This window comes from Hippopotamus amphibius, chromosome 1 (genome assembly GCF_030028045.1).
Source record: "Hippopotamus amphibius kiboko isolate mHipAmp2 chromosome 1, mHipAmp2.hap2, whole genome shotgun sequence".
Classification (NCBI taxonomy): domain Eukaryota; kingdom Metazoa; phylum Chordata; class Mammalia; order Artiodactyla; family Hippopotamidae; genus Hippopotamus; species Hippopotamus amphibius.
Genome location: NC_080186.1, coordinates 50,772,809 through 50,844,897, shown reverse-complemented (window position 1 = coordinate 50,844,897; position 72,089 = coordinate 50,772,809). Strand labels below are relative to the sequence as shown.

General features: G+C 40.7%; 1 protein-coding gene across 1 annotated transcript; it reads left to right on the top strand.

Moving 5' to 3' along the window:
- The first annotated feature begins 21,879 nt into the window (after positions 1-21,879).
- On the top strand, positions 21,880-58,114 carry LOC130838916 (cytochrome P450 2J2-like). The gene is made up of 9 exons (XM_057712643.1): positions 21,880-22,162; positions 27,910-28,072; positions 31,041-31,190; positions 31,580-31,740; positions 37,471-37,647; positions 39,443-39,584; positions 42,050-42,237; positions 52,306-52,444; positions 57,606-58,114. The coding sequence occupies exons 1-9, from the start codon at positions 21,953-21,955 to the stop codon at positions 57,782-57,784; spliced, it is 1,509 nt and encodes a 502-aa protein (XP_057568626.1). The 5' UTR covers positions 21,880-21,952; the 3' UTR covers positions 57,785-58,114.
- Positions 58,115-72,089: the final 13,975 nt, after the last annotated feature.

Sequence of the window (72,089 nt, the reverse complement as noted above, 5' to 3'; positions counted from 1 at the left end):
TAGCATTTAGATATGAGTTAACTGTTCCCTACTCAGGGAGACCTTCCTAGACCACCAGAAACCACTTGTCGCTGTCTTTCACATCACTCCCATTTTGCTTTTCTGGATAATAATCTGATTATTTTTTTAATTGGTTTACTATCAGCTGCTTCCAACCAGACCATAAGTTCCACAGGAGCCGGGGCCTTGTCTGTCTTCTTCCCCACTGTATCTCCAGTGCCTAAAATAGAGCCTAACCCACAGTGAGTGCTCAATAAGTGGTTATGGAAAAACAATGAATAAAATTCCTCATCTGCTGCAGTGTACACACTTCTTATCTCAGTAGTTTCATTAATCAAGAAGGGTCAAAAGGGCTTTAGTTATCTGGTCAATGTCTGTGGCTTGTAACAAGTTTCATCAGAAACCATTCCATCGGGCTTAACCTTATCAAAAATCCAGAAAGAGAAAAATTAAAGCCAGACCAGTGAAACAGTATCTAGTAAAGGTTTATTGTGCACATAAGAACAGTTCACAGACTGGGAGTTTTCAAACCCAAAACTTTAGGAAGCTCAGAGGTGTGACTCTGCAGGATGATGCATAAAGTGAAAATTAGGAAGCTGTTCAACCTTTCCAATTATTGGCTATTATAATGGAAGTTTCCAGATGGCAGGGATTGATAAAAGTGATTATCCTATAGCATGTTAGGAAGATGACGTAAGTTTCTTTTATGATTATCAGAGGCAGTTACAAGAAATGATGTAAGTTAAGCTTCACTTATATTCATAAAAGAAGCTACATTTAGTGTTTATGTGGCTTCAGTGGTATTGTCTGCTCAGGGAATTTTCAGATTTGGTCTTCACTTTGTATTTTACTTTGACAAACCTTCAGTGTTATAACCTTTTCTGGACAAACATTAGGGTAAAATTGGCTTTAAACATTGATGCCAATCCTCTAACCACATCCACCTGCTTCCTCATTTTTCTATTTTACCCATCCCTCTTCCCCACCCCTTGTTGACTCTGGTCACTTGTAAACACTTGTCACATGTTATATGATGTAATATGTGTGTATAGTAATATGTGTGTATATATATGTGCATATAGCTGTGTGTGTATACTTACTTTTTACACGTACTACATATATAGTAATGTTTATATATGTATATGTATATATTTGTGTATGTATGTATGTATATTTGACCATTTAGCATCCATTATCACTTATATGTTAACAGTACCCTGATTCTCTTTTGGGAAATCTTCCCCTCTGTGTGACGTCATGATGAGATTGTAAGTCAAGGCAGCTCAATTTCCTAGCAGAGGAGCAAGCATGTGACCTAAGCCAAGCCAGCAGGAATCTCTCTCTTCAAACTTTGGAGCACTGAAAGATTGGAAGGAAAGGAGATAGAGTTCCTTCTTTCCAGCAGCAGCACCAGATGAGATAGTGCAATGGTTCCTGCAGCCTAGATGCCTGGAGATGTCTTTAATCCAGTTCCAGATCTAGTCCTATTTCTATGTCTCCTCTCTTAGTCTCCAGTTAGCCCTTGAAATCATGTCTCTTTCTAATATGTAGAGCTGATTTTTTTTTTGCTTACATGATTTTATCTTTATTCTCAAGAATCATATATTTCATTCTATTTATATGTGCAATACACAGCATTTTCTTATCACTTTCAATTTGTATCTCTAATAGCCACTGAAATTATACCTTTATCTTACCGGCAATCCTATCACTCTCACTACTTTTTTCTGTACTTATTTGATATGTAAAAAGCAAAAGAAGAGTAAAATAAACAAAAGTAGGTAAGAACTTAAAAGTATATACGATCAATAACCATTTTGTGTGTGTGTGTGTAATGTGTGAGCATGTGTCTGTGTGATGGCATGAGTTGATACAGTTGTTCTGGAACCTACCATTATTTGAATTTGTGAAAGTTATTAAGTCAGAATTTTTCAAACAGAGTAATTTTAGTGTGTAGAGAATGTCAATTAAGTGATACAGGGAGTAAATGCTAAAGAAAGAGAGAGAAACTTCTTAAAGAATACAATACTAAAAACTTCACAAACCATTTTGACACTGGAATTGCCCTACAATTTTGAGGAAGGTAAATACAAATTGTTGGTCTCCATTTTAATGCTAAAAAAGTGAAGTTCATAAAGGCTAAATGATTTCCTGAAAGTCCTTTAGCTATTAAAAAAAAAAAAAAAAACAGAATAGAATGTAAGCATTTTGAGGGCGCTTTTTTAGTTCATGGCTGACCACCTGACACTAACTAGCTTTAAAATGGACTGGAATATTTTGGTGATGACACAGATATACTTCTGCAGCATCATGGAAATAAAATCCCCACTAAAAAATAATAACAGTATAATGAGCAACATTACAGCATAACTGGGACTGGTGAACGAAATGGCCAATCCATGCTGGACTTCCAGCTGTGAGAAGCTAAGAGACAGCGGGGGCTGTCTCGGGGCCTGAGCTACAGTTACATGTACACTGCCTGCAGTGCATAAGGAGGAAGCATCACAAATAGATACAGACTAATCACAGATCTGGGAACTCACGGCACAGCATCTAGACTGGAAGCTCCATGAGAACAGGGACAGATGCATTTTTGCCTATCATTGTATCTCCTTTACCAGCATGATGCCTGCTGCATTGGAGGTATACAAAATCTGTTGAATGAACCTCCACTATAGCAGCCAGCTACAGTGAAATTTAGATACTTCTCTACATCACTTACGTGCCTCATTGCAAGAAAACCACAAATCCCCACTGCTTCCTCTGTGATTTCCCAAATAGATTCAGTTAGACACAGTACTCACTGGCTTTTAAAGAGTGAGGGGGTGGGGTGCTTAGAATCAGAGTCCAAGGATGATTCATTGAGCAGTGTTAGAGACCCATCACTTGTATTTGCAAGCCCTTGCCCAGAGGATGAATAATGCAGAGGAGGAACAGAATAATAGAGGGTAGTTACTGGCAAGGTAATCCTCTCACCTTTCACCCTCCTGAGAACAGGCTACACCCCACCCCCAACTTTGTGTTTATTAGGGTGTCAGATTAAGAAATTAAAAGGAGCATGCCCTTAATCCCCAAAAGGTACATGAAGGTAACATTTGTTAAGTAAAGCAAAAAGAGTTTTCTGGAAGGAAAAGGAGCACAAAAAGCAGAGAGTCAAGGGGAAGGAATCTTGCTGTGAGACTGGCAGAGAGATGAAATCTCTGGGAGCAGAAACAGATGCATATCAGATGGTGGCACCTTCAGACACAAGGCATTGCTGTCAGTCTTCATGATTAAAGTGCAACAAGTGGGAGAGATGGGGCAAGACAAGGACACTTTGCTACCACTGATTCCTGGGACTAAGCAAGGTAGAGCGCACGTAGTCTTGCAATTTTGACCCAAGGCAACATACTGGAATTCCAACACTATTCTGCAAGATAGATGTGTTTTCAGGTGGTTCCCAATAAGCTTGACACACAATTTATCACTAAGACTAACTGTTCTTCTACACTATTCATTATACCCTTTTTTCTTTTAGTAAGAGAACCCTCCACCCCCTGCCCCAGGTTTTAAATAGACACATGGCTGCCAGCTCAAGGCTTCATTTAGCAGCTTCTCTTGCAAATTATTTGTTGCCATGTTGCTAGTTTCTGGCTAATGAAGAGGAAAATTAGAAGTTTGCACTCGGCTAGAAATTACTTTATGCTAGCTCTGTTTCTATAAAATCCACTTGCTGTGCCGCGATAAGAACAAGATGACCTAGTAATCAACTGTAACCTTAAGATATTCTGATAAGTATGGAATGTCCTGCTCCTGCTCCTGCAAGTTTCTGTTTGGAAACCACCCCCCTTTCTGTGTAACCCATAGCAACTCCTGTGCTCTGTAACTGCCTGTAACCTATAGTAATTGTGTAACCAATCAGTTTGTGCCAAACTCAACTAGAGCCTTGTTTAAACCAACCGATCAGTCTGTGCCAATTATAGCTATATGCCTTAACCTATATAAGGAAAAGATTCCCCTGAAATGGGGCCCAGAATTTTGGAGTGTTAGCTCACCTGGGTCCACTGGCTCAATAAACCTGAGTTCTCCAACCCTCTGAGTGTGGTGCTTGGTTTCTCGACAGACTGATTCGATTTCCGCAACACTAATGGTGTTCCTGGTAAACTTAAGGTTCTTGCCTCATTGCAGAAAGAATTCGGAAATGAGACAGGGAGGTTAGGAAAGTAACATGAGGATTTACCTAAGCAAGAATACACTCATAGAGGGAGAGCGGGAAGACAGGTGAGTAGCTGCTGTGCTGGGTTCCTTTGGCAAGCCGGTTAGGAGAGGCATACAAATGAAGGGGTGGAATATTCCCTGGCGAAGGAGGAGTTTGGGGGTCATATTCCCTGATTTTCATCCCAGCTCCATCTTCCCAAGGAGAGGAGGGGTTTTTGTTCTTATTTAGCTTAGATCAGAAGTGTCATAGAGAGAGCAACCAGCCAAGCCTGCCTAGAGCCAGCGAGCAGACTCCCGAGAAGCACGCATCTCACCCTCTGGGAAACTTTACGTATTTGTTCCAACAAGCGGGATGACATTTCTGTTTTCTTTTCCTTTCTCATACTTTTTACCTACAAAACTATAGATTCATATTCTTATTCTTTTGATAATTCTAACTGCTAGATGTGTGGTCGGCTTCCTATTTGCGGGTCTTCAGGATTGCCTTGATGGGTTTCCCCCTTACAGGGAATGGTTTGAAAACAACTGGCTACAAGTCACTCTGAAGTGCCAGGTCCAGACCAGGTTTCAGGCTTATTCCTAAGGGACTGAGATCTTAATCATACACGACGCAGATCCAGGACTTGGAACTCAAATACTTCTAATTCGGTACCTATTCCCTCACATTTAGGCAGGACTATGCCCTGTCTCAATGGGAAGTAGCCAGAGTGGCCATCACCCCATTCCCTGAAAGATCTGGGGAAAGATAAAACCAAAGTGAAGATGAAAACTAAGTCCCCTTAAAACTGAGTTCCTCTGCCGAGTTTATGGTTAACATCTCTATCCAAAATGATTATGTCCTTTCTTGCCCAACATCTATTCTCCTCAAGATTGAGGAGTATCAAAGGAAAGAGGGGAGTCAAACTGAGTGGGGCCCTGTGGGGCTCCTGGGCACCAAGGCCTTCTTTGTCCACACTCTCTTATAGACAAGACTCCAACCTCCATGACCTTCCCTGAGTTCCAAAGGGCAGATTCCAACAGTTGCCAATCAAGGGAGGAGCAGCCAAGAAACCACCAGACACCAGGAAACAGAGACGCTCATCGAGATTAGGAAACCACCTGAGATGAGGTTAAGGGAGTGCAGACTCTGCACACACCTTAATTTGTCAGCAACCCCACCTTTGAAACTGTTGCCAAAAAACTCTTCACAAAACTCTCCTGGGTTGGGACACATTTTTCAAGGGCAGGAGCCTGCTGTGTCCACCTTTGCCTGGCAAAGCAGTAAAGCTATCCTTTCCTACTTCAAACCCACCCTCCCCCCCAACAAAAAATAGTGCCATGGCATTGGCCTATGATGGGAACTTCTCATCTGCAAGGCTAATTTTATTGTAATGAGAGCAAAATGAACAACAGGTTACATTCCTCTGCAAGGGATTCCTGCCTTTCCCCACCTTTCTTTGTCTGCCTCCAGGACACTCATCACCCAAAATGTATGGTTTCCTATCAGTCTGAATGCTCCTGCTTTTCTTTGTCTGCCCATGGACCCCTGCTGTTTACAAGTTACGTGATTTCCTGCCACCTGGCCCCTGCCCCCATTTCTCTGCTCCCATCTAGCTCCCTGTCTGCTGTAACAATGGGATATGAGTAGAAGTGGTGAGAACAATTTCCACATCCTGACTTGAAAAAAAAATAGCCACTTGCTCTCTTAATCTCCTTCCAATGAGTGAAACCGAGTAGGACCCTGTGGGGCTGCTGGGCACGGAGGTGCTTTTGTCACCCATTGCTTGTAGGCAAGACTCCAGCCTCCATGACTTTCCCAGAGTTCCAAAGGGTGGATTCAAAAAGTTGCTAATCAAGGGAGGAGAAGCCAAGAAACCACCTGAGGCAGATTAAAAGGACCTGAGAAACTCATCAAGATTAGGAGACCAACCACCTGAGAGGAGATTAAAGGCGTGCAGGCCCTACATACACCCTAATCTTGTCAGAGACCCCAACTTCAGACCATTGCTATAAAACCCCTCATCAAATCCTCCTAGTTTGGGACACATAGCTTTTGAGGACAGGAGCCCACTATGTCCCCCTTTGCCTGGCAAAGCAATAAAGATATCTTTTTCTACTTCACCCAAAACTGTCTCCAGGGTTTAATTCAGCACTGGTGTAGAGAGGCCAAGCTTTTAGTAACATAACCTCCTCCTTCTATAGGTGTAATACACTTCAATAAATACTTTAAAAGCTTTTTATACCATAATCCCAGAGAAGAGTATGGCTGTAGTTCTGTTGAACCTGGTATGAATTTTGAGACAAAACCTGCACTGTAATGGATGGTGAGCAACAAGACAGAAGGAACCTGGAATCCTCTATGGGCAGCAGAGCCACCTACCAATTCTGGACCAGCTGAATATCTCTGGAATATTCTGTCAGACAAAGGAAAACTTCAATCTTGTTAGAGTCACATATACCTGAAGTCATTGCCAAAGTAGCTTATCCTATGCCAGAACTATCACATGCTTCCTATCACTTTTTAAAAATCAATAAGTTATCTAAGTTACTCTGAGTAGAAATCAACTTGTGTTTTTCTGTTTTTTGTTTTTTTACTTTATCATGAGCTTAATAATTGAATATGTATTCCCAAAGTTAATATTTGATCTGCTTGACACCTCACTGGTCAGCTGACTATCAGTTTGAGAACTGGTTCTACATATCCCATCACCAGTGAAGATTTGATCCCATGTCTTAGGACAGCTGGCCTTTGGCCTGGCCCTCAATGTTTGGGCAGAATTTCAGTATATATTCAGGTAGAGAGATCGGGGAAAAAAAAACAAAAAAAGCAAAGCAAAACAAAAACAACAAAAAATAGTAAGTAGTAGGCTAGAACATGGTTAAAAACAAAACAAACAAAAAAACAGAAAGTCATAGAGGAGGTAGGACTTAAATTGGGCCTTGAAAAATGTCTATGATAATTACAAGGGCCAGAGAGGGCACTCCTGGCAAGTGGTGTACAGAAAGCATGTCCAAAAGTGAGAATAAACATGGTCTATGCAGAGGAAAGTATCTGTCAGGACTGCCTGGAGCCAAAATGCATCTTTAAAAATAATGGGAGGCTGGAGTCTTGCCTACAAGAAATGTGTGATAAAAAAAAGCGCCTCCGTGCCCGGGAGCCCCAGAGGGTCCCACTCGGTTTCACTCATTGGAAGGTAGGAACTAAGGCCCCCACCCTGGTGGAGGATGGTAACTTCAGGCTGAGCACAAGATTCCTGGAATGCTGCCCTTGTTACCGCACCAACCAACCAATCAGAAGAAAGTTTACACACAGTGGACGATAATAAAGACACTAACCCCCCTCCCCAAATGCTTCTCCCTTTAGAAACTTTCATGGTCGAGCAGAATCTTTGGAATTGGTTTTTGGACACCAGTCCACCTTCTCCCTGGATTCCTGGCCTCCTGAATAAAGCAAGCTTTTCTCTCCAAACAGCACACATCTCTTGAGTATTGCTTTCAAGATGTAAGCAGCTTCCACATATGTGTGTTAGCATATGGTATTTGTTTTTCTCTTTCTGACTTACTTCACTCTGTATGACAGACTCTAGGTCCATCAACCTCACTACAAATAACTCAATTTCATGCCTTTTTATGGCTAATATTCAATTGTATATATGTGCCACATCTTCTTTATCCATTCATCTGTTGATGGACATTCTTGTTACTTCCATGTGCTGGCTATTGTAAATAGTGCTGCAATGAACATTGTGATACATGTATCCTTTTGAATTATGGTTTTCTCAGGGTATATGCCCAGTAGTGAGATTGCTGGGTCATATGATAGGGTGGAAGGGAGGCTCAAGAGGGAGCAGATATGGGGATATATGTATAAATACAGCTGATTCACTTTGTTGTACAGTGGTAACTGGCACAACAGGAAAGCAATTATACTCCAATAAAGATCTGAAAGAAAAAAAAAAGATACAGTGAGCAAAAAACAAAATTAAAAAAAAGAGAGATAAGCAGCTAAACCTGAGAACCTGAGTTTGGTAACAGAGTCTCAAGATTGGAGTCAAGTTTCTTTTGCAAAGATGTTTAATATTCTCAGACTTCAGCTCACATCTTCCAAGTGAGAAGTGAAAGAGCCAAGTTGGACAATCAGAATCTGAAGAAATTATGTAAGAGCTGACAAGGGGACAGACACTGGAGATGATAAGGATGGTAAAATGATCCAATGTGTGAACAAAACTAGATCTAAAAACAGTTAAATCTTTCCTGAAATTCTGGTTCCTGAGTGAGGACAGGAAGAATGCAGCTTGATACAAAAGCATATATTAGACAATCTAGGGTTTTATAAGTCAGGGTACAGCTTTAACCCTGGATGAGGGATAATGCCTGGAAAGAGGTACAAGACAGATTACGGGTAATATTCTATTTTCTGTTCTGTGTGCTAGTTATACAGAATACATTAACTTTATGCAAATTCATTGAACTGTGCACTTGCAATGTGTGCACTTTTCTATGTGTATGATACACTTCAATAATATTTTTAAAACCGTTTTACACCATAATCCCAGGACAGAAGGGTCTATTTGTCACACATTTGCATAGATAAGAGGTGCATTTTAACTGTGCCTTTGCTATAAGATCAAGTTTTTTTCTGGAATTAAAAAAAAAATTGAATGCTAATCCATTAGAAATTTATGGGTAAATTAAGGGCATCATGTAATATTGGATGGCTTGATCTTTAATGAAATGAAAGCTACTCATTAATTGCAAGAAAGAGAGAGAGAGGAAGGAAGGAAGGAAGGAAGGAAGGAAGGAAGGAAGGAAGGAAGGAAGGAAGGAAATAAGAGCAATTTATTAAATGGTATGTATTATGGGTCTATCTCTATATACCTGACTGTGTTTTCTCTGGAGGGCCCATGGAATCACAGACTCTCAGGGTTGGAGAATCTTAATGCCCTTCTAAATCCTGCATTCCTCCTCACATATAAATTTCCTCTGCAGCAATCCTATTCTAATTTCTCTTTGAATGCCTCCAGTGACAAACAACTCATTAGTACCCTGTACCGTATCTGCTACAACCCATTTTCTTGTAAGTCATATTTGAAAATAATTAGCCAAGGTCTTTGAATAAAAAGACTAGGGTTCTTATTTTGACTTTTTCTGCCTTCATTAGCTTTGGCATAACACTTCACTCTGAACTTGTTGGACCATCTACAAAATGGGAGTGATAATTTCACTTCATAGAGAGGGTTGTGAAAATTAAATCATATCAAGGCAAAAGTTCAGAAATATCTGATATTTACCAGGTTTTCAATAAAAGTGGGGAATTGTATCCATCTTGATGAGTTTTTTCTGGGTACATAACAGCTGATGTTCTTAACTACTGTTATCTGAATAGCTACACTGTGAAACAAATATTGCATGTATTTTCTCTAATTCTCAGAAGTGCACCTTCAGCTAAGTATGAAGTTTTCAATTTTAATAAAGTCCAACTTATTATTTTTTCATGGAACGTGCTTTTTGTGTTGTATCTAAAAATGTCTTTGCCAAACCCAAAGTCACCTATATATTTTCCTATGTTATCTTTTAGCAGTTTTATAGTTTTGAATTTTAAATTTAGGTCTGTGATCCCTTTTGAGCTAACTTTTGTGAGAGGTGTAAGATCTGTATCTAGACTCATTTTTCACACAGGGATGTCCAGTTGTTCCAGCATGGCTTGTTGAAAAGACTACCCTTTCTCCACTGAATTGCCTTTATCAAAGATCAGGTGACTATATTTGTGTGACTCTATTTCTGGAGTCTCTAGTTTTTGCTATTGATCTATTTGTCTATTCCTTCACCAATATCACACAGTCTTGATTATTTAACTTTATAGTAAGCCTTGAAGTCAAGCAGTGTCAGTCTTCCAACTTTGTTCTTCTCCTTCTATATTGTTTGCTCTTCTGGGATTTTGCCTTTCTATATAATTTTCAGAATCAGTTTGTCAATTTTGTTTTAAAGACTTACAGAAAAATTTAGTGGAAAGTGAAAAGAATTCCCATGTACTCCTTAACCACTCCCACCCCCAACATTTTTTTCCTATCATTAATATCTTGTATTTGCTACAATTGATTAACCAATAATGATACATTATTACTAACTAAAGTACTTATTTTACTTTAGATTCTTTCTGTTGTACATTCTAAGGGTCTTTTGCCTTTTCTTTAGAATCAGTTTGATGGGATTTTGGTTGATAGTTCATTGAATGAATAACCCTCCATTTCTTTGTATCTTCTTTGATTTCTTTCTCAGAGTTTTGTAGTATTCCTCATATACATATTTTACATATTTTGTTACATATATACTTAAGTATTCTTCCTCTCTTTCTTTTTTTTTTTTTTTTTGGTGTTAATGTATACCACACTGAGTTTTTAATTTCTTATCCCTATTGTTCCTTGTTGGCACCTAATAAAGACACTAACTTTTGTATATTAATCTTTTTTAATTGATACTTTTGTAATACAATCCAAGGTGGTATCCTGCAGCCTTGCTAAAGTTGCTAACTAGTTCCAGAAGACATTTTGTGGAGTCTTTGGGGTTCCTTACATTGACAAACATGAAATCTGTAATCTCAATTTTATTTCTTACTTAGCAATCTATAAATCATTTTTTTCCTTTTCTTGCCTTGTTGCATTATCTAGGATTTCCAGCATAATATTGAATACAGTGGTGAAAGAGGACATCCATGCTTTGTTTCTAATCTTATAGAAAAAACATCTAGTTTCTCACTATTAACTGTGATGTTAGCTATAATTTTATGTAAATATTCTTTATCAAGTTGCGGAAGTTCCTTTCTATTCCTCATTTGCTGAGAGTTTTATCATGAATGTATGTAGGAATTTGTCAAATGCTTTTTCTGTATCCATTGTTATAATCATATGGTTTTTATTGTCTAGCTTCTTGATGTGATGGGGTTACATTAATTGATTTTCTAATATAGAATCAACTTTGCACATTTACAATAAATCCCACTTGGTCATGGTTTCTGATTCTTTTTATACCACAATATATTTCATTTGCTAATAATTTGTTGAAGAATTTTACATCTATGTTCATGAAAGATATTGGTTTTCCTTTCTTCTAATGTCTTTATCTGGTTTTGTTATTAATATAATACTGCCTCATGGAAAGAATTAGGAAGTAATCTCCCTGCTTCTATTTTCTAGAAGACATTGTAGAGAATTGCTATAATTTATTCCTTAAAGTGTGGTAGAATTCATTAGTGGGAGCTTCTCAATCTGGTGCTTTCTGTTTTGAAAGTTTACTAATTATTGATTCCATTTCTTTAAACATACAAGCCTATGGAGATATCTTTCTTAAGATTGCTTTGGCTATTCCGAGTCCTTTGTGTTTCCATATAAATTTTAGGATTATATTTTCTATTTCTGTAAAAAGTGCCATTGGGATTTTGATAGGAATTTTGATGAGTAATATGGACATTTTAAAGATAGTAACTCTTCCAGTGGGATATCATTCCATTTATTTGTGTCTTATTTAACTTGTGTGTGTGTGTGTGTATGTCTTATTTAACTTCTTTCAACAATATTTTTTAATTTTCAAGGTATAAGTCTTTTGACTCCTTGGTTAAGTTTATTCTAAAGTATTTTATTCTTTTTAATGTTGAACTAAGATTATCTCTGCAGATGACATTATCTTATATGTAGAAAACACTAAAGATTCCACACATTTAAAAGAACTGTTAGAACTAATAAACTCAATAAAGTTGTAGGATATAAAATCAACATACAAAAATAACTTGTGTTTCTATTCACCAACAATAAACAATCTGAAAGAGGTCTCAGTTTTTTATCTACGCAGATAGATATTGTCTTTAATTTGTGTATTCCTTGGGGGGGAGGGAATCCCATCCCTTCCCTGTCAGAGGCTCTGTTTCCCATGTGTAAAATGCTGATACTACTACCTAAATCCTCACCGCTTGTCAACTAAATGTTCCCAACCCCACAAGGACTGAGTCCCTTACATTCGCCTCCTCATCCTGCAATCCACGCTCACTGAAATAACCATTTTTAAATGTCATTCCTCTGCTTAGACTTTCTTGAGATTTGTTGCTGCTTCCCAGCTTTCAGACTCCTTAGGGAGCCACCTAGAACCCTTCTTGTAGCCTCTTTCCTCTTCTTTATGATCATCTCCCATCAGGGCTCCCTAACTGTGTCCACTCTGAATTCCTTAAAATTCCCTCTAATATCCAACACTTTCTCAAGCACCTTCAGCTGCTTTCCTGCCTCTCAGCACAGGTGCCTTGCTGATGGACAACACTGTGATGGATGGTTGTGAACAATAAATAAAACAGTGAATGGTTGGCATTAATATAGCTTATTGTAGGTTCCCTGCAAATGATAGTTCCCCTTTCTCTGGAAATGCCTGGAGCACTTTAAACACAAGCCTGTAAGATAAACTCAAGTTCAGATGGAGAAAGTTTTTATCACTTTCTGGGAGAAAAACACAATTGGTACCACTAAGTGACAGGATTAGTCTACAGAATTTTAAAGCTAGGCTCCTAAACCTGTTCCCTTGTTTAATATATGTGTTTTTTTAAATTTCCAACTATTGAGAGATTTTCCTGTTTTCTTCCTGTTAGTGATTTCCAGTTGGAGTCCATTATGGTCAGGAGGTAGGAGATAGATGGGCTCCAGGCTAGGCATTTACAACCGGCCTGTTCACACCTCTGGGGTGAGAAGAAGATGAGCTCCAGGCCAGACATCCATTACTGGCTCCCTGTTTACATTTCCTAAGGCAAGAGACAACCGGGCTCCAGACAAGAGACAACCAGGCTCCAGATTACATATTTATGACCAGACTCCTATCTATATTTTGAGATCTGCACCTCGATATAAGAAACAGCAACAGAAATAGAGTAAATAGCTGGACATTTGGACACTTTTATGGCAGGGACAGAGAGGGGCTAAACCCTGTTAAGAGATCAAGAGGTCATACACTCCCCATCCTTGGGACAAGGGAGACACTGAGCATGCGCAAAAGGCTTCATGGGGTCAAAAAGTCAGGGGATGCCAAACCATAATGTCTTGCTATCTCCCTTTGCAATAGGATCCATCTTAATTGAGGGGTGCGTGTGCACCCAGGGGAGGGTCCAGAGGCAAATTAACCCTGGGGTCAAAACAATATGATTGGCCAAGAAGACAAAGACCTGGAAGACTACCCCTTAAAGAATTTAAACTCCCCAGAGGCACAACTCTGGGGACTCTCTCCCTGACCTCACCCGTGCGTCTTTCCACATGAACTTTGTTTTTCCAATAAACTTTTTTACTTTTCTCTTTACCTTCTGCCTCCTTGCCTGAATTCATTCTTGACAAAGCAGACAAGAACTAGGGTCCCAGGCACTAGCCACTGGCCCCTGTGGTCCAGTGGTTAGGACTCCCAATCTGGGAACTAAGAATTGAGATCTTGTTTCCAGCTACTGCTCACTGCTGCTTGCTGCAAGCTGCCACTTACAGCTGTCTGTGTCTGAAATCAGTCAGAGGACATACTTTCCATGAGTTAAGTTTCCTAAAAATATATTAAGGTTGGTTTTTTTACCTAAGATACAGAAACAAGCATACTTGAAAAAAAGAATGTGTATTCTGCTGTTGTTGGGTCGAATGTTCTATATTATATGTCAATTAGATATAATTAGATGACTGTGTTCTCTAATTCTTCTCTCCCCTTGTTGACTTCTTGTCTACTGATTCTATCAATTACTAGGTGAGAGTTGTTGAAATCTTCAAGTATAGTTACTTGTTTTTCTATGTCTCTAGTCAGTTCTAGTAGTTTTCATTTATGTATTTGGCAGCTCTTTTATATGGTGTATACACATTAAAATTTTTATGTCATCTTGGTGAATTGACTCTAATTATTATGTAATGTCCCTTTTTATCTCTGGTAATTTTCTTTGCCTGAATTTTACTTTATCTGACATAATATAGCCCCACCAGCTCTCTTTTATTAATATTTGCAAAATATATGCTTCTCCAATCTTTTACCTTTAATCTACTTATATGATTTTATTTGAAATGAGTTTCTTGTAAATAGCATATAGGTGGGTATTTTTTTTTCTTCATTCTGCCAATGTTGGACATTTAATTGGTGAATTTAGATCATTTATGTTTAATGTAATTATTGATTTGTTAAAACTTAAGTCTGCCAAATTATTATTTGTTTCCTATTTTTCACTTTATTTTTTACTCCTCTGTTTCTCCTTTCCTGTCTTCCTGTGGGTCACTTGAACATTTATTGAGAATTCCATTTTAATTTATCTATAGTGTTTTTGAGTATATCTCTTTGTATTGTTTTCAAGCATTTGCTGTAAAGATTACATGCTATGCACACATAACTTATTGCAGTAAGTATCAACACTTTAACACTTCAGGTGGAATACAGACACCTTAAAACTCTTTAGGTCCCTTTAACTTCCCCCACTTTATAATAAATAAATTGTCTTAAATATTATCTATACATACATTGAGAACCACCTCAGAAATATTATAATTTTTCTTTTAACTGTCAAACACAATTTGTTAAATTCAAGAAGATTAGTCTACTGTATTTACCCATTTATTTACCCTTTCTTTTGTTCTCTCTTTCCTAACTGAAGAACTTTCTTTAGCCATTCTTTTAGAACTGCCCTGCTGGCAATAAAAAAATTCTCTTAGCTTTCTTTCATCTAAGAATGTTTCTATTTCACCTTCATTTCTGAAGTATATTATCACTGGATATAGAATTCTAGGTTGACAGTTTCTTTTAGTAAACCCTTGAAAATGTTGTGCTACTTCTTTCTGGCCTCCCTAGTTCCTGATGAGAAATCTGCTTTAATTTGAATTGTTGTTCCCTGTAAGTAACGAATTGTTTTCCTCTGCATGCTTTCAAGAAGTTTTCTTTGTTTTTAGATTTCAGGAATTTGATTATATGTCTTGGTGTTGAATTCTTTGGATTTATTGGATTCACTAACAACTTCTTGCATCTGTAGGTTTTCCTAGTACCAAATTTGAGAATTTTTCAGCCATTAGTTCTTCAAATATTTTTTCAAGTACATTTTTTTTCCTTTCCTTCTGGTACTCTTTAGCACTGATAGCACATGTGGTAGATCTTTTGTTATTCTAACATCAGTCCATGAAACTCAGTTTTTTATCTTTTCCAATCTGTTTTCTCTGTGTTGTTCAGATTGGATGCTTTCTATTGATGTCTTTAATTTCACTGATTATCCTGTCATTACCACTCTGCCACTGAGTTGCTCTATTGAGTTTTTTGTTTATGTTATTGTATTTTTCATTTCCAAAATTTCTCTGGTACTTATGTGCACTTTCTAGTTCTTTGTTAAGATTTTCTATTTAAAAATTTTTTCAAGAGTATAAGTGTTTATCAAAACACATTTTCAATAGCTGGTTTAAAATCTTTATCCTATTAATTCCAATATCTCTATCATCTCAGTATTGATTTCAACTCATTCAATTTGAGATTTCTCTGGTTCTTGGTAACATGAGTGATTTTGGACTATATTCTGGATATTTGGTATTTTTTATATGACTCTGGACTGTATGTGTACCTTCTATTTTGGCATATAGTCAAACTGCTTATGTTCAGAATACTCACTTTTGTGGATTATGGTTCAAATGTCAATTCAGGTTATAAAGCCTTTGCCATGCTGTACTGATCTACCCCACTTATGTGTTGTATAAACCCATATGATCCAACCCACATTCTCATCAGTGCAGGCAGGATAGAATGAGGATGGGGACAAAAGACTGGGGCCCCTCTGAGTAGGGTAACCTCTTCCTCACTGTAGGGGGCAGGGGAGAAGGGAAGTCAGTGACCTAACCATATCATTTCCATGGGGTACAGGTACCTCCTTATTTCTGTAGAGTGGTAGGAACCAGAATTTTGCTCACTGACTCCTCCAAAGAGTCTCTTTATTGCATTTCAGGGGTGATAGTCACAATTCAGCTCACAGATTCAGCAGGGGTGGGGTACTGCCTTGTTGTTGCAGAGGTAGGATAAAGGCAAGTTTCCATGCATCTTCTCCATTGCTGTAGCCCTCCATTAGGATGCAGGAGGGTCACATCTCTTATGCTATTTGTCTCCAGAACAGGAAGGTAGACAGGTTGAAATGTTCTCTCCTGGCGGGCCACCCTTTATTGGTCCTTTGGCTACAGTGAACAGGGGTTTTTTGTTTGTTTGTTTGTTTGTTTGTTTGTTTTTGGCAAAATGTCAATTGTGCATTTTTAGAAAGCTTCATATAGGTTTTTTTTAAAGAACTTTTATTGAGATACAGTTAACAGACAATAAACAGCATATATTTAGAGTGTACAATTTGGTATCCCAATCTCCCAACTCATTCCCCCCCAACCATCCCCACTTTTCCCACTTGGTGTCCATATATTTGTTCTCTACATCTGTGTCTCTATTTCTGCCTTGCATTTCCTCTTTCATAGTTGTTAGCATTTGCCTTATGTATTGAGGTGTTCCTCTATTGGGTGCATATATATTTATAATTGTTATCTCCTCTTCTTGGATGGATCCTTTGATCTTTATGTAATGTCATTTCCTTTTTCTTGTAACATTTTTTATTTTAAAGTCTAATTTTATCTGATATGACTGTTGCTACTCCAGCTTTCTTTTGATTTCCATTTGCATGGAATATCTTTTTCCATCCCTTCACTTTCCATCTGTATGTGTCCCTAGGTCTGAAGGGGATCTCTTGTAGACAGCATATATATGGGTCTTGTTTTTGTATCCATTCAGCCAGTCTGTGTCTTTTGGTTGGTGCATTTAGTCCATTTACATTCAAGGTAATTATTGATATGTATGTTCCTATTACCATTTTCTTAATTGTTTTGTTTTTGTTTTTGTAGGTCCTTTTCTTCTCTTATGTTTGCTGCTTAGAGAAGTTCCTTTAGCATTTGTTGTAGGGCTGGTTTGGTGGTGCTGAATTCTCTTAGCTGTTGCTTGTCTGTAAAACTTTTGAGTTCTTCATCAAATCTGAAAGAGATCCTTGCTGGATAGAGTATTCTTGGTTGTAGGTTCTTCCCTTTCATCACTTTAAATATATCGTGCCACTCCCTCTGGCTTGCAGAGTTTCTAGTGAGAAATCAGCTTTTACCCTATGGGAGTTCCCTTGTATGTTATTTGTCATTTTTCCCTTGTTGCTTTTAATAACTTTTCGTCTGTAATTTTTGTCAGTTTGACTACCATATGTCTTGGTGTGTTTCTCCTTGGATTTATCCTGCCTGGGACTCTCTGCGCTTCCTGGACTTGAGTAGCTATTTCCTTTCCCATGTTAGGGAAGTTTTCAACTATAATCTCTTCCAATATTTTCTCGGGTCCTTTCTCTCTCTCTTCTCCTTCTGGGACCCCTATAATGCAAATGTTGTTGCATTTAACATTGTCCCAGAGGTCTCTTAGGCTGTCTTCAGTTCTTTTCATTCTTTTTTCTTTATTCTTTTCCACATCAGTGATTATCACTATTCTGTCTTCCATGTCACTTATTCACACTTCTGCCTCAGTTAATCTGCCATTGGTTCCTTCTAGTGTATTTTTCATTTCAGTTATTGTGTTGCATATCTCTGTTTGTTTGCTCTTTAATTCTTCTAGGTCTTTGGTAAACTTTTCGATCTTCACATCCAGTCTTTTTTCAAAGTCCTGGATCATCTTCACCATCATTATTCTGAATTCTTTTTCTGGAAGGGTGCCTATCTCTTCTTCATTTAGTTGTTTTTCTGGGGCTTTATCCTGTCCCTTCATCTGGTACAAAGTCCTCTGCTTTTTCCTTTTCTCTATCTTTCTGTGGCTGTGGTTTTCAGTTCCACAAGATGAAATACTGCTGATACTGCTTGATACTGCTGTCTGCCCTCTTGTGAAGGAAGCTATCTAGGAGGCTCGTGCGTGCTTCCTGATGGGAGGGGCTGAGAACAGGGTTTTACAAGTTTTACTTGTTGTATGTGCCAATTAGTATCATGATGAGGAGGAGGAGTAAAATGGGATGCTTTTATTCACTCTTGTCTGAAATCAGAAACTTGATCTGTGCCCTTGTTTTGCCATTAAGATAGATATTACTAGAGAGGTTAAATGATTTGCCTCATGTCATAAAACCAGCCAGGGATAAAATTGAGGCTAGGGTCTTATCTCTGGCCCAAAGCTTTTTCATCCGAAATGTTAAATTTTATTTTATATAGGCTTGCAATTAAATATTTCTGGCCGTAAAAAATGGAGTTAAATGGTGTGATTTAGTTGTAATTAAATTTACATTCAGCAATTTGGAAACATTACATTAAATACCTATCATTAACTGTCATTAACTACCTATCATTACCTATCTATCTTTACTTACCTATCATTTCCTATCATTAACTATGTGCTATAACATTAACAATCTGCTAGATCTTGTATGAGGATATATATTCATTTTCACTTAATCTTCACAAAAGACACACAAGTTAGGAATCTTCTGATGTTGTTTCCATTTCACCACTGAGCAAATGGGCTGAAAATGGCAAAGTGATTTGCCCAAGTTATTCAACATAGATAATGGCCAAACAAGGACTTGGACACAGGACTGTTTGACTCATATACCTATTCTCTACTTATGCTACCTGACTTTTCATGCTATAGTTAGAGGATAATTGGCTTATTCAGGGGTTCATTTATCCAACAGACATTTATACAGTGCTCATCATACGACAGACACAGTACAAGACAGTGTCTGATGAAATGTGTGGTATAAACTTTTGGTAACCAAATGTGATGACACATAGGATCACTGTGAATGGGAAGCCATGGTGATAACCCCTAGAGAATATTGAAATAAATTTGGCTGAACCAGAAAGGAATGTTAGGCAAGGGGTTATATGGAGTAAAGTGGACAGGAGATTTTTAAACAGGGGAAAGTGACATGAACTAAAACAAAGTGAGAGGGCAGTGCAGAAACTGGCCCATGTGTATGGCATGATGGGTTCTTGTTTTTCCCCCTTTTTTCTAAACTTTCTCTACCACAGATATATGGCTTGTTGTAGGAGTGTTTATTTAAATAAGACAAAATCTTCTTGGACTAAAGTGGGAGAATGGCAGATAAGGTGGATAAACGTATTATGAGAATATACATTGAGCTGCTTGTAATAAAAAGGCCCCAAAATACACTGGTGTAAAAAAAGATTGAAATTTATTTCTCTTTCACAAGTGAGTTCAGATGTAGGCAGGAAGACCAGGATAGGAAGACTGCTTTGCACCACAAGGTCATCCAGAAACCCCAGTTCCTTCTATCTTGTTGCTCTTGTCCTGCAACATCTTCATATATGAGTTCCAGTCCATGGAAAGGAGAAAGCAGCAGGTAGTAAGAAGCAACTTTCCTTTAAGGACATGACCCAGAAGATGCACACATCACTACTAAGATAGATATGACTAGAGAGGTTAAATGATTAAGTTGTAGCTAAATTTATATTCCAGCAGTTTGGAAACATTAAGTACCTATCATTAACTGTCATTAACTATCTGTCATTACCTATCTATCTTTACTTACCTATCACCTCCTATCATTAACTATCTGCTCTAACATTAACTATCTATCTGCTAGGTCTTGTATGTGGATATAGATTTCTTTTCATTTAATCTTCACAAAAGACACACAAGTTAGAAATCTTCCGGTCTGTCAAAAAAACCCAAACGAAACTTCTGGCTAACCCAATACCAACCCAGTTAGATCTCAGACGCAAAATACTGAGGAAAAAAAATTGACTGTAGAAGAATCCTTTTAAAAATAGCATTTATATAAATATTAGAAACAGTGCATGGATGCATAGCAACAATTTTGAAACAGGAAGATGTCGACTGGAAGGATAAAAACTAAGGTGTCGACTGGAAGGATAAAAACTAAGTTCTATCTCCCTATAGATGTTGGAAGATAGAAAAGAGACTTGAATGCTCTTTTCTTTTTTTCTTTTTCCCTTTTCTTTTTAAAGAAAGATTTTAAGCAGGCTGTCTATATATGTATTGAAAACCTGAGAGTGTGCTATACTATTACAGAACTACCAAGGTGAGTCAAAAAATATCCGCACTTCGGTTATATTAAAATTTCTGTTGGCCACACTGTCTTATCAGCGCTTTCCATTCAAGGCTGCAGTCTTCCCAGTCAATGCTGTGCAGGTGTGAACGTGTTATATCAGTTCACTTGTAACTGCAGTGCGAGTAGAAATGGATGCCCCACTTGTGATTTGCACGAAAGAGCAGCATGCAGTGGTTCATTTTTTTGTGGTCTGAGGGTGTGCACGTCCCCACACTTTTGCCCACACTGTCAACACTCTGCAAAAATTTCATTTTGAAATGTTAAAACATCTTCCCTATAGTCCTGATCTTGCTCCATAAAACTTTCACCTGTTTGGTCCCTTGAAAGCAGCCCTACAAGGATGAAGAGTCACTTCTGATGAAGAAGTGAAGACAGCGGTGCATTTGTGGCTCGCAGCTCAGCCCAAAACATTTTTTTTTTTTTTTTTTTTTTTTCTTTTTTGGCACACGGGCTTAGTTGCTCCGCGGCATGTGGGATCTTCCTGGAGCTGGGATCGAACCCATGACCTCTGCATTGGCAGGCGGATTCTTAACCACTGCGCCACCTAGGAAGCCCCAAAACATTTTTTAATGAGGAAATACGAAAGCTTGTTGACAGATGGACAATATGAATGGAAAAGCAAAGAGATTATGTTGAAAAATTGACGTCTTTTCTAAAAGTTAATTAAAATCATTTCTACGGCCACAGTGTGGATAATTTTTGACTCACTCTCCCATGCTTCAAGTTTTGAGTATCTATGGTGAGATACAAGTAGGCACACAGGCTAGCATGGAAGGTTGGAACCTGGGATCCTACACCATCTTCAGGCTTCAGAGGAGGATTCCCACTGAGCAAACCAAAAAGGGCAAGGACTGAGACACCTACCTTCAATGTTCATTAAGTACCTACTAAGGACTAGCCTCAGTGCTAGTGCTTTGAAGTAATGCTTCTTAGCCTTTGAAACAATTACAAATACAGAACTTCCTTTAAATGTGCTGCAGGCCAGTGGGTTCACTTATTCACCACTTGTTTGGTATTTAACCTCTTTCTCAGTTTCCACAACCGTAAGATGGACTGAGAGGCAGCTGCATAAATTTGTTAGAATTAAGCAATTCATGTAAAGAGGCAGATTCAATGCCTGGCATATAGTAAGCGCCCAAGAATGGTATCAGGTGCTGTTGTTCTCCTGATTTATTACCAGGCGTGGTTCCAATCCTCTGGTAAGACGGTGAGTGAAAAATTCAGAGCTCAAATGTCTGCTGCGCTCTGAAATGCAATGAAAGCTTAAACCCAAGAGCCCCGATGGTCTCACAGAGAGATGGGCTCTCTACATAGCTAATAAAACTGCTTCCAGCCGAGGCTTTTCCAAGACAGTTGGGCTTTCCCCCAGGAATCTGGCCACAGGCATCTGAGCGGCAGGTGGGCTGGGTGGAGGCAGAGGGGAGTAGGGGACGGGGTGGGGGCGGGTTGTGCGGACGGCAGAAGGCTGGGCCTGGGGAAGAGCCAGGACTAGTCAAGCTGACCCGGCCCCCGCAGGGCCCCGGCTGGACAGGGGAGGGCCGCGGCGGAGGGGCGGGGCGGAGAGGGGTTGAAAAGGGACGGACCGGCGGGTGACGCGCGCAGGGAGGAGAGCGGTGCTGGTAGCTTAGAGGGAGAAACCAACCACTAGGTCCGACCGCGGAAGAGGGACCAGACGTCGCAGCCATGCTGGAGGCGATGGGCTCCCTGGCGGCGGCCCTCGCGACCGCGCTCGGTCCCCGCACTCTCCTGCTGGGGGCCGTCGCCTTTCTCTTCTTTGCTGATTTCCTCAAAAGGCGGCGCCCAAAGAACTACCCGCCGGGCCCCCCGCGCCTGCCCTTCGTAGGCAACTTCTTCCATCTGGACTTTAAGCGGTTTCACCTGTCTCTTCAGCGGGTAGGAGCGGGCGAAGGTGCCGGGGCCGCGTCCTGACCCTGACGTGTGGGAAACTGGGCATTGCGGGTACCCAGGGCGGGAGGATGGGGGGCTCTGAGGCTACAGCGGGCACCCGGGTGCACCCTGGATTGAGCCTCGCTCTCCTCACCAGCAACTGGCGTGATTCCATCTGCCCTTTCTAGGGATGAAATACTGTTAACTGTTTGCTATTTAAGTGTGCTAGACGCGATACTTTAAGCCATTTGATTGTGTCTTGCTACATATTATTGGGACATTTTATGTATAATATAAATTTATAACCTTTTTTAATATTATCCTTGGGGGAAGAAATCTCATACTTTCCCTCTCAGAGGCTCCATTTCCCATGTATAAAATGCTACCTAAATCCTCACCGCTTGTCAGCTGAATGCTCCCAGCCCCACAAGGACTGAGCCCCTCACATTCAGCCTCCTTGCACACATCACCACTACTCATCCCACTGGCCACACCTGGAGAAGCTGGGAAATGTTTATGATTGGGAAGTCATGTGGCCAGCTCATATTTAGGGAGCTTCGTCACTCAGAAGAAGAGGGAAAATATCTTCATGCTTTCAGTTAAGGATGAGACATACGGAACGAGTTAGGAAGAGTCCAACTTTATGCCCACCAGCTATGCGCTAAATCTCTGTGCCTGTGTTTTTGAAAGGAAAGAATACATTATAGGGTTATTATAAGAACCAAATAAGTTCATGAATATCAGTTTACTGTCAGGGTGCCTAGCATACACTTGATGCTTCTTTCTATATCTACCACCCTCCCTCTTTCTTCAAAAATGTATAGTAACAAACTCAAGGAAAGCCAGTTGTAGGGTGTATACCAGGCATCACATGACTGGCCTGAGTGACTGGCCTGATTGCTGCGTGATATCCAGCACACCCACCGTCTGGCCACTTCCCCTACTTTCCTTTGTCTAGATCTAACCAGAGTCCTTCTGCTAAAATATGCTCCCAAATGCATCAATAACAATAATTTTATTAGTTAGTACTATGGTTACTTACCACCACCATCCTAAACATGAGACCTAGTAATAGCCCCCATCTTATAGATTTGGAAACTGGGACACAGAGAAGTTAAATAACTTGACCAAAAATCACATAGAAAGTAACAAGCAGAAGCTGAATACAAACAGACTTGTATGACTTCAAAATCCAAGTTCTTAAGCCCTTACCCCTCCTATTCAGTTTTCCAATTGCACACAAAACAAGATCCAAAATATTTCACTTGTCATTAGGATATCCTTGGTCTAGTTCACATTTCCTTGCCAGGCTTGTTTCCCCTCTCCCTACAGAAATGAGAAGGTATTTTCCCCCAGAAACCTATCCTAGCCTTTGGTCCTTTTATGTGCTTCCCACTTCCCCCATTTAAAAATTCATTGTACAGAATGACAATAATAAGAACTGGTTACTTATCTGTATTCTCCATTAGACTGGGGGCATTTTAAACTTAAGGACCTATATCCCCAGCACCTGGCCTTGACCAACCACAGAGTGAGTTCTCTTTAATGAACCTACACTGCAGTCAGAAAAGAGAGCTTACTTGTTCCCGAAAGGCCACATTTTCCTGTCTTTGCATTTGTGTATGCTATTCCCACAGCCTAAAATCTTTGCTTTCACAATACGTGTCCGTTTGCTGGTACCCTGATCTTCATTTATGATCTGGTCCAAATATCATCTCCTCTTAGAAGCTTTCTCCCATATCTGGAGTGGAAATTCTTCTCTTCTTCCAATAGCTTCATGCCCCTTGCTCCAGTAATATAATATATATCATCTTCCACTACACATTAGTTTTTTCTGTAGTCAGCCTTCCGCAAGAGGCTGCGACACTTCAGGAAAACACCATGGCATGTTGATCTGTGTATTGCCTCACATATAACATAGCAATGTCAGAAGGTGCCTGACATCTCTGAAGCATTTCATAAAAACTTGTTGGATTGAACTTGAATTTGATTTCCACAGGCTGTTCTCAGAAACCTAACATAACCCTAAGAACTACCAGTGAGACCAGTATTCTTAGCAGGAGTTTGTGGACCCCAGGGGATGAGTGAACTGCATTCATGCATAAATGTATTCATGTGCACAGGATTTTCCTTTACCAGATCCATGACATACCATATTTTCAAAGGATTTTATGACTTAAAAAGTGTAAGAAGTATTATGAAGCTTTATTCCCTATGTCCTTAGGTTTCTTTTTTGTACTTTATTGGATAGAAACACTTTTTAACTATAAAGGCAATATATATATTTTGAGTGACATTTTAAAATACAGTTTAGCGAGAGAGAGAGAATTGTCGCCCTCCTTCTACCCGACACACACACACACACACACACACACACACACACATTGCTCAGTGTTGGTGGATGTTCAGAGGAACAGACTCTCCCCTACTGCTAGTGAGAGTAAGGATTGACACACTTCCTTTTTTCCTTTTTCTCTTTAATATCTTTTTTCTGTTGGTTTTTGAGTTTAAGAACTTAAGTACAATCTTCCTCAGCTTTATATCTGGTGGTTCAGTCTCTTGTCTCACAAACTCCCTGTTTCTAATTTTTTTTTATTCTAAACATTTATTTTGCTCTACTTTATTATTTCAGTGCTTAATCTTACATTTGGAATTTTGATCCTTTATATGAAATTTCCTGTAACCTGCTATTTTTATTTGCCTTTTATAGCTGCTGTGCTATTCCTTTTCTCTTTATTTTTGTATTTTCATTTCTGATCTTAAGCCTGTTTTAGCCTCCTGAACCACCTTTTTTTAACTGAAGTATAGTTGACTTACAATGCTGTGTTAATTTCTACCATACAGCAGTGATTCAGTTATACATATACATAGATTCTTTTTTATATTCTTTTCCATTATGGTTTAATCACAGGATATTGAATATAGTTCCCTGTGCTATACAGTAGGACCTTGTTGTTTATCCATCCTATGTATAATAGTTTGTATCTGCTAACTCCAAACTCCCACACCATCCCTCTCCCACACCCCACCTTGGCAACCACAAGTCTGTTCTCTATGGCTGTGAGTCTGTTCTGTTTCATAGATAAGTTCATTTGTGTCATATTTTAGATTCCACATGTAAGTAATATCATATGGTATTTATCATTCTCTTTCCGACTTACTTCGCTTGGTACAATAATCTCTAGGTCCATCCATAATGTCATTGCCACAAATGACATTATTTCATTCTTTTATGGCTGAGTAATATTCCATCGTATATATGTACCACATCTTCTTTATCCATTCATCTGTCAGTGGACATTTAGGTTGTTTCTGTGTCTTAGCAATTGTGAATAGGGCTGCTATGAACATAGGGGTTCCTGTATCGTTTTGAATTATAGTTTTCTCCAGATATATGCCCAGGAGTAGGATTGCTGGGCAAAAATAGTGGCAACACTATTTTTAGTTTTTTGAGGAACTTCTATACTGTTTTCCACAGTGGCTGCACCTTCTTACATCCCCACCATCAATGTAGGAGGCTGAACAACCTTATATTTAACCTCTTTTCCCCCTTACACTGTCTCTTTTTTAATAACTTTGTTGTTATACATTGAAATGTATTCACTACCTTACAAAGTCTTCTCAGGTGACACCGGGAGCCACGTTTTCCTCCAGGTAAAGCCATTGACACGACTGACACGGTTACTTAAGAATTGGTAGACATTACCATCATTGGTACCAGGGCTGCAGGAGGTCATTTGATGTATCCATGTTTACACAGTTGATCATGCCATAAAAATATTTAATCTAGTTCTGTTGGACTAGAAATATACGTGGGCAGAGAGTCGGTAAGAGATGGAACTCTGTAGAAGTTCATTTCAGTAAACACTGCTGGAGTGCTGAGTCCCCTCCAAGAACAAGCTGAGACTCCAGTTTGTACACATTGTCAGTTAGGAGTCCTTTAACTTAACCTGAGATTTTCAGCCTTTCCAAAAATATTTTTACTGTATATTCTGAAATAGTCAAGAAATCCTTTCTGTAAAACCTAAGAAGTTCATCCAGGCATTCAGCACAATGAAATAAAAAGTCTTGATTCATGCAGGCCCATTCCTGCCATTTCTCAGAACAAAGACATGTACTTTAGAGGCAGACCAGACGGAGATGGAATCTTGGCTCTGCTTTTCCTAATAAGACGGACTTACTGTGCTAGTGATGACCAAACATGGATGGAGGGCTCTGGACCAAAAGGAGGATGAAAGGATTGAGTTCAGGCATGGTCTTTAACATGGGAGCGGGGTGGTGGGATGAGATTGAATCCATGGTATTTGCTCTGATGGGGCAACACAGTCCAGGGAGCTTGAGGTGACATGGGAGAGCATAAGTGCATGGCAGCTGGGGAGGCAGGGCCACAGACACCTGGAGAAAATGAGTGCTTCTATTTGGTACCACAGACTTAGCAAGACTCAGCCCTGGAGACTGGAGGCAGGGACAAGGTCTATCTAAATTCCTCTCTTGAGTAAATATGTCAGGGAAGACTTTGATTAATGACTGTTGACTGGAGTCCGAGCCACGTTTGCACATACCTGCACGTTTGTGTACACTCGTGACACACCCCCACACTCTTCCATTCTCTCTCTCTCTCGCTCTCTCTCTTCCTCTCCCAGGTCCCTCACCCTCATTCTCACATTTATCCTCTCACATCCACTAAACTCTAAGACCCTAGCTCCATCTCAGGTTCATGGCTTTGTCATTAAATCTTATATAATGCCTGGCAAATTTCACCAACAACCAATAGCTTTGTCACCTTGGCTAAGCTACTCCTGCTAAAACTCATTTTTCTTACTGAAAGACAAGGAAAATCATTACTATCATAGGCTAGTTGTGAGGTTAAATGAGATAAAATGTGAAAGGTGCTTATCATGGCACCCAGTGGAGTGGTTGTCTGTGACCACCAGTGCCTTTTTCCCGCACATCATCCCTGTGCTCTTGTCCTATCTGTCACCATGAGCAAGTGCTTCCACATCGCTTTGCACACAGAGCCCATTCATTCCCCAGAAGCTCGAGTGGCTGTCTGCCAGGTAGCAGGGAACAAAGTGCCTTTCACATTGCTGCCCTCATTCTTCTTCACAGGACCCTTTATAATTTTCTCCTTTTATTGCTGGGGAGCTGAGACTCCAAACAAGTGAAGCAACTTTCAAACCTGCAGCTCACAGCTAGTCAGCCACGGAGTTTAGACATGCGTATGGATCCAGAGCTAGTTGTGTTCTTCTCCACACCTGGTCCCAGCCCTGTAATGAATTTTCTGGGGACATTCTCTCCTGGGTTAAATGGATGTGATTTACTAAGAAGTCCATGTTCACTAAACATATCTCTGCCTTCTCTGGTGAGTCACATGTGCTGAATTCTGTCCCTTCACTAGATACTAAGATGCTTGAGGTTAGAGACCTTGTTTATTTTGTTAACTCTTTATGCCTTATTCTCAGGACTAATGGTGGATATTTGCTTAATTTGAGGAGGTTGAACGTATGAATGAATGTTTATAAGAAATGTCCATGTCCTATAGTGGATTCAACCCACTATATCCAACCTACAGCAGATTCTAGTCAAGAGGAGGAGAAATGGAAACAGGTAGAATATCCCCATCACACCTAGGTGCACACACACACACACACAGATCCCCCCTCCACCATCCAAGCTTTCACAGCTACACACACCCTCCATTCCAGGACACGGAAATGTGCCTATTCAACTGTGACTATTTTACTATTTTTCAGTTTGTGAAGAAATATGGGAACCTTTTTAGCCTGGAATTCGGTGACTTGCCTTCAGTTGTTGTAACTGGATTTCCCTTAATCAAAGAAGTCCTTGTCCACCAGGACCAAAACTTTGTGAACCGCCCTATAACCCCTATTCGACGACATGGTTTTAAGAAAAATGGTGAGTTTCTTTTTCTTTTTCTTTTTTTTTTTTTTTTTGCTGCATTGGATCTTCGTTGCTGCATGCAGGCTTTCTCTGGTTGTGGCGAGCAGGAGTTACTCTTCGTTGCAGTTCATGGGCTTCTCAGTGCAGTGTATTATCTTGTTGTGGATTCCAGGCTCTATGTCCATGGGCTTCAGTAGTTGCGGTGCATGGGCCAGGAGTTGTGGCATGTGGGCTGTAGAGCACAGGCTCAGTAGTTGTGGCCCACGGGCTTAGTTGCTCCATGACATGTGGGACCCTCCCAGCCCAGGGATCGAACGCATGTCTCCTGCATTGGCAGGTGGATTCTTAACCAACGAGCCACCAGGGAAGTCCCAAGTTTCTTGACTAATGTAAGAGGTGTGTGTTTGGTATTCTCGTAGTCTCTGAAAGGTGCCTTTGTGACTGTAATTCTCCAGCACTCCCAGGGACCAGGCCCATGGTAAACGTCCTGCCCCTGCAGGAAGCTGAGTGCCCGCACTTCCCTGGAAGGCACCCACTCAAGGAACCTGGCAGGTGTGGCCCTAATGTCAGGGGTTTGGCAGAAGCAGCATCCCCTGCATGAACGCACTCTGGATGCTTTAATAAATAAGCCTCCTCCGCACTCAGGGACACGACGTGTCTTTTAAGCAGAGGAAAGGCAACGTGTTCCCCAGCTCCCTTTCTGCTTTTCCATTCTGGTCTCTCCCCTAGGAAGGTGGATGTGGACCTGCCTCCTCCTGCTGGTTGTGGGATCCCTTCTCGCCTCTAGTCCCTGATGCTCTGCTGTTAAGGCTGTGCCCCACCAGGTATCTCTAGCCTTCCCTCTCTGTTAGAAGAGTTTGGCATGAATACTTAAGATGATCATTCAATAAACTTACACATTTAAAAATCTAAATGAAATACTCAAATATATTCTTGTACCAAAGTGCCATTTTTTAGATGCTTCTCAATTCCTCTTTGAAATATTTCATCCATTAACTCTATGACCATTCACTCTATTTATAGTCTGCCATGTGAAGCCCAGTGCTAGGCACCAGGGACAGAACAGTGAGTAGGATGATAAATCCTTGTTTTTCTGTAACTTACATTCTATTTAGGAAGACAGTATCAATTACACTAATAATTTAAGGTCTCTGTGTTATGAAGATAAGAGCAGAGTATACTTCTTAGGGTTATCTAATCTAATCCTGAGACTCAGGAAAAGCTAATATAAGTGACAGTTAATTCAATAAAGTGAAGAAACTATCAGGCAGAGGGAATAGAGTATGAAAATCTCTGAGGTGGGAGGAAGAACAGTGACCTGAGGAACTGAAAGGTGGCCAGTGTGGCCAGCACAGGGATTAAATAGAAATAATTACATGGAGATGAAGGTGCTGAGTTTGGCCAGGAACAGTTCATGCAAGTTCTTATTAAGGATGTTGCTTTTTTACCCTAACAACAATAGAAGCTCTTGAATGGTTTCAGTAGAGAAAGAGGTCATCATACGTACATGGTGCATTTTAAGGACTTCTCTAGGCTGCAATGTCAAGAATGGAGTAAAGGGAGCAAGAGACTATGGCAGCATTTTAGGTTAGAGAAGGTGGTGGCTTGGACTAGGGAGGTGGCCAGAAATGACCATCCAGCAGGTTAGACCAGGAGAGTGGCCATGAAGATACGTGGATTTGAGATGTTCAGGAGGCAAAGCCGGTAAGACATGGTGACCTAGACAGAGGGAGAATGAGGCATTGGGGTCGACACCCAATGGGCAGCTAAAGGAAAGAAGGAATATTTGGAGGAGGACAAGGTGCTGGCCGGTCCGGGTGGGGAGCTGTATGTAGCAAACCATGACTTCAGTCATAGATATGCTGAGGCTGAAATGCCTCTAAGTCAGCAGAGTCACGCGGACACTTGTATGTATGTCTGGAGCTGAGGGACAGGAACAGTTGTTCACTATCAGTAGATGTCATTTAAAGTTTTAGGAGCTGATGAGATTTTCCCAAAAATGGAGCATAGATAAAGAGAGAAGAGGCTTGCAAAACTTGAATGAAGAACTGGATCGTTTCAAAATTTAATAGAAGATGAATTAGCAAAAGATATGGGAAGTTCTGTGCAGTCAGAGAATTAGGAGGAAAATTGGAGAGTGTGGTGTCCTGGGCACCAATGGAAGAGAGTGTTTCAGGAAAGAAGCCTCTCCTGCTGCTGACACGTCAAGATGAGGTTGGAAAGGATCCTGGTATGGACAGCAGGGAAGGCCATCTCCTTGAGGTGGTGGAAGCCAAAGGCAGGTATTAGAAGGAGTTGAAGAGTGCGCTGGAAGTGAAGAAGTGAAAGAAGTGTGGCCTCACCTGTGTTGTGAAATAAATGATCATCTATTGAACACACAAAGATGATTTTTTTCCTTTGCCTGTGTTTTCTTTCTGCATAGAGTTTTCACTCTTCCATGCTCTTGAGTGATTCATTTATTTTTTTAAGGTCCAGCTTAGATAGGACCTCTCCTAAAGGCCTTGCCTCCTTGTGAGTATGGGTTTTGTATAATCCACAAGTACATTCTTAGTATGTTATATAACATAAATACTTATATATGCTTGTATGACAAGTCAGCAAAGCATGGGCTTTGGAGTCTGGCAGACTTGAATTTGAATGCCTGTTCAGCTGCTTACTAACTCTGTGACCTTGCAAAATTTGCTTTTATCCCTCATGCCTCAGTTTCTTTGTCAATAAAATTGTCAGGAGGGTTAGCAGTTATGATAGGACCTACCTCAGAGAGCTTCTGCGAGCACTCAAGTACATAATGCGCTAAAAATTCTAAAGTGTCCCGCCTTACAGGCAGTCAGTAGATGCTAGCCTTTGTAGCCATTTCTTTGGGATTATTTCTGTGAATTGTTTTCAAGCACCTTAAAGCCCTTCTCCTTCCTTGCATCTGATACATTATCCCCCATGTGTCTTCTTGGCTTTGTTTTCATGATGTTGGCTTTCTTTTCCCCAGGCTTGATCATGTCCAATGGCCAGACATGGAAGGAGCAAAGAAGGTTCACCCTGACAACACTGAGGAACTTTGGATTAGGAAGGAAGAGCTTGGAGGAATGCATTCAGAATGAGGCCCACTTCCTCATCCAGGCAATTGGAGAGGAGAACGGTGAGTGTCACAGGACAGGTGCAGGGACTGTGGCTCATTCATTCACTAACCATATGATTAATGAAAGCCTACGTGCCTGTGCTGCCCCCAGCACTGTGTAGGGCACTGAGGGGGTAACAGTGAACAGCTAACCATGACCTGCCCTCATGGAGCTAAAGAGTTAAGAATAAAAAGGTGGGTATTCACCATACTATTGGTTTTAAATCCTGGTCATCAGTTTGGTTTCCCAGGCATTGACTGAGTACTTGCTGTGTGTCAGACCCTGTGTAGGGTGCTGTGGCCACAGTCTCAGTGGTGGTTCTATAGTCAGTATGTCATATGTCTTGTATACACTTATTGGAAATAGAAACAAAGCAGTCTGAAGGATCCATCACTTCTTCTGCCTCCAGGACAGCCTTTCGACCCTCACTTCAAAATCAACAATGCAGTTTCCAATGTCATTTGCTCCATCACATTTGGGGAGCGCTTTGAGTACCAGGACAGTCAGTTCCAAGAGCTGCTGAGGCTGCTGGACGAGGTCACATTTCTGGAGACATCAGTGTGGTGCCAGGTGAGGCAGTTCTCACTTCCTGTCTTGAGTAGGGATATTGCGCTGATGTCAGAGATGGGCTCTTCCTCATTTTTTTTTAAGCTAACATATAAACTTATAAAATTGACTTTAACACAAACATGTTTGAAGTCAATCTGTTGAATTTAGTGTTTTATATAATATTGTTAAACTGACTATAGACAAAGAACATTTCTAACATTTGTGTAAAATACAAAACTTTACATGTCATGCACCTATGGACCTATGTTCTTTTCTTTAAAAAGAATATCACCATCACCTTTCTTTTTCTTGATGAAAATATTATATTTACCTAGTCTCAAAGTATCCTCCCCAATTCTTTTTTTTTTTTTTTTTGGAGATACAATTGACATACAATAAACTGCATATATTTAAAGTGTACAATTTTTTCTTCTTATTAGTAGTGTATATATGGCAATCCCAATCTCCCAATTCATTCCCCCTCACCCCCCACCCCTCTTTTCCCACATGGTGTCCATATGTTTGTTCTCTATATCTGTGTCTCTATTTCTGCCTTGCAAACCAGTTGATTTGTACCATTTTTCTACATTCTGCATATATATGTTAATATACGATATTTGTTTTTCTCTTTCTGACTCACTTCACTCTGTATGACAGTCTCTAGGTCCATCCACATCTCTACAAATGTCCCAATTTCGTTCCTTTTTACAGCTGAATAATATTCCATTGTATATATGTACCACATCTTTATCTGTTCATCTGTTGATGGACATTTAGGTTGCTTCCATGTCCTGGCTATTGTAAATAGTGCTGCAATGAACACTGGCGTGCATGTGTCTTTTTGAATGATGGTGTTCTCTGGGTATATGCCCAGTAGTGGGATTACTGGGTCATATGATAGCTCTATTTTTAGTTTTTCAAGGAACCTCCATAATGTTCTCCATAGTGGCTGTATCAATTTACTTTCCCACCAACAGTGCAAGAGCGTTCCCTTTTCTCCACACCCTCTCCAGCATTTACTGTTTGTAGATTTTCTGATGATGCCCATTCTAACCGATGTGAGGTGATACCTCATTGTAGTTTCGATTTGCATTTCTCTAATAACTAGTGATGTTGAGCAGCTTTTCATGTACCTCTTGGCCATCTGTATGTCTTCTTTGGAGAAATGCCTATTTAGATCTTCTGCCTGGTTTTTGATTGGGTTGTTTGTATTTTTAATATTGAGCTGCATGAATTGTTTGTATATTTTGGAGATTAATTTTTGTCAGTTGCTTCTTTGGCAAATATTTTCTCCCATTCTAAGGGTTGTCTTTTTGTCTTGCTTATAGTTTCCTTTGCTGTGTAGAAGCTTTGAAGTTTCATTAGGTCCCACTTATTTAGTTTTGTTTTTATTTCCATTACTCTAGGAGGTGGGTCAAAAATATCTTGCTGTGATTTATGTCAAAGAGTGTCCTCCTATGTTTTCCTCTAGGAGTTTTATAGTGTCTGGCCTTACATTTAGGTCTTTAATCCATTTTGAGTTTATTTTTGTGTATGGGGTTAGGGAGTATTCTAATTTAATTCTTTTACATGTAGCTGTCCCGTTTTCCCAACACCACTTATTGAAGAGGCTGCCTTTTCTCCATTGTATATCCTTACCTCCTTTGTCATAGATTAGTTGACCATAGTTTATCTCTGAGCTTTCTATTCTGTTCCCATTGATCTATATTTCTGTTTTTGTGCCAGTACCATATTGTCTTGATTGCTGTAGCTTTGTAGCATAGTCTGAGGTCAGGGAGTCTGATTCCTCCAGCTCTGTTTTTTTCCCTCAAGATTGCTTTGGCTATTTGGGGTCTTTTGTGTCTCCATACAAATTTTAGGATTTTTTGTTGTTGTTCTGTAAAAAATGTCATTGGTAATTTGATAGGGATTGCATTGAATCTGTGGATTGCTTTGGGTAGTGTAGTCATTTTGACAATGTTGATTCTTCCAATCCAAGAACATGGTATATCTCTCCATCTGTTTATGTCATCTTTGATTTTGTTCATTAGTGTCTTATAGTTTTCTGAGTACAGGTCTTTTCCCTCCTTAGTTAGGTTTATTCCTAGATATTTTATTCTTTTTGTTGCAATGGTGAATGGGATTGTTTCCTTGATTTCTCTTTCTGATCTTCCATTGTTAGTGTATAGAAATGCAAGAGATTTCTGTGTGTTAATTTTGTATCCTGCAACTTTACCAAATTCATTGATTAGCTCAAGTAGTTTTCTGGTGGCATCTTTAGGATTTTCTATGTATAGTAACATGTCATCTGCAAACAGTGACAATTTTACTTCTTTTCCAATTTGGATTCCTTTTATTTCTTTTTCTTCTCTGATTGCTGTGGCAAGGACTTCCAAAACTGTGTTGAATAGGAGTGGAGGGGGTGGACATCCCTGTCTTGTTCCCGACCTTAGAGGCAATGCTTTCAGTTTTTCACCATTGAGAATGATGTTTGCTGTGGGTTTGTCATATATGGCCTGTATTATGTTGAGGTAGGTTCCCTCTATGCCCACCTTCTGGAGAGTTTTTATCATAAAAGGATGTTGAATTTTGTCAAAAGCTTTTTCTGCATCTATTGAGATGATCATGTGGTTTTTATCCTTCAGTTTGTTAATATGGTATATCACATTGTTTGATTTGAGTATATTGAAGAATCCTTGCATTCCAGGGATAAACCTTACTTGATCATGGTGTATGATCCTTTTAATGTGTTGTTGGATTCTGTTGGCTAGTATTTTGTTGAGGATTTTTGCATCTAGATTCATCAGTGATATTGGTCTGTAATTTTCTTTTTTTGTAGTATCTTTGTCTGGTTTTGGTATCAGGGTGATGGTGGCCTCATAGACTGAGTTTGGGAGTGTTCCTTCCTCTGAAATTTTTTGGAAGAGTTTGAGAAGGATGGGTGTTAGCTCTTCTCTAAATGCTTGATAAAATTCACCTGTGAAGCCATCTGGTCCTGGACTTTTGTTTGTTGGAAGGTTTTTAATCACAGTTTCAATTTCATTACTCGTGATTGGTATGTTCGTATTTTCTATGTCTTCCTGATTCAGTCTTGGAAGCTTATACCTTTCCAAGAATCTGTCCATTTCATCCAGGTTGTCCATTTTATTGGCATAGAGTTGTTTGTAGTAGTCTCTCATGGTGCTTTTTATTTCTGCAGTGTCTGTTGTAACTTCTCCTGTTTCATTTCTAATTTTATTGATTTGAGTCCTCTCCCTCTCTTTCTTAATGAGTCTTGCTAGAGGTTTATCAATTTTATTTATATTCTGAAAGAACCAGCTTTTAGTTTTATTGATTTTTGCTATTGTTTTCTTTGTTTCTATTTCATTTATTTCTGCTCTGATCTTTATGATTTCTCTCCTTCTACTAACTTTGGGTTTTGTTTGCTCTTCTTTCTCTAGTTTCTTTAGGTGTAAAGTTGGATTGTTTATTTGGGATTTTTCTTGTTTCTTGATCACCATCACCTTAGAGTCTCTCATCCCCATGTCCCTCCCTGGCCCCCCATCTCTATCCTCTCCCAGAAGTACTCTTCTGTGCCTGACTCTCCCTCAGCACATTGTTTTCAGATTCATCTGGGTTAGTTGCTCTTATTTTACTCTGCAGAGTTTCCCACAGTATGAATATGCCACTGTTTGTTATTCCCTTCTCTGCTGATGAGCATGTGGGGTATTTCGGGTTTGGGGATCTGGAATGAACATTCTTGTTCAATCTTTCTTGTGGACACATCCACTCATTTCTCTTGCATATACACCTGGTTGTAAAAAATACTTAAAGTTTCCCCAAGTGGTTGCATTACTTACATGTGTATCCACTCTTGATATTACCAGTCTTCTAACTTTGTAGGGTATAGATTTAGGCAGATCAAATCTCACCCTTTCCTTGGTGGGCCCTGCCCTCCACTTGTCCTGCCAGGGCTGTGAGTCTGTCAAAACCTCTACTCAGCTCCTTGGCCTCTCAGCCACATTTCTGGATTTGGAGGACATTTCTAGGGGAAAATGAGCCCCACTGGTTTTATTTATTCTTAACAAGTATTTTTACTTCGAGACTTATTGATCCATCACACCAATACTGATGAAGCAGTCCTGATTCCTGGCACATTAAAGAGGCAGAGTGAATGTGATCTATTATGATTTATTGTCAATGTTATTTTTGAATAGTGTTCCTTGTTCTCACTTCTAACCATGGTAGTCCTCCGTCCAGTAATTCTGTTTTCTTGCCTCCTGTTATGATGGAAGCTAGGAAGTCATGGGAGTTCAGTGACTACCTGGCTGACTATTTCCAGGAAACAAAAATCCTGGGAGGGAAACAGAAACTCCAGTGGGCCAGGGCTAAGAAGCATTTCTTAGAGACCAAAGTATACCAGGCACTTTGATGGATAATTATACGTACTTTATCTCAGATAATTCTTTACAACAGCCCTTTAAAGAGGAACTGGATCATCTGATGCGTGTGAGCACGTCCCCATAGAGGCCACCTGGCTCTGTGTCAAATACAGTATGGATCTCATGTCATTTGGTCATGAAAATAACCACTGGGCCCCATTGGCAGCTAGTTTAAGTAGCCACAAATTACATCATTATTACTATTATTATTATTACAATTATTACCAAAGTATTATAGCTAGAAAGAAACAGAGCTAATTGTCAAGCCCATTCCTATTTCATTGAAGATCTGGGGAACTTTCCATTACGTTATGCTATCTATTTTCTACCGCATATTATTAGAGAAAATATATTCAAAAACTACTTTATTTCAGTAAAAAATATCTTACCCGCATGGAGATTACATCATAGTGGGGGCAGACAAATAAATACATGTACACGTTTAACACAGATAGATACATAAGTATATAGATAAGTAGATACCTAGATAGATACATAGACACATATACATAAACAGACATATTTTACACACACACAAATATATATACATACACATACTAATGACAATTGTCACAGAAAAAAAATAAAACAAAATAAAGGGATGGAAACAGAGTACCAGAAGTGCTACTAACTGTAGGGTCATCAGGTAAGACAGGTCCAAGTAGGTGACATTTGAGCAGCACATTAATGAAGTAAAGGGACTGGAGTTATACAGATTTCAGAGGAAAACCATCCTAGATGGAAGGAATAGCAAATGCAACGGCCTAAACATGAACATTTTCTGTGTTTTCACAGAGGCCAGTGGGGCTGGACTTGAAAGAATAGGAGAGAGTAAGATGGCAGGGAGTGATAACAGAGGAGGTGACAGGAGAGGGAGGAGCCAGCTCATGTAGAGCTTCAGGCCAGGAGAATGATGTAGAATTTAACTGTCATGGAAAGTCATTGGCGGATTGAGAGCCAAAAAGTGAAATGATCTCATTACACAGTTAAATGATCCCTCTGGCAGCTCAGTGGAAAATAGACTGGGAGTGGGATTAGTTAAGGAGAGACTCAGGAAACCTGTTGGAGGCTTTACAGCATCCAGGTAAGAAATGTGGTTGTTTGTACAAGGATGACAAAGCAGAGGGAATAGTGAGAATTGGTCTGAAACATTGTATTTTGTGATGGAGAGCTGAAATGCTTTGCCAGAAGGGAAAGGAGAGGGTTGAGAGAGAGAAGAGTCAAGGGTGACTCCCGGGGTTAGTTCAATTTAAGTAAATAAAAGAGATGGAAAGAGAATATGGTTTCATTGTCTCAAAAGTGGAAAACTGGTACCCCCTTGTCTCCATGCCTATTTTGTTTTCTCCATCAGCTCTACAATCTCTTTCCAAGGATAATGACTTACCTTCCTGGACAACACCAAACTCTCTTTAGTAAATGGGAGAAACTGAAAGTGTTTGTTACCCATATGATTGAAAACCACAAGAGGGATTGGAATCCTGCTGAAGCAAGAGACTTCATCGATGCTTACCTCAAGGAAATGGAAAAGGTGAGGAAACCAGAGCTCTTTCCTGAGTTTTGCTCTTAAAGAGCACATGAGGGGATTCTCGTTTCTTACTGCTGTTGTACCAAATCACCAAAAACATGGGGGCTTAAAACAGCACACAATAGTTCTCTTACAGTTTGAGAGGTCAGAAGGCTGAAACCAGTTTCACTGGGCTGAAGTCAAGGTGTGGGGAGGGCTGGTTCCTTCTGAAGGCTCTAGGACAGAATCCATTGAGTCACTTTTCCAGCACCTAGATGCTGCCTGTACTCCTTGACTCAGGGCCCCTTCCTCCATCTTCAAAGCCATCCATGTAGCATCTTCTCAGCCACCATTCTCACATCTTCTCTTTATGCCCTTCTTGCCTCCCTCTTATAAAGACTCTTGTAATTATATTGGGCCCACTGGGATAATCCAGGATAATCTTCTCACATCAACATCCTTAATTCACTATATCTACAAAGTCCTGTCTGCCATGTAACATTCATGGTTCTAGAGATTAGGACATGGACATATTCGTGGGTCATTATTCAGCCTACCACAGGGGAGGAAACACAGAGGCAATATTTCATAGATTATAGGAATAACATTAACTCAGAATTTATAAGACAATTAGAAATAAAGGTAGAGGTTTAACAGTATTTGGCTTAAGGCCTTTGGAAAGACCAAATATTGCCTTCTCATAGAGTATTCTCTGTCCTCTACCCATATCGGAAGGAGATACACACAAAAGGAAGAATAAGTGTTATTTCATTATTAGTTGGACCCAATGCCCACTTACCCACCCCTTCTCCCAGCTCCCCAATGCAGAACACATGTAAATCTGGGTCAGAGGCCAGAGATGACCCTCAAGTGGGAGGGCAATTTGTCTTCCTTCCTCCTCCCCATGTCATGCACTTTCCGATGTTACTACAGAAAAGAAGCAGGAAAAAAGCCAAATGGGATGTATAGCCTTTACCATAGTAACCCCTCTGGTTAACACACATCACTGCATCGGTGTCATCATCTTTAACACATCAGATTATTCATTCCTTCTCCTGGAGTTAGCAGACATGTGGATTTCTTTCCAACTCTGCTCTTATTTCACCCTATTGGCATAACAGTAATAGAAGCATTGATTTCTCCTCAGAGGAGGAGATGTCACTTGCAATTTTGTGCGCAGGTGTGGGACCACAAAGGGAGGAATGTTGACACATTGAAGCTTCTAGAGGAAGGTGGTAAAGATGCTGGAGTGCCATGAGGAATGGCTGTTGGAATCAGAGAAGTTTAACCTAAAAAGGAAAAGAATAACGGGGAGATGTGAGAATTATTGTACTTTAGAGAGATTCAGTTATTCTTCCTAGTATCAGTACAAATATTTGTTTAGAATTTGTGCGCTTTCCATCTCGGGTAATTCATAATTCCATCTTAAGGGGTGAATGTTGTTATTTCTATTTTGTGAAACAGGGAACTGAAGCACAGAAAGGTTTATTAACTTGCTCAACTCATACAGATACTGAATGATGTGGCTTCTATTGGAACCCAAGGCTGTTTTTCCAGTGGAATAATAGATTCTCCAAAATTATAGGTATAAAAAAATGACTCGTTTTGATTTTCATCCACCAAAGCTCACAAAAGCTCCCAGTGCTTGGGGGCGGAGGACGCTAATGATGCTGCAGTAAGGAGCCCCTGCCTCCTGCGATGGCCAGAGGGGAAGCGTCTCTCCTGGGCTCGCTCTGCCAAGGTCTCTCAAGGATGAAGCCCCCTGTGCTGTGGAAACCAAGAACCATCTGAATAAGCCAATGATCACTGTGTTTTCTAGCATAAGGGCAATGCCACTTCGAGTTTCCAAGAAGAAAACCTCATCAGCAGCACCCTGGACCTCTTCTTTGCTGGAACAGAGACAACTTCAACGACCCTGCGCTGGGGGCTGCTCTACATGGCCCTGTACCCCGAAATCCAAGGTGAGCACGTCAGTGGTGGGCATAGGCCAGGTCAGAATGGGACTCCCTGGTGCACACTGCCCTGAGGTGGGGCCAGAAGACAGCATGGTAGGATGGAGAGAGAGGTAGGACAGTCACAGGACCAGGTGAACTGAGAACAGGCAACTTCTGTAGTTTTTCTGTCAGGATTGTGATGGGTCCTCATAACACAAATATAGCAGAGAGTCCTGCCCTCAGGGAACTCGCAGCCCAGTGGGGAAAACAGAGACGTCCACTGACATTGTGGTGAGTTCCGGGAAAGAGCTCCATTCCACTCACATATGAAATCTGGTGGCAGCCTTCCCTCCTTTTAAGTGCTGTCCTCCATTGCCCTGTGGACAGTGCCCACACTCCTGAGTCTGGTACATCATGCCCTCTGCTGTGCCTCTTTCTGCCTGTCCAGCCTCTACTCTACCCGCCCTGCATGGGGGCCTCACTAAATCCCATGTGATTTAACGTCACTGTCATTGTCTGTGCCTCTGGGACATCACACCTGCTCTTCCCTTGAAGAATAATACCGCAGTGTATTTCCCTAATTTCTCTCCATGGTAAACCACTAGCTACGCTGAAGAATCTACTCAAACGCAACCCCCTCTGAGATGTTTCCCCACATTTCTGGGAAAATATTGGCATTTCCTTCCCTTAGAGGTGACGTAATGCACCTCCATCATTTTGCTTATCACACATTATTTATTTATCTTCCCCACAGACTGTAGGCCTTTTGAGGATAATGACTGTTAGAATCATTTTTCATTTTCTAGACCCCCAAATATTTAAGCACATGAAGGATAAAACCTGTTGAGATATGGTTTTGCAAACTATGGGTAAAGTTTATTAACAGGGCATAAAGTCAATTTAGTGGATCAAGACCAACTTCTTTCCCTAAATTAAAAAAAAAAAAAAATAGATTAGTAAAATCAGAGTGCTTTCTGTGTACTAAGGATAAGGCTTGTACTAAGGGTAAGGCTTTTTCATGAAACTTTATTTTTTTTCTTATATTTATATGAATAAATGTTTGTTTTATATGTGTGAATTTTTTTGTTTATGTGTCCTGAGTCATGCACTTGTAAAATGCACTTGTAACTGTGAATTACAGGATTTTCTTTAAATTTAAAGGCCACATAGTTAGGATATTGATATAGCTTCCCTATTTGTGTCTCCAAAATAGCAATGGCTTAAAATGGCATAAAAAGTGGATGCAACCCAAGTGTCTATCAATTGATGAATGGATAAACAAAATGTGGAATGTAGTGAAATACATTGCATTCAGCCTTTAAAAGGGCACATTCTGACACATGCTAAAATATGGATAAACCTTGAGGACATTATGCTAAGTTCAATCTAGAAATTAAAAAAAAGACATATACTGGACAATTCTATGTACATGCGGTAGCTGGAGTGGTTGAATGCATAGAAACAGAAAGTGAAAAGGTGGTTGTCAGAGACTGGGAGCAAAGGAAAATAAGGAGTTATGGTTCAATGGATGTAGAGTTTCAGTTTTGCAAGATAAAAATCTCCAGAGATTGGTCGCACAACAATATGAATATTTAACATTATTGAACCATACACTTAAAATGATTAAGATAGTAAATTATATATTATGTGTATTTTACCACATTTTAAAAGTTTTTAAATGTTCAGTTTGAAAAAAGGAAGTTTATTTTTCTTTCAGATGAGAAACTCTAAGCTGGACTCTGCAGAACCCTTTGGGGTCCAAGCTCCTTCCAGTATGTTGTTCTGTTGTATCTACAAGGGTGAGTCAAAAATTATCCGCACTCTGGTTACATTAAAACTTCTATGAATTCTATAGCCAGAGTGCAGATAATTTTTGACTCACCCTCGTAGAATGGTACCCTGTTGGCACTCTCAAAGATGGCTCACCTCTAAGGCTGCCTTTCCACCAGTGGGAAGGGAAGAAGGAGGAGGAAGTGCACACCCTTCCTTTAAGGGCATGTTCCAAGTATTAAACATCCACTCTACTTACATTCTATTGGCCATAAGTTATCACAAGGGAATCTGGGAAATGTAGTCTTTAGCTTGCAACCAGATATCCAATGAGAATCTCTATTATTGTAGAAAAAGGAAAACAGATACTTGTGCACAATTGGCAGGTTTTTTTCATTTGTAGATTGCTGCCCTAAATCAGTTCATGTAAATCTCAAAACATCCTAAAGAGGAAGTGGATTTATCCCCACTAATAAAAAGAGAAAACTGAGGCTCAAAGAGTTTCAGTGACTTGCAGCAGGAATGTTGTAGAGCAACAGTTTACCACCAAATTTGTCTCAGACCAGGGCCCACTTTCCACTCACATACCTCCTGAGGAGCTAGTTTAGAGAGCTTACTATAACTTTAGCCATTTTTATCCTGGTTACTCCATTCCTTAACTTAATCAGTCTCAAGGAAAATTATGGAATAATAGAATAGCAGAACCTCCTCTGCTTTTCCAGAAAAAGTCCAAGCTGAGATCGACAGAGTGCTTGGCCAGTCACAGCAGCCGAGCACGGCAGCTCGAGAGTGCATGCCCTACACCAACGCTGTCATCCACGAGGTGCAGAGAATGGGAAACATCCTCCCCCTGAATGTGCCCAGGGAGGTGGCAGTCGACACCACCCTGGGTGGATACCACCTGCCCAAGGTAATTAGGGGCGCGCTCACAGCCTCAGATCTCCAAGCTCATGTTGGTGAATGGTGGGAATCTCAACTGGAAAAGTGACGTGTATTCTTGTCCTAGAGAATCACTTAAATGGAGAGTGAGATAGATTATGCCTAATGAAATACTAGTTTTTTTAAAATATTTATTTGTTTATTTAATTATTTGGTTTTTTACACCAGGTCTTAGTTGTGGCAAGTGGGCCCCTTAGTTACAGCAAGTGGGCTCCTTAGTTACAGCACGTGGGCTCCTTAGTTGCCACATGCAGCCTTCTCATTGTGGCATGTGAACTCTTAGCTGTGGCATGCATGTGGGATCTAGTTCCCTGACCAGGGATCGAACCTAGGCCCCTGCATCGGGAGCCTGAGGCTTATCCACTGCACCACCAGGGAAGTTCCTGAAATAATAGTTTTGTTCCCTGAGTGTGATCTTAGAAAATTAGAAGTTCAATTGATGTTTATAGGTGTTCTGGATAGAAAAGGGATTTTTAGGTCAACTGTGTTTAGGCAAAGCCTGGCTTCTCTTTGCTGTGAGATTTCTGTGTTCTTACTACGTGGTGTGCATTGTGAATATTTCTGGCTATACAGCAAGCAGGAATTCTTAGTCAGACTTTGCCACGAGGTCCTCTTATTTGCCTTGGGAGAGCTTCTTACACCATAGGGACCTGCCAGACATACTTTAGAAAATTCTTCTTTACAATGCTGGAGTTACAGAATGTTGAAATTTGAGGGACATTTGAGACCACCTGAACAAACATCACATTAACGCTGATGTGTCTAACACAATAACCCCACAGGTATTTTTTCATCCCCTTGACTTACAGCCCCTTGATGGGGCTGTCTCACAAGGGAAAGCAATCCAAGTGTGTGCAGTACTAAATATCAGAAAAGGAGAATGTTTTTTTAAAAGGAACCAATGCTTTTTAAATAGGATTATGTTCCATGGTCTATATGGGTTATTTTAAAATGTCTTAGTCAGTCCTCAGAATAATTCTGTTATCCTCATTTTACAGATTAGAAGTCCAGACTCAGAGTGATTTAGCTTGCATAAGAATTCTCAACTGCAAACTGACAAGAGCTGGGTTCCAGAAACAGACCTGTTCTGACTCCCAGGCTTATCTTTTTTTGCACTACACCATGTTCTCTCCACAGGAGTTGCTTTACTTTGACTTTAAAAGAGTTTCCCTGTAGTTCTTCTTAGTGGCTCCCTGTTAAATTCTCTGTCTCCACAGAGGAAATTCTGCTCTCACCCTGCCCACCACTCTTTAGGGTCTCAGCAGACAGCTCTCCTGTGCCCCCTAGTGTCCTCTCTGCACACTGCATATTTACAGTTCTTTCCTTTCTCACCACCTTGGTGGGCACCTGTGGGTCCACTCCAGTTTGTATAAGTCTCTCTGTGTTTGTTGAATTTGGAAATGATTCAAGAGGCAGAACCAGGGGAGCTTCCCAGGAAAATGCTATTTTGTTGCTGATTGATCGTCTTGTGGGTGAAAGATGAGGTCTAAATGATTTCTCAGGTGATCTTTGCATTTTTTTTTTTTTTTTATTATTATTTTATTTTATTTTTTTGGGGGGTACACCAGGTTCAATCAACTGTTTTTATACACATATCCCCATATTCCCTCCCTTCCTTGACGCCCCCCCCTCGATTCCCCCCCACCCTCCCTGCCCCAGTCCTCTAAGGCATCTTCCATCCTTGAGTTGGACTCCCTTTGTTATACAACAACTTCCCACTGACTATTTTACAGTTGGTAGTATATATATGTCTGTACTACTCTCCCGCTTCTTCTCAGTTTCCCCTTCACCCCCCGCCCCCTCCCATACCTCGAGTTCTCCAGTCCATTCCCTGTATCTGCTTCCCTGTTCTTGTCACTGAGTTCATCAGTACCATTTTTAGATTCCGTATATGTGAGTTAGCATACAATATTTGTCTTTCTCTTTCTGACTTACTTCACTCTGTATGACAGATTGTAGTTCTATCCACCTCATTACATATAGCTCCATCTCATCCCTTTTTATAGCTGAGTAATATTCCATTGTATATATATGCCACATCTTCTGTATCCATTCATTTGTTGATGGGCATTTCGGTTGCTTCCATGTCCTGGCTATTGTAAATAGTGCTGCAATAAACATTATGGTACAAGTTTCTTTTGGGATTATGGTTTTCTTTGGGTATATGCCCAGGAGTGGGATGACTGGATCATATGGTAGTTCTATTTGTAGTTTTTTAAGGAACCTCCAAATTGTTTTCCATAGTGGCTGTACCAACTTACAGTCCCACCAACAGTGCAGGAGAGTTCCCTTTTCTCCACACCCTCTCCAACATTTGTTGTTTCCAGACTTTGTGATGATGGCCATTCTGATGGGTGTGAGGTGATACCTCATTGTGGCTTTGACTTGCATTTCTCTGATGATGAGTGATGTTGAGCATCTTTTCATGTGTTTGTTGGCCATCTGTATGTCTTCTTTGGAGAAATGTCTATTTAGGTCTTCTGCCCATTTGTGGATTGGGTTATTTGCTTTTTTGGTATGAAGCTGCATGAGCTGCTTGTATATTTTGGAGGTTAATCCTTTGTCCGTTGTTTCATAGGCAATTATTTTTTCCCATTCTGAGGGTTGCCTTTTAGTCTTGTTTATGGTTTCTTTTGCTGTGCAAAAGCTTTTAAGTTTCATGAGGTCCCATTCATTTATTCTTGATTTTATTTCCATGATTCTAGGAGGTGGGTCAAAAAGGATGTTGCTTTGATGTATATCAAAGAGTGTTCTGCCTATGTTTTCCTCTAGGAGTTTGATAGTGTCTGGCCTTATATGTAGGTCTTTAATCCATTTGGAGTTTATTTTTGTGTATGGTGTTAGGAAGTGTTCTAATTTCATTCTTTTACATGTTGCTGTCCAATTTTCCCAGCACCACTTATTGAAGAGGCTGTCTTTTTTCCATTGTATACTCGTGCCTCCTTTGTCAAAGATAAGGTGCCCATATGTGTTTGGGCTTACTTCTGAGTTCTCTATTCTGTTCCATTGATCTTCCTTTCTATTTTTGTGCCAGTACCATACTGTCTTGATCACTATGGCCTTGTAGTATAGTTTGAAGTCAGGAAGCCTGATTCCACCAACTCCATTTTTCCTTCTCAAGATTGCTTTGGCTATTCGGGGTCTTTTGCGTTTCCATACAAATCGTAAGATTTCTTGCTCTAGTTCTGTGAAAAATGCCATTGGTAATCTGATCGGGATTGCATTAAATCTGTAAATTGCTTTGGGTAGTACAGTCATTTTCACGATGTTGATTCTTCCAATCCAGGAACATGGTATATCCCTCCATCTGTTTAAGTCATCTTTGATTTCTTTCATCAATGTCTTAAAGTTTTCTGCATACAGATCTTTTGCCTCCTTAGGCAGGTTTATTCCTAGGTATTTTATTCTTTTGGTTGCAATGGTGAATGGGAGAGTTTCCTTAATTTCTCTTTCTGCTCTTCCGTTGTTAGTGTATAGGAATGCAAGAGATTTCTGTGCATTAATTTTGTATCCTGCTACTTTACTAAACTCATCAATTAGTGCTAGCAGTTTTCTGGTAGAGTCTTTAGGGTTTTCTATATATAGTATCATGTCATCTGCAAAGAGTGATAATTTTACTTCTTCCTTTCCAATTTGGATTCCTTTAATTTCTTTTTCTTCTCTGATTGCTGTGGCTAACACTTCCAAAACTATGTTGAATAACAGTGGTGAGAGTGGACACCCTTGTCTTGTTCCTGTTCTTAGAGGGAATTCTTCCAGTTTTTCTCCATTGAGAACAATGTTGGCTTTTGGTTTGTCATATATGGCTTTTATGATGTTGAGGTAATTTCCTTCTATGCCCATTTTCTGGAGAGCTTTTATCATAAATGGATGTTGAACTTTGTCAAAAGCTTTTTCTGCATCTATTGAAATGATCATATGGTTTTTATCCTTCAATTTGTTGATATGATGTATCACGTTGATTGATTTGCGTATATTGAAGAATCCTTGCATCCCAGGGATAAACCCCACTTGATCGTGGTGTATGATTTTTTTAATGTGCTGTTGCAGTCTGTTAGCTAGTATTTTGTTGAGGATTTTTGCATCTATATTCATCAGTGATATTGGTCTGTAGTTTTCTTTTTTTGTGACATCTTTGCCTGGTTTTGGTATCAGGGTGATGGTAGCCTCATAGAATGAGTTTGGGAGTGCTCCGCCTTCTGCAATATTTTGGAAGAGTTTGAGAAGGATAGGTGTTAACTCTTCTCGAAATGTTTGATAGAATTCGCCTGTGAATCCATCTGGTCCTGGGCTTTTGTGTGTTGGGAGATTTTTAATCACTGCCTCAATTTCTGTACTTGTGATTGGTCTGTTCATGGTTTCTATTTCTTCCTGGTTCAGTCTTGGAAGATTGTATTTTTCTAAGAATGTATCCATTTCTTCCAGGTTATCCAATTGATTGGCATATAGTTGCTTGTAGTAGTCTCTCATGATGTTTTGTATTTCTGAGGTGTCCGTTGTGACTTCTCCTTTTTCATTTCTAATTCTGTTGATTTGCATCTTCTCCCTTTTTTTCTTGATGAGTCTGGCTAATGGTTTATCAATTTTGTTAATCTTCTCAAAGAACCAGCTTTTAGTTTTATTTATTTTTCTTATGGTTTCTTTCCTTTCTTTTTCATTTATTTCTGCTCTGATCTTTACGATTTCTTTCCTTCTGCTCACTTTGGGGTTTCTTTGTTCTTCTTTCTCTAGTTGTTTGAGGTGTAAGGTTAGGTTGTTTATTCGATCATTTTCTTGTTTCTTAAGGTAGGACTGTATTGCTATAAACTTCCCTCTTAGAACTGCTTTTGCTGCGTCCCATAGGTTTTGGGTTGTTGTGTTTTCGTTGTCATTTGTTTCTAGATACTTTTTGATTTCCTCTTTGATTTCTGTAGTGATTCCTTGGTTGTTTAATAGTGAATTGTTTAGCCTCCATGTGTTTGTATTTTTTGCAGTTTTTTTCCTGTAATTGATATCTAGTCTCATGGCGTTGTGGTCTGAGAAGATGGTTGATATGATTTCAATTTTCTTGAATTTGCTGAGGTTTGATTTGTGACCCAAGATGTGATCTATCCTGGAAAATGTTCCGTGTGCACTTGAGAAGAAAGTGTAGTCTGTCGTTTTTGGATGGAATGTCCTATAAATATCAATGAAGTCGAGATGGTCTAATGTGTCATTTAAAGCTTGTGTGTCTTTATTTATTTTCTGTTTGGATGATCTGTCCATTGATGTAAGTGGGGTGTTCAAGTCTCCCACTAGTATTGTGTTACTGTCGATGTCCCCTTTTATAGCTGTTAGCATTTGCCTTATGTATTGAGGTGCTCCTATATTGGGGGCATAGATATTTACCATTGTGATATGTTCTTCTTGGATGGATCCCTTGATCATTATGTAGTGTCCTTCCTTGTCTCTTTTAATAGTCTTTACTTTCAAGTCTAATTTGTCGGATATGAGTATTGCTACTCCAGCTTTCTTTTGACTTCCATTTGCATGGAATATCTTTTTCCATCCCTTCACTTTCAGTCTATATGTATCCCTTGGTCTGAAGTGGGTTTCTTGTAGGCAGCATATAGAAGGGTCTTGTTTTTGGATCCATTCAGCCAGTCTGTGTCTTTTGGTTGGAGCATTTAATCCATTTACATTTAAAGTGATTATTGACATGTGTGTTCCAATTACCATTTTCTGAATTGTTTTGGGTTTGTATTTGTAGGTGTTTTCCTTTTCTTGTGTTTCCTACTTAGAGAAGTTCCTTTAGCACTTGTTGTAAGGCTGGTTTGGTGGTGCTGAATTCTCTTAACTTTTGCTTGTCTGGAAAGCTTTTGATTTCTCCCTCAAATCTGAATGAGATTCTTGCTGGGTAAAGTATTCTTGGCTGTAGGTTTCTGTCTTTCAGGACTTTCAGTATATCCTGCCATTCCCTTCTGGCCTGCAGAGTTTCTGTAGAAAGGTCAGCTGTTATCCTTATGGGTTTTCCCTTATATGTTGTTTGTTGCTTTTCTCTTGCTGCTTTTAATATTTTTTCTTTGTGTTGAATTGTCGTTAGTTTGATTAATATGTGTCTTGGTGTATTTCTCCTTGGGTTTATTCTGTATGGGACTCTCTGTGCTTCTTGGACTTGGTTCATTATTTCCTTTCCCATGTTGGGGAAGTTTTCCACTAGAACCTCTTCAAATATTTTCACAGACCCTTTCTTGTTTTCTTCTTCTTCTGGGATGCCTATAATTCGAATGTTGGTACGTTTAAGGTTATCACTGAGGTCTCTGAGGCTGTCTTCTAGTCTTTTTATTTTTTTATCTTTTTCCTGCTCTGTGGCGTTTATTTCTTCCATTCTATCTTCCAACTCACTTATTCGTTCTTCTGCCTCAGTCATTCTGCTGGTTATAGCATCTAGAGTATTTTTAATTTCAGTTATTTTGTTATCCATTGCTGTTTGTTTTTCTGAGTTCTTATGAACTGTTTCTTGTACTTTCTCTAATTTGTTATCGAGATTTTGTATCATTTTTACTATCATGACTCTAAATTCTTTTTCAGGCATTTTTCCTATTTCCTCCTCATTTATTTGGTCTTGTGGGTTTTTTTCCTGCTCCTTTGCCTGCATGGTGTTTCTTTGTTTCCTCATGGTTGTCCAAGCTTTTGGGGTTGCTTGTCCTGGTGATAGAGGTGTTTATAGAAGACTGTCCAAGCCTCAGACTAATGTCCAAGTATTGGATTAGACGAATATTCAGTCTAGGAAACACATACATGTATAAGACACACAATTATTGAATCCGTTAGGACATAAGGCTCTAGAAAGACCTGACAGAACCCCAGTGTGCTATCAGATATTCAGAGAGAAACCCAGCAGAAATTGACAACTGAAACAGAACAAATCAGAGACAAAAGCAAAAGCAAACAAACAACAAATAACACCCTACACATACAAACATCAATCCAGGGAGATTTTGTAAGCTAGGATCAAATATAGAAATGAGCTGGAGTACCACCAGAGAGAATGGAGATTCTCAGAATGTAATTAGACAACTGTACTAAGAACTAAGATAAAGACAAAAGCCTAATATTAATACCAAGGCAGTGCATCATCTGGAGAATAGAGCAAGGAGTCTGAGCAGACCGATAGTGTTGCTTATAAGTATGTTAAGATAAAATACACTTAAAATGGCTGGAAGAAAGGGGAACAGAAGAGCGTAATGTGGTTGGAAATATGCAAAGAAGAAGAAAGGAATAGAAGTGTATAAAAGAAAGGGATGAAAGGAAAGTATGAAAGATATTTTGTCCGTACTACCAAAAACTTAGCTAGATATAGAAGTATTTTAAAAGGCAAAAAAAAAAAAAAAAAAGAGTAAAAAATATCCTTATAAAATTATGTTGTAAAACTTGTAGATCCCTTAGGGCTAAGATCGTATTTAATAAATCAAAAAAAAAAAAAAAAAAAAAAAGAGAAAGGAAAAAAAAAAAAAAAAAAAAAAAATCCAGAACTGATCCCCGAATGGCCCAGTTCAATAGGTATTGATACTACTATTTCTGTTTCCTTAGCGTCTCAGCTGTAAGTGTCCTTTTCCTTGCCTTGGGTTTTTTTTTTTTTTTTGCGTTATTCTGTGACCAGCAGAGGTTCCTTTATTGTTCGTCTGTAAGCCTCGGTGTGTGGGGAGGGAGAGGGTGCAATAGTGGCTCCTTCTCCTGGGAGGGAGTGAGCAGTGGCGCACTGTTGCTTCAGTCAGGCTTGGAGGTGCCTGTTGCAGAGGGCGCTGGTGGCTCAGGCGTACACAGAAAGTCTTAGAGTTGGGCCTTTCTCAAGGTTTTTTCTTTTTGATGCTGGTTTTTTTTTTTTTTTTTCTCTCGGCAGCCTCCCTGCTGCTGGCGTTGCAAGGAGTTTTAATCTAGCCCCGCCCGAGCGCCTGAGGGTGCTTGTTATCCCTGAGCGCCTTATGTGGCCCCGCAGGGCGTCTCTCAGCTGCCTGTTGCAGAGGCGCAGAAAGAGAGAGAGAGGCTATGCGCGCGGCTCCTCCCCCCCGCCCGGGAGCCTGCAGCCTCCAGCCGCCATCATGGCCGGGCAGCTCTCAGGGATCGGCACTCCTCTCCGCGGACCTCCTCCCTCCTGTCCTCTCGGTCCGTCACCCTACCGGCAACAATGTTTCTCCCCCTGAACCAGCTCTCCGGTTCCCACGCTCCCGCTCCTGGACCCTCCGTTCAGCCGCGGATCGATGTCTCGGTCCGGGAACGCTGAGCTGCGCTGCGGACCCTCCGTATGTTTCTCACTCCCTCCCGTCTGCCATAGCTCCGCCGCTTCACCCTCTTTGAGCCCTCGTAGATGCCTCCCTACTGGCTATGTCAGGTTCTCCGCAGCCCTTTCCGGTGTCCGAGGCCGTCTGCTGGTGTTCAGCTGGTTCTCTGTGGGAATGACTGTGTCCTTCCGTGCATTCCCAATGCATCTGTGGAGAGGGATGCACTCCACGTCTCTCTACTTCGCCCGATCTTTGCATTTTTATAACAATTCATTTAACTCCAGGAAACCATCCCAGCTCAACATACTTGTTGTAACATTGATTTTTAATATTGACTTGAATAATCATCCTGGGAACTGAGAAATCCCATTGACAGTATGTTGTAGAGGCTAGGAGACATAACTTTGACGTCAGATGTCCTAATTCAAGTCATTGTTCTACCTGTCCCCACCCTGTTCTCCTGTTCTCTGGGCATCTTACTCAACCTCTCACAACTCTAATTTCTTTACCTGTAAAAATGCATTTAAATCCATCTCACAGGTGGACTTATGATCAGGTCATGCATGTAAAACATTTTACCTTGTATTTAGCATAGAAAGTGCTCAAAATAGCAGTTATTATTCTTTATTAATTCATCAGATGTTCATTAAGCATCTAAAATGTTCAGGCTTCAGAAAACAACTCAGAGGAAAATAATCATGCAAGTTTATAATTAGAAACCATGGGAACTGCCGAAAGGAAAAAACTCACTAGTTTCTAGAAAGCTGCAGGCTGGCTGCAATGAGGAGTGGGAGAGGGGGAAGGCAGAGAGGGCTTCCCAAAGGAAGTGATGTTTGAGCTGGGGATTAAAGGATGATTAAGAGTTAACTTGGTGACAGAGTGGGGAGGAAGGACATTCCAGGCAAGGTGAATAGGATGTAAAAAGGCTCGGAAATGAGTGGGGACATGTGGCATGTTTGAGAAACTGAAAGAAACTTGATGTAGTGGGAGTGCAGGCAGAAGGAGGGTGGCTCATACAGGGAGCAGGTGATGTGTCCTTAATCTAAGGGTAATGGGCACTATTGAAGAGTATCTACCAAGTTCCTGATGTGGTAGGTGGATGGGTGTGGAATGATTGAATCTTGTTCAAAGCTAACACTGCTTTCAACATGTGGGGCACACTGAAGGCGAAGAGAGGATATGAGCATAATTAGGGCTGTTATAGGAGTGTAGCCAAGCAAAGTGGTAACCTGGGCCAGGGTGGCAGTGATGGATATAAAATGGAGGTGACAGAATCAAGACATGTTTCAAATAAAATTGACAAGCCTGGCTGAAGGATTGGATGAAGGCAGAATGAGGGAAAGGGAAGCACTAAGGAGGAATCCTGGGTTTCTAGCTATGTATCTGGAAGGATAGTGGTTCCTTTCACTGGGATATCTCATTCTTTTATTAAACCCTCTGAAGGATGGACTACACATTGGAGGGAAGAGAATGGGAAATGTCACATTTTTCTTTTATTGATGCGTGCATGTCTGCTCCCACATGCTACACTGACAAGTCGCTGCAGAGATCCATTCTGCAGCCAAGAGTAGTCACACTTTCCCGGGTAAAATTCCCAGCAGACAGTTCCAGTCCATCATTGTAAGCTGTCTCATGGCAAAAAGCAGGGTCCTAAGGGTTGGGCTCAGAGGGGGTGGGGTGGGGAGGCTGACGGAGTTCAAGGTGCTGTCAGCCTTGGTGTGGGAGCCCGGGGACTGCTGCCCCTCTGCACGTGTGTTGTGTGGGTCAAGCCTTGCCTGAGTCTTTGCTGCCTTCTCCAGGGGACCACGGTCCTGACCAACCTGACTGCCCTGCACAGGGACCCCGCAGAGTGGGCCACCCCCGACACGTTCAATCCGGAGCATTTTCTGGAGGATCGACAGTTTAAGAAAAGGGAAGCCTTTCTGCCTTTCTCAGTAGGTGAGTAGCAAGAAATGACAGTGTGGGCAGTCCTTCTCTCAGCCCTTCCCTTATCTTCTTCCGTGTGCTTTGCTTTAGTTGGAATGTCTCCAGGTTCAACAGGAAAAGAAAAACTCACAACCTAAAAGTTGAGAATGTTTTATTCAGTGCATTACTGAGGACTATACCCCAGGAAGGCAGCCTCTCAGATAGCTCTCAGAGACTGTTCCCAAAAGATAAGGAAAGAATCAGGATATATAGGAGTTTTTGTTGGAAAAAAATACTATGTGGTCAAACATCAAAATATTACTGCTAGTCACACACACACACACACACACACACACACACACACACACACACACACACACACACACACACACACACCAGGTATCTCAAGTTAATGATTTTAGTTCCTTTCTTTTCATGGGAAGATGCAAGAGTCTGGGCTCATTGAAATCATTCCTTTATGTGCATCCTAACACTCTAGGGGCCAGTATCCTCTTTTTCTCCATCCCGAATTCCACTCAGAGCACACCAGGGGGAACAGCTGCAGTGACTGATGGCTCATGGAGCGCAGCATTCACTGTTTACCAGGATGGCAGGCAACAGCTTTTAGTCCACACTAGATAGTCCTCTCCAGCATGACTCCCTCTTGCTGTTGGCTGCAGCTCAGGATTCCCTGGACAGAGCATCACCAGGACTCACGCCCTTACTTCCTAAGCCCTGGCTTGACCTCTGATGGAGATTTCAGCTTCACATTGTACTGTTCCCCAGAACACTGGGACAGAACTCAGACCCTGCCTGGTGCCCAGAGAGGTTGAGCACTTGCCTTCTTTCCAGAGTTTTAAATGTTCCAAGATCTTTTCAGGGCAACCCATTCACACAGAACTAGAGCCAATTGCTAAGAAGAGGCTGGGGGATGGGCAAGGAAAGGGGCTCCTTGCTTCTCATTATGGGCGTCGCAAGTGACTCTAAGTGCCACAAGCATAGCTAGATGAGATTCTACTCTATAACAGGTTCCTGAAGAGGTCCTTTGGCCATTTTAAATTCTAATGACCCTTTAAAAACCTAATTAATATGTTGACATGGTATACAACTTGAAAGGTATGAAAGAAGATGCAGTGACAACTCTCTTGTTTCTAAGCCAGCCAATTCCAAAAGGGTGTTTTAATTTATAGCATCGTAAAATGAGTGAGAAAAATTTTCGTACATCCCAGGTATTGAGTTAGGTATGTTGCAGAGATCATTTCAACTAATTTACCAAATTCTTAATTCTATAAATATTTCCTGAGCATCTGTTATGTGTCAGGCATTCAGCCCTGAAGATGTGACAGTGAATGAAGTAGAAAAAATCTCCTAAGGAGAGTGTGTTCTAATGTAACCTTACAAGGTTCAAGTTCCTATCACCACGTTGAAGATAAGCCCTGAGGCTTGGCAGGGTCATTTATGGCATCTAAAGTCCTAAAGCTCACGTGGCAGAGCTAGAACTCAATGTTAACCAGGTTTATCAAACACTAAAGTCTGTGCTTCTCCTAGCAGTGTCTTCTAAAAATGGTAACTAAATGCTACGCTGAGTTGATACTCAGAAATTCATAATAGGTTTCTTATCATTAAATTAAATATAGACGGATTTGCTGAGACAGTATCATTTTGCTGATGATGCCACTAAAGTACAGAAAGGGAGGCCCTGGAATTTGAAACCATGTAGGTGTGACCCAGAGCCCAGATTTTCCTGATGTAGGACACTGTCCTGAGTGTATATGGACTGATTCTGATTCTATCTTCTGTGTCTTTCTTCCTCTGGGTCTATGTCACTTTTCCTCACATTGAAGAAGCCACTTCCTAACATGAAAGCAGACATGAGATATAGGAATACCTTCCAGTCTTCCTGTCTACAAAAGCTTCAGAGTTCCTGTTATAGTGCAGAGTTTCACCTGCGTATTTTAAGTATCATAATTATTCTTGACTCACTGGTTGTTTTGCTTTTGAGAGTTATAACACACCTTTTAATTACAGGCTTCATTTGCAAGCAAATTATCTCATTTAATCCTTACAGTAAACTAGTTATTAATAGCTAGGCAATCAATCAGTATCTCGTTTCTTAATATAAGGAAAATAAGAATGAGAGAGAATTGTTTCTTATTCAAGATCATGTGCCCAAAGAATTGGCAGAACTGCTGCCTAAGACTCGTTTGCCTAGTTCTCATCTAGTGCTCCTTCTTGCATAATTAGAATGTAACTAATTTTCCCACTTAAAGGCCCTTCCATTTTAAGATTCACCAAGTTCATATCATATGTATCAATTATTACATTGCTGCATAACAAAGGTAGAAAACTCAGTGACTTAAAACAGTAAGTGTCTGTTATTGCTCAGGAGTCTGCAGTTGAGCTGGGGGCTCGACTGATCTTAGCTGGGCTCTCTTGCCTGTTTGGGAGGTCAGCTGGCTGAAGGCTGATCTAGGATGACCTCAGTTGGGACAGTGGGGCTCTTTTCCAAGTTTCATCCTCCAGCAAGCTAGCCCAGCTGGTGTAGATGTGGAAGATAAGACCCCAAGAAGGAGAACGGAAGCGCACAGTGCCTCCTCAGGACCAGGCTGGGCACGGGCAACCATCACTCCCACTGCATTCTGTTGCCCACGTAAGTCATAAGCTGAGCCCCAGTTCAAGGGGAAGAGAAAATGCTACAATTTTTATGGGAAGGGTTAAGAAGTCCCATTAGTAATGACGTAATACAGGGAGAGGGGGGAGATTGGAGCCATTTTTGCAAGCAATTGGCCTCACTATCTGTCTTTCTGCCCGAGAAGAATGAAATTCAGAGAAGGCAAGCGATGTGGGGACACCCTCAGCTGTGACAGAATGAGGCCTAGCTAAAAGTTTTCAAGAGAGAGAAACCTGAAAAATGCCCTGTCTTAAAAAGTCAACACCACTGTCTGCTTTTCCCCCACCACACAACCATTTTTGGGGCACAGTTGCTTTGCTTCATTCTTAATCCAGCACTTTCTAAAGACAGCCTCCCTGAAGGAATGGGGTATAGACAGCTCCTTCCCTTCTCTTGGAAAAGATGATCAGCTGTGGAATTAGGACACATACACAATCAGGGCAAATAGCAAAGCTATTACTGCAAATTTATATTTTCCTTTCCTCATTTAAGTTTTTCCCACTTGATCCAACAAAGCAGCAGACAGCTTCATGAAAGGCAAGAGGCTGAGTCCTCATTTTTCAAAAAAAAAATTTTTTTGAAAAATCACTGGATCATAGGAGATAAGGTTAGGAAGGACTTTTCCCAAAAACCCTAGGTGAGTTCTCTCATTTTACTAATGAGATAATTGCCTTCTCCTTCACCAAGGAAAAGGTCCATGTTTCCCATAGTCCAGGAGGAAGCTATGAAATCATGCAGCCCTTGTTTTCATAATAGTAAAAGCAAATTTATGTCTCCTGTCTTATTGTTATCCTTGCCCAGCCACATAATGTAGTTAAGAGAGAGATTATCTCACATGTTTGACAAGTGAGACATGGTTAGGTCTGTAAGAACAAAGGGTTTACTCATAGCCCAGAGCTGGTTACTGGTAGAAGCAGTACTTTAACCCTGGTTCCTGACTCTCTGGGTCCAGTTTTGTCTCAATATCTGGATTCTTCTAAGAGAATCTTGGATGTTTAAAATACAGCTGATCTGGTACTACTTTAACAAATTTCCACATTGTACTATTTGTGATGGGTAAACAGAAGGATGAGAGGAACAGAGATAATTAGACACACGCTGTGGTGGGAAACAGGTGCAAAACAATGTAAGAACAATATAATTCCGAAGCATATTTCAATTTATTAAACACTTGCAGATACTCTCTAATTTTACTTCCTTAACAGCTCATTACAGGCAAGGACAAAATAGAGGCAACCATATATTAACTATTTCTAAGAAAGCTTCATGACATGGGGAAACACAAAGTAGCAAAAGCAGCACAAAGAAGTAACTACAGAGAGTAATCCCAGTGATGGTGTGCAGGAGAATCCTTACAACAACCATGAGGATATATGTCAAAATGTTAACAAGGGTTCTGTCTGGATTATGGGATCTTTTGTTGTGTTTATACTTTTCACAATTTTTTTGTAGTGAATATATATTACTTAGGGAGAAAGTAAGTTATTAAAACACTCACAAGAGGGGCTTCCTAGGTGGCGCAGTGGTTAAGAATCCACCTCCCAACGCAGGAGACATGAGTTCGACCCCTGCTCCAGGGAGATACCACATGCCGCAGAGCAACTAAGCCCGTGTGCCACAGCTATTGAGCCTGCACTCTAGAGCCCGTGAGCCACAACTATTGAGCCCATGTGCCCACAACTACTAAAGCCCACGGGCCTAGAGCCCGTGCTCCAAAACCAAAGAAGCCACGGCGATGAGGAGCCCGCGCACCGCAAAGAAGAGTAGCCCCCACTCACTGCAACTAGACAAAGCCTGTGTGCAGCAACAAAGACGCAACAGAGCCAATAAATTCATTAATTAATTAATTTTAAAAAAACACCCACAAGAGAGCTGGTGGTAGAGACCAGTGTGGGATGCTGTTACACAAATGGGGTGAGGAGGGCATTCATGAAGAGCAGGGGTTGGCAGAAGCCTGGAGTAGGGGAAGCACAGGCAGGATGAGAAGAGGTCTGTCCTGTGGGGAGTGGGGGCGGGAGCCTATGGCAGTGAGAGTCGCAGTCATTAAGAAGGAAAACAGGACATAGGGAAAAGGTGCCTCATACTTAAATCTTGCTCTGATGTTTACTTGCTTATACTTTTCAGCAGTTTTCCTTTAACAATTGAGGGAAATTACCTAGAATTTTGTTTTTTGTCTGCTTTCATCATTATTGTTTGCTAATAGGTTTTTGAAAGACTTTGGGCTACATTTCATTTGCTAGGTAAACCCAGGCCTCTGACTTCTCTCATCTACACCCTGAACCTTCACACCTGTGCCTCACCTGCCTGACCCCTGAAGGCACTGGAGTGTGTGATTGTGTGTTTAGCTCATGGGCTTTGGTTAACCCAGGTGATCATGATCAAATAAGCCAAGGACATAAAGCGTCAGGGCCCGGCAGGCCCTCCCTCTGCTCAGGTTTCACAAGACATTGGAGAAGGTTTCAGTCCTTGCAGGGCACCGACAGCACCTGAGCAGGTAACTCATCTTATATTTTTGTCTTTCAGGTAAGCGGAATTGCCTCGGAGAACAGTTGGCCAGGACTGAGCTGTTTCTTTTCTTTACTTCCCTTGTGCAAAAATTTACCTTCAGGCCTCCAAAAAATGAGAAGCTGAGCCTGAACTTCAGAATGAGCCTGACCCTCTCCCCAGTCAGTCACCGCCTCTGTGCTGTTCCTCGGGCATGAAGGGGTCGGGGAGGGGGAGGGGAGGAAAGCAGGAGGAATGGGCACGTCCCCCCAAGGCAGGGGTGCTGCTCGGAAGTGAGGGGACAGCATGCAGTGCCTCTGAGGACAGGGCCTAGGAACTGGCCTCAGGGGAAACTGGATCCAAACCCCAGCTTTGCCATCTCCAGTGGAGCCTTGAGCAAATAGGCATGTTGTGAATGGTGTGCCTTTTCATCCAGGAAATGTAAAGAGGACAGTGATTCCTTGTTCAAAAGAAGAATTGGTATAAAAATCAGAGCAAATAAAGGGCTTTAAGTGGCTTGGAAACCATAAAGCACGTCATGAAAGTCAGCTGTGATCTGCCTCTTTCCTGCTTCCTTCCTTACATGGGGACTTGCTTCTGGCCTGTTGAGAAGCCTGGGTCAAAGTGGTGCCAAATGATAGATAAGTTAAAAGTTGGGGGACTTTCTTGGTGACGCAGTGGTTAAGAATCTGCCTGCCAATGCAGGAAACACGGGTTCGAGCCCTGGTCCGGGAAGATCCCACATGCCGCAGGGCAATGAAGCCCGTGCACCACAACTACTGAGCCTGCAGCCACAACTATTGAGTGCAGACACCTCTGCTACTGAAGGTCACACACCTAGAGTCCTTGCTTCGTAGCAAGAGAAGGCACTGCACTGAGAAGCCCGCACACCCCAACAGAGTAGCCCACGCTTGCCACAGCTAGAGAAAGAACACGAGCAGCAATGAAGACCCAATGCACCCAATCAGTCAATCGATCAATCAATAAAAGAATTAGAAGTTGGGCCCCGGGGCAGACACAGAGGTCAGCCAGAAAGGCCCTCACACTTGGTAGCACTGGGCAAGCTTATCCTGCTTCTACCTCCGAGTGGCCCCTGGGAAGTCAGCAGGGCAGGTAGGATTTCTGAATTATAGGCAAGTTTCTATGGAGACATTGTTTCCTGATTTACCTAGCAAAACACTTCTTGGCCTTGGATCCCAGGACCAAGAAGAATGTGACCACAGTTAACCAAACCTGGAAGGCAGGTTTGGGGAAAACGAATGTGGAAATATTTTCTGTGTTCAAGGTGCCTCCTTACCTTAAATCCCCTCTCAGGCATTATTTATTCCCACACAATTTCATATCAGATTTGACAATGTGGTGGGTGTGATCGTTTCTCACAAACTGATGTCAACTTTTGGTTGTCAAGTAGGCCCAGCCTGAATACAACAGCTGAATGTTGGTAGAATATTTTATAGCAGAACCAGGAATGCCAGAATCCTGCTCAGCCCTCCTGCATGTGGTCACTGAGGGGAGAGGATGGCCTCAACTGGAAGGCCAGGCACCACTGATAGTCCACGGGGTTTTGATACCAACCCTCATGCAGACAAACACCAACAAACCTGGTAAATGGGACTAAACCGTGTAGAAGCTCTTTTTTTCTAAGGCAGCTAGACTTAAGTAAATAGCTCAGAACAAAATGGACCATGAGGACCTGGGGCTTTTCATTCCTGTTGCTTGGGATTCAGAGAAAAGCCAATTCAATGAATACCATCAGAAAGGGACACAGACATAGGAAGGGAGGGAGAGAGACAGAGAGTCTGGCTGGAGCTCCCCTGAGCCTGTCAGAGCCAAGAGTATGTCTGGAAGAAATGATTGTGTTTCCTAAAGTGTAGATGGAGGATATGGTCTAGACTAGGAAGTGAGAACCCCAACCACCTACCATAGTGCACTTTCTTTGTAACCTCCTGGAAAGTTGCATCTCTAGAAAACAACCCAAATGATATTCCTCAACGAAAACCAAGTCAGACCTTGAACTTCCTGAGCATTTGAGATCTTGTCTTCCACTTCTTTGTTCCCCCAGTCAGATCATCCACAGAGGAGACTGAGAAATTGGCCAAAATACTTTCCATTATGTGCTCAGTCTCCTCGGCTGTTAAATGAAGGACTTTGTTGAGTCATCTCTGAGGTCCATTCCTGCTCTGTTGTGCATTTTCCATGATTCTTGAAGGGCAGGCATTTACCTACTCCCTGTGGCATCGATGGGAAACCCCTGGACACTCATCCTGACCTAATACAGATGCGGTGGGAGCCAGAGCCAAGTAGAATGTGACCACAGTTAACCAGAAAGCTTGGGGACACAGGACAGAAAGTAGTTGAATTTTCTGGCCATGTAACATGTCTCCTCCTTTCCTCAAAGTGCACTGAAGAGACTCTAAGTTATGACCTCTCTTCCTGTCCAAGCATTACACAAGGATTTGGCATCTGTACTTTTGTAACTCTTATTCCACATCTATTTTGGAAGCTCCAGGTCCCCTTCCCCTCTTCCTTTGTATCTGTGTCTGACACATAGTGTGCAAGTGCATGACGTTCTGTGACATCAGGGATGAGGCACAGATTTTACTGAAAAGCACCCCAGGCTGTGAATCTTCCCTTCACCCCTGTCCTACATGAGAGACAGACACACACACGATGCTGTGTAATTTCAAGTCAGGTTGGAGGCTGGACTCTTATAAGCACATGAGGAGCAGAGCACTCAGGGTACCCTAAGTTGTATAGACATGTTCAGGTCTGACATCTGGAGGACGTGTAACGGAGAGGGTCCAGCAGAGGGGTCACCTCCCGAGGCCTTAGGTGTTTCCAGACAGGAGGCGAGGGCTGGCAGGTGACCAAGAAACTAGGACAGCCTCCTGGTGACGTTTCTGTGTTAGACCTGAGCGCTCTACCTGCATGTCAGGCTGTTCTCCTGTGATCTAACTCAAGCCTCTTCATTGCTAAGCTACCAAGAAGGAAGGGGCGGACTATAAGGAATCATGTCCAGGGACATTGGTCCATGTCCGTCATCCAAGCTTCCTATTTGTATTTTCTCATCTACGCAAGATAAGACTACTGTGTTCTAAATGTCCCCCTCTTCTTGTAAGGGGGTCATGTCATGTCTCCAAGCATAATATTTAATATACTTAATTTAATACGTTAAATATTAAAATGTATTATAGTTAAATAATATAGTATATAACTATATTTTCTTATGGTATAATTATACATGTAATACACATCTGTACGAAACCCAGTAACAGTGTCTCAGCATATAATAAAGTGTAGTTGTAATGCTGTTATGGCTTTTCAGACAAAGCCTCCAGTTATTTCTTTACTTTTTTCCTAGGAAATTTGATCTTTTCCTCACTGGGTTCACAGAGCAGATACACTCCTCCCTATTGACCACAGGATCCTTATAAATCCTTTAGCAGGGTGCCTCACGGTGAAACCCCAGGAAGCCCTCACTGGGGTCTAGGTGAACAGCGCCCTCGGGAGGTGGACCGTGTACAGCCATGTGTGTGTCTGCTCCTTAGCTGGGCACGTGGTAGCCTTTGTGATCTGACACCTGCTCACCTCTTCAGTCACATCTCTTAGAACTTCTCCTGCCAAACTGCTGGCCTCCTATCAATTCCCTCGAGGTCAGGTCCTTTATCATATTCTTGTCTTTCTATATTTTTCTATAAGAAATGTCTAATTACAGCCAGCAGACCCTGCTTAAATGCCAAGTCTTCAATGACATGTTCTGGAATCTCTCAGCCAGTTAATTGATCCCTCCTCCATTCTCTGAGAACTTTATTCAGAAGTTTCAATTTGCTGTTTCCATGTAATCTCCCAACTGTACTGAGCTGTTCAGAGGCTACTGTGCCTTGCTCCCTTAGGCTCAGTACCTAACTGGTGCATAGTAGACACTCACCAATGTTTGCAGAACCTATTGGTGTGGGGTAGGGTTGGGGCAGTAGCCCAGTGACTGGGGCAGAGCAGACAGATAAGTGCTGCAGTGAGTCTGAGATCTCTCCTCTGTGTAGCAGGCCTTTTATACTTCACACCCTGGAAAATGTGGACCTCAAAGACTGCTTGCTAAGGTCCCTTCTACTTCCAAAAATCTGACTTATGGAGAGAAGAACTCCTGAAATGACAAAGTAAGGACCTTCAGAAAGCCAATCCTCCATAAAAGCATTGAGAAAGCCAGCAACTGTTGTCAAAATCCACATTTCCAGAATTCTGGACATTAACCAGATTTTGTGCAAAACCCCAGTTATTGCAAACAAACTCTTGAAACAACCTGACCTTCTGTTTAAGAAGAAACGAAAAGAGAGCTGAATCTCAGCCAGAACAGAGAGCTCTGTGGCATTTAACATGCCCTGCTCCAAAGTTTCTCTCCCCAGTCTGCATTTTAAAAGCATCAGCCTGGCGAAAATGGTAGCTGAGAATACCAGGCACTATGCAGCCACTGAAGGGAGCTCCTCAAAGGCCCAGAGCCCAGGCAGCCATCACTGGTCCATCCTGCTGCTCCCTGCAAAGCCCCACTTGCAGAACTTGTCTTTACTTGACCTACCTCCAAGTCCAGTCTGTGTGAACCACACTGCAAGGCACGTGTTCAAAAATATCAAGGACAGTTGGACAGCCATGTAGTAACCCGAGGGGCCAATACCAGGCATGCTACCAAGAGGATTAAGAGGGAAGACTGGGGAAGGAGGTGTCCGCTGGGGCTTTGCAGGAGCCTGCCGGCAAAATCAATCAGGTCCTTAGGCAAACACAACGTGGCTAGGAAATAAAGAAAGACAGACAAAAGATGGGGTCGAGAGGATCAGAAGCCTCTAGGGCAACTGACAAACTTCTTTATTATGCGGTGGCCTTTTATACACTCTCAGAACAAAGGGGGACATCAAACGAAATGACTCCTTCTTTGTTATAACTTGTTCTATCTCTTCAAGGGCACCAGGAACTTGCGTAGTCGCTTGTACCATACATGGTCTCAGGATGTTCTCATACGATAAGGAGTCTGTGGGAACACATACTGCAGCCCAAGGAATCACACGCTCTTTGTTTAAGCACATACTCAAGGTCAAGGGTGGCGGGACAGAGAGCTATGTTTGTTTTACACAAATCCTTGAATTAAGGCAGCTCCCAGGGCCATGTCCTGGGAGCAGGACCCCTTTCTCAGGGCTGCTCCCCGCAGGGCTTCAGCAAGCTCGGCTGTATTCCTGGGAATCTAGAAGGCTACACACCTGCGAGGGCCCTGTGTGTGCCCAGGAGGGACCCGGGAAGCACTAATCTCATCTCTGGCTGACCTGGAGGCTCTGCCCAAGCAGGCAATTAAGCCTCAGGTAGAGTGTGAACTACCTGCTTGAGTGTTGAAGGTGTAACCCAACTCCCATGCAGAGCCCTGAGAGACCTTAAGGTTCAAGGCATGTGAGGAGCCCTCTGGGCACACATCAGCTGAAGGCAAGGCTGACAGCACGGCATTCAGCAGCCTCGCGTGATGAAGAACAGGGATTTTACAGAATTAGTCCAAAAAGTCACGAAATAAGAAGCAACAAAAGCAATGACGGTAACAATAACAGACCTGGGGAAGTTCCTGATGTCCAGGGTATCCACGTTGTATCATTTAAAAGGTCAGATTTCTAAAAAAAATTATGAACCATGGAAAGAAACAAGAAACTAAGGCCCACACACAGGTAAAAAGCAATCAGGAGAAACTGTCTCTGAAAATCCCAGACATTGGAATTACTAAACAAACACTTCAAATCAACAATTTTAACAACTTTAAATATTAATAAATTGTAATTCAGATTTTAATTATTTCATTTTTCAAGACTTTTAATTCAGATCCTTATGTATATGTTTAAGGACTGTAGCTTGTTGTTTGTATATATTAAGTACACAAACTGAAAGATCACCACAATCAAGCTACATAACTTTTCCATCATCTGTATAGTTACCCTTGTGTGAGTGTGTGTGTGTGAGTGTGTGTGAGTGAGTGTGTGTGTGAGTGTGTGTGAGTGTGTGTGTGTGTAAGTGTTTGTGTGTGTGGTGAGATTTCATCTAAGATCTATCCTCTTGGAAAATTTCAAGTATACGATGCAGTACTCACTATTGTCATCATGCAGCACATTAGATCTCCAGAACTTACTTACCCCACACACTGAGCCCTCGCATCCATTGATGAATATCTCCCCACTTCCCCCACCCTCCAGCCGCTGGCAACCATGGTTCACCTCTCTGCTTTTATTATTTTGTTTGGTTTTTAGATTCCACATTTAGTAAGATAATGCAGTGTTTGTCCTTCTCTGTCTGGCTTTATTTTACTTAGCGTAATGTCCTCCAGGTTCACCCTTTTTGCAAGTGGCAGAATTTCTTTCTTTTTAAGGCTAAAAAAAGTATTCATGTGTGTGTTTGTGTGTGTGTGTGTGTGCATGTGGATATTGTGTGGTAATGTGTGTGTGTGTACATATATACACATACACGTTATATTTTCTTTACTCATTCTCCCTTTGACAGACACTTGGGTTGTTTTCACGTCTTGACTTTTAGGAATAATGCTGCAATATACAAGGAAGTGCACATATCTCTTCCATATACTAATTTCCTTTCTTTGGATATTTATCCAGAAGTGGGATTGCTGGATCATATGGTAGATGTATTTTAGGGAACCTCTCTGTTTTCCATAAGGGCAGTGTGAATTTACTTCCTCATTAACAGTGCATAAGGATTCCCTTTTGTCCACCTACTTTCTGAGACTTGGTATTTTTTATCTTTTTGATAATAGCCATTCTAACATTTGTGAGGTGCCATCTCATTGCGGATTTGAGTTGCAATTCCCTAATGATAAGTAATGTTGAGCACTGATTTGCTGGCCATGTGTCCTCCTTTGAGAAATGTCTATTCAATTTTTGTGCCTAGTTTTGGACTGGATTATTTGGTTTTGGGGGGCCTTTTGTTGTTATTCAGTTTTATGAGTACTTTATATATACTGGATATTAACTGCTTATCATGTATATGTATGTATATATGATATATCTATATACCTTGCAAATATTTTCTCCCCTTCCACAGGTTGCCTTTCCACTCTGTTGATTGTTTCCTTTGCTGTACAAAAGCTCTTGAGTTTGATGTATTCCCACTTGTCTGTTTTTGCTTTTGGTGTCTATGCTTTTGGTGTCATGACCAAAAAATTGTTACTAAGGCCAATGTCAAGAGCTTTTCCCCCTCTATTTTCTTTTACTATTTTTGGAGTTTTGAGTCTTAAGTCTTTAACCATTTTGAGTTGATTTTTGTTTATGGTGTGAGATAAGGGTTCCATTTCCTTCTTCTGCATGTGGATGTCCAGTTTTTCCAATACCACTTATTGAAGAGACTATCCTTCTTTGGTTTGTAATTGAAGAGCAATTGACCGTAATGTGTGGATTTATTTCTAGGCTCTCTATTCTGTTCCATTGGTCTATATGTCTGCTTGAATTACCATAGCTTTGTAATGTATTTTGAAATCAGGAAATGTGATGCCTCCAGCTTTGTTCTTCTTGCTCAAGATTACTCTGGCTATTCAGGGTCTTTTATGCTTCCATATGAATTTTATATTTTTTTCCTGTTTCTGTGAAGAATGCCATAGGGATTTTTATAAGGATTACATTCCATATGTAGATAACTTTAGGTAGTATGGATATTTCACAATATTCATCCACTCCATGAACATGGGATGTATTTCCTTCTATCCATGTCTTCTTTAATTTCCTTGTTTTATACTTTTCAATGTGCAAGTCTTTCAGCTCTTTCATTAATTTTATTCCTAAGAATTTTCATTCTTTATGTTGCTGTTGTAAATGGAATTGTTTACCTACTTTCCTTTTTGGATAGTTCATTCTTAGTGTATAGAAACACTGATTTTTGTATGTCGATTTTTATCCTGCAACTTTACTGAATTTGTTTATTAGGTCAAATAATTTCATTTTTATTTTTTTGGTTGAGTCTTTAGTGTTTTCTGCATAAGTGATCATGTAATCTGCGAAGCAGTATTATTTTAGTTCTTTCCAATTTAAAGGCCTCATTTCTTTCATTTTTCTAATTGCTCTGGTTTGGACTTCTTAGACTATGTTGAATACAAGCGGCAAGAATGGACAGCTTTGTCCTGTACCAGTTCTTAGAAGAAAAACTTTCAGTTTTCCCCCACTGATTATGATATTAGCTATAGGCTTTTAATGCAAGGTCTTTATTATGTTAATGTAAGTTCCTTCTATACCTAGTTTGTTGAGAGTTTTTATCATGAATAAATATGGAATTTTGTCAAATGGTTAATATGCATCTGAGATGATCATGTGGTTTTTATGCTTCATTCCATGATGAGGTGAATCACATTGATTGACTTGTTTGTATTGAACTATCCTTGTGTCCCAAGGATAAGTCACACTTGGTCATGGGGTATAATCCTTTAGATGTGCTGCAGAAATTCAATTTACTAGTATTTTATTGAGGGTATTTGATTCTGTGTTTGTTAGAGATATTGACCTACAGTTTTCTTCTGGTGTTTTTGTCTAATGTTGGTATCAAGAAGATTTTGGCCTCCTCAAATGAGTTTGGAGTTCTTTCCACTTCTATTTTTGGAAGAGTTTAAGAAGGATTGCTACCAATTCTTTTCGAATGTTTGGTAGAATTCACCCATGAAGCCATCTGGCCCTCGGATTTTCTTTGAGGGGAGATTGATGATTACTACCTCAACTTCTTATTTATTGCTGGTCTCTTCAGGCTTTCTGTTTTTTTCTTGATTCAGGCTTGGTAGATTGTATGTGTCTAGAAATTTATCCATTTTTTGGTTATCCAATTTGTTGGCATATAATTGTTAATAATAGTCCTTTGGATTCTTTTTATTTCCAAGGCATTTATTATAATGTCTTCTCTCATTTCTGATTTTATTTTAGTCATATTTCTTTTTCCTTAGTAGTATACCAACGGCTTGCGGATTTTGTTTATCTTTAGCAAAAATAGAAAACAAACCTCTTAGGTTTATTGATTTTTTCAGTCATTCTTCTATTCTATATTTGATGTATTTCTCCTCTAATATTCAGCCAGGTAGAACTTTGTTTGCTTCATTGTTTTTGCTTTTGTTTTGGATTTTATTTTAGTTCCTTGAGGTGTAAGATTAGGTTGTTTAGATCTTTCTTATTTTCTTCTTAGGTAGACATTTATAACTACTCATAGAAATCAATTTCTGGTTAATTTTTTACTCCTTCATGAGAATGATAACTGGCCATATATTCCCAGAGTTAGAATTTGATCAGCTTGATACTCAGTGGTTAGCTGACAATCCCCTTGCTAATTGGTTCAAGAGGTCACTCCACCAAGGAAGATTTGATCCAAGTCCTTGAACACTTGGTCTTTGAATTGACCTTTGATGTTTGGGCAAAATTTAAATATATACTCCAGGCAGAGAGACTGAGAAAAAAAAATATTACGTAGTAGGATAGAGCAAGGTACAAAAATACAAGGAGTCGAGGAGGAAGTAGGACTTAAATTGGTCCTTGAGATATGTCTATGATAATTAATGTCTATGATAATTATAATATCTATGTCATTATACAATGCAAGTGGTAAAAGCATGTCCAAAGGTGGAAATAAACATAGTTTATTCAGTGTCAGAGCTGCTTTGAATTTTTGTTTTGCTAAATTCACTGGCATTTTGAACTAGAACCGAGTGATTTCATATGCCTAAACCGAAGTCTACTAATCTGCAAATTAGGGACAACAGCGCCTACAGCTCAAGTGTGTTCGAAGGAGGCAATGAAATAAAAAATGTAGAATGTTCCAATAATGATGCCACTTAGGAAACAACAGGATTGAAATTCTTATCTGGGGTATAAGAAGAGATTTTATTCTGTTTGGAAGTGAAATTTTGTCCCACTGAAGATTTGAGAATTCAAGGGCATGGTGCACCCTTGTAGTCCACTCCCAAGAATGGAGTCACCAAGTTTCTTTTGCAAAGATGTTTATAATTCTCAAACTTTAACTCCCACCTTCCAAGTGAGAAGTGAAGGAGCCTAGGTGACCAACCAGCATCTGAGGAAATTATGTGAGAACTGTCAAGGGGACAGATACTGGAGAGGATAAGGACAGTAAAATGATTCAAAGTAGGAAAAAGACTAAATCTAAAACCATTTAAATCTTTCCTGGAACTCTGGTTCCTGAGTGAGGGCAGGAAGAATTCGGCTTGATTCAAAAGCATGTATTAGACAATCCAGGGTTTTATAAATCAGGATACAGCTTTAACCCTGGATGAGGGATAATGCCTGGAAAGAGGTACAAGGCAGATTGCTGGAAATATTCTATTTTCTGTTCTGTGTGCTATTCACACAGGATATGTTGAATTTATGCAAATTCACTGAGCTGTGTACTTGCAATATATGCACTTTTCTGTGTGAATGATACACTTCAATAAGAATTTTAAGACCTTTTTACACTATAATCACAGAACAAAAGGATCTACTTGTCATACATATGCATTGTGTCTTTGCTGTAGAAAAAAAAATCAGGTTTTTCTGGAATTAAAAAAGAAATTGACCTTGAATCCTTTAGAGAGTTTGGGTAAATTAAGGTCATCATAGAACATTGGATGGCTGGATCTTTAATGAAATTGTAGCTACTCGCTATTTGCAAAGAAAAGAAAATAACAATTTATTGGCTCCAATCAAGATGGCAGAGCAGAAGGACATGGGGCTCACCTCCTCCCACAAATACATCAAACATGCATCTACCTGTGGAACAATTCATACAGAATACCTACTGATTTTTGGCAGAAGACCTCAGAAACCTGAAAGTGTGAGAAAGATCTCAGCATAACTGGGGTAGGATAAAAGAAATAAAAAGCAAAGGAAGTGGGACAAGACCTGTCCCTCAGGGAAAGAGTTGCGATAGAAGAAAGGTTGCACACCCTGGGAAGCCCCCTCACCTTCTAGGAGATCAGCCAGGCCAGAAAGGGAGTTTCAGAGGCTCACAGGAGAGCAAAACAACTAGTTTGTGGCAGGAAGAACAGAGAGACCTGCACAGACAGTTTGTACCACTGTCCTGCTCTTCCCAGCCTGAGACACACGCCCACTGGCGCGGGCATAGGCTGGGTACTGACACTTGAGCTTTAGCAGACAAACCCAGAGAGAGGACGGGGATTGGCTACACAGTGACAGCGTGAAGGGGCTTGAGTGTGATACAGTGGCAACCAGGGGTGTGCTGAGAAGACGCCCAGGTCCCCCATTAAAGCGAAGTGCCATTATTAAGGGACACTCAAAGGAAGGAGTGGGACCTGACGTAGCAGCCTCTTTCTCTGCTCTGTCTCAGCCTCACAGCACTGCCTCTGTGATCTCTGAGAGCACACTAGCACCACCAGGGTCCCCACACAAAAAGGTGCAGTTGAAATCACAGCTAAACCCTGTGGCTGTGCAATCCATGACTTTATACCACTCCAGCCAGCTTTGTAAACTCAGCACCTAAAGACAACTTAGTGGACAATCGGTGCTCCTGCAGCTGTAATAGGTCTGGCCTTGGCAGCTGTGGGCTTTGTGGGCACGTGCCCATGGAGGCTGGGACAGGCCAGGGTCTGGGATACCTCCATAGCTCCCACAGTGAGTCCCAGAGCGCAGCTACTATGGTGCTGGTACCTGATATCAGTGGATTTGCACTGGTGGCTTTGAGAAAACATTCCATGAGAGACACCAGGCCCAATTGCCAGCATGCCCATGGTTGAGGCAGAGTCAAGGGCCGTGTCAATAGCAGTGTACTTTGTGAACCCACACTGTGGGTGCCAGGTGTCACAACAGAGTGCACTCCCCAGAGGGCAGCTCCAGCAGAGGAATACTCAGTGGCTTCTCTCCCAGTGGGAGTCCTTCAATTCTGCCTACCTCACACTGCAGCTCACAAATGAATCTGGGAGTTTCTACTCCAACAACTACAGAGCAGACCTTACACCCAGCAGCTGTGTGACAACCACAGAGTAAACAGAAAGCCCTGCTCAATATTCAGTGCAAGTTCTGATAACTGAACACCAGTCACACACTCTATCAAGGGGACAATGGCCGGCACACACTGAGGGAAGAAGCAGCAGGCATCCATACTAAAACCGGCCCTCACACCAAAAATATTAAACCCATCAAGGCTACACAGGGATGTTCTCAGATAAAAATAGCCCTCCGAGAACACAGTAGATAATTGTTTCTCTATCTCCTAAACCCACAGAGTAAGAGAAATATAAGTAAAATGAGAAGCACAGGAACCACTCCCAATTTCAAGATCAAGAGAAGTCCCCTGAAAGAAGAAACAATGAAATAGATCACTCTCACCTAGTGGAAACTGAGTTCAAAAAGGAGGTAACGAACATACTGAAGGATTTAAGAAAGGCTATCAGTAGAAATGCAGATTATTGTAAAAAGAACTAGAAACAATGAAGAGGACGATGGCAAGCTTTCATTTGCCAATGTGAAAGCTGAACTAAAGGCAACGAATAGCATACTGAATAACGCAGAAGAACAAGTAAGGGATCTCGAAGATAGAATAATAAAAATTACCCAATCAGAACAGAAGACAGAAAGCCAAATGGAAAAAAAAATAAGGAAGCAATATGGGGTAATATAAAGTACACCAATCAATGCATAACAGGGATTCCAGGAAAACAAGAAAGAGGAAAGGGGATCGAAAATGTATATAAAATAATTATGGCTGAAAACTTCCCAAAACTAAAAAAGGAAACAGATATCTAGGTACAGGAAGCACAGAGGGTTCCAAACAAGATGAATCCAAACAGACCTACACCTAGAGATGTATGGTTACAATGGCAAAAGTTAAAGAAAGGATTCTACAGCAGCAAGAAAAAAACAGAGTTAATTACAAGGGAACCCCCAAAGGCTATCAGCTGATTTCTTGACAGAAATGTTGCAGACCAGAAGGCAGTGGCAAATATTCAAAGTCCTGGAAGGAAAAAAATCTGTACCCTAGGATCCTCTATCCCACAAGGTTATCATTTAGAATAGAAGGAGAGATAAAGTATCTCTCAGACAAGCAAAAATTAAAGGAATAAAGAAATACTAAACCTATCCTGAAAGAATTATTGAAAGGTCTTCTCTAAATACAAAAGAAATAAGACTCTAAAGGGAAGAGAAAATCACATTTGGAAAATAAATCACTTAAGCCACTATACAGGTAACAACAACAACAACAACAAAATTGTAAAAGCGACGATGACCACAATAACCATCAAAAGGATGAACTTGAAGATATAAGAGGGGACAGCAACATCATTAAAGGTTAGGAGAAGGGTAAGAAAACATAGGGGTTTTTTAGAATGTATTTGTGCTTATATGACTATCAGCCTACAGCAAGTAGATATAGGAAGGGGTTAACATACATGAAAAGCAAGACAACCACAAATCAAAACATACACTAGATTTACAAAAATGAAAAAGGGAGAATATAAGCATAACACAAAAGAAAATCATTGAACCACAAAAAGAAAACGAAAGAGACAGGATCAAATAAGAAATACAAAACCAATTTGAAAACAAGGTTTAAATGACAGTAAATACATATCTATCAATAACTACCATAAATATCAATGGGCTAAATGCTCCAATCAAAAGACATAGAGTGGGGCTTCCTAGGTGGCACAGTGGTTAAGAATCCTCCTGCCAATGCAGGGGAAATGGGTTCAATCCCTGCTCCAGGAAGATCTCACATGCCACAGAGCAACTAAGCCCGTGCGCCACAACAATTGAGCCTGTGCTTTAGAGCCCAGGAGCCACAACTACTGAGCCCATGTGCTTCAACTACTGAAGCCCACGTGCCTAGAGCCCATGCTCTGCAACAAGACAAGCCACGGCAACAAGGAGCCTGCGCACAACGAAGAGTAGCCCCCACTCACTGCAACTAAGGAAAGCCCGTGCACAGCAAAAAAAGACCCAACGCAGCCAATAAAATTAATTAATTAATTAATTTTAAAAAAGACATAGAGTGGCAGATTGGATTAAATAAATGAGAGCCTACAATATGCCACCTACTAGAGATCCACTTTCGGGCAAAGGACACACATCGATCGAAAGTGAGGGGGTGGAAAAAGATATTTCATGCAAACAGAAATGCCAAGAAAGCAAGAGTAGAAATATTCATATTAGACAAAGGAGTAGCAATACTCATATCAGACAAAAGAGACTAAAACAAAGGCTATAAAGAAGGACAGTACATAATGATAAAGGATTAATACAAGAAGAGGATAATATAGTCCTAAATATTGTGCACCCAATATAGGAGCACCCAAATACATAAAACAAATCCTAACAGACAGGAAGGGAGACATTGACAAGAATACAATAATAGTAGGAGACTTTAACACCTTACTCACATCAATGAACAGATATTCTAGACAGAAAGTCAATAAGGCAACCGAGATCCTAAATGATACAATAGAATGGTAGGCTTAATTGATATTTTCAGGATATTATATCCCAAAAAAACAGAATAGACATTCTTTTCAAGTGCACA

What these genes read in the sequence shown, in the direction of transcription:
- LOC130838916 (XM_057712643.1), top strand. Translation starts at nt 21,953, where the DNA reads ATGCTGGAGGCGATGGGCTCCCTGGCGGCGGCCCTCGCGACCGCGCTC. An exon ending in TTCACCTGTCTCTTCAGCGG is followed by an intron (nt 22,163 to 27,909) that starts GTAGGAGCGGGC and finishes ACTATTTTTCAG; the next exon opens with TTTGTGAAGAAATATGGGAA. An exon ending in AGACATCAGTGTGGTGCCAG is followed by an intron (nt 31,741 to 37,470) that starts GTGAGGCAGTTC and finishes TTTCTCCATCAG; the next exon opens with CTCTACAATCTCTTTCCAAG.